Source organism: Camellia sinensis, chromosome 7 (assembly GCF_055761805.1).
Source record: "Camellia sinensis isolate YWXY chromosome 7, ASM5576180v1, whole genome shotgun sequence".
NCBI lineage: Eukaryota > Viridiplantae > Streptophyta > Magnoliopsida > Ericales > Theaceae > Camellia > Camellia sinensis.
In genome coordinates this window covers 170532826-170604914 of record NC_138967.1, presented here as the reverse complement: position 1 = coordinate 170604914, position 72089 = coordinate 170532826, and the positions used below count along the sequence as shown (strand labels likewise).

Below are 72089 nucleotides of genomic sequence, written 5' to 3'. Positions count from 1 at the left end.
ATCTGGAACATCTCGCTAAAATCTTTCAGATGGTTATTCTCATCCTTGCTTTTGACCACCATGTCGTCGATGTAAGCCTCCATTGTTCTGCCTAACAATGGTTCAAACATCTTGGTGACCATCCTTTGGAATGTCGCCCCTGCGTTCTTTAGGCCAAAGGGCATGACCTTGTAGCAATATAACCCCCTTGGTGTTGTGAAGGATGTGACCTCCTGGTCTGGTTCATGCATGGCGATCTGGTGGTAGCCTCTGTATGCATCCAAAAAGCTAAGTCGGTTATGTCCTGCCGTTAAGTCCACCAGTTGATCTATCCTTGGTAGAGGGAAGCTATCTTTTGGGCACGCCTTGTTGACTGTTTTGTAGTCGACGCAGACACGCCATTTACCATTCTTTTTTGGCACTACGACGGTGTTGGAGATCCATTTTGGGTAGTGCACTTCCCTTATCGCTCCTGCCTCCAGCAGGTTGCCTACCTCTTCTGCCACTATTTCGGCGTGGTGGAGTGCCGATCTGCGTGTGCGTTGAATGACTGGTCTGGCGGATGGGTGGACATTGAGTTGGTGACTGATGAAGTTTGGATCAATGCCTGGCATGTCGTAAGGTGTCCAGGCAAACACTTCGATATTAGAGGTCAAGAATTCTAAGACCTCTAATCTCTCAGCGCTGGACAATGATGAGCCAAGCAAGAAGAACTTATCCGGGTTCTTCTCATCTATTTTTACCTCCACCAAGTCTTCCACCGCTTTCTGATCAGCCTCTTTGCCAACGTCCGCGAATAGTTCATTACCCTCGGGTTCTTCCACCGAATGAACGTATCCTTTGGCAGCTCGGCTTCCGTTTGCTGTGGCGAAGCATTGTTTTGACATGATCTGATCGCCATAGACTTCTTCAATTATACCGGCGTCATTGGGGAACCGCATTACCTGATGGTATGATGACGCCACCGAACGCATGGCATGCAGCCATGTTCTGCCCAGGATGATGTTGTAGGTGGAGGGGACCTTCAATACCCAGAACTCCACCTGTTTTGATACACTTCCTGCTCTGACTGGAAGGATTATTTTGCCGACAGGCCACTCTGGCATGGAGTTGAATCCAATCAGGGGGGAAACTGCAGGTGCCAAGTCTTTGTCTTGCAGCTTTAGTTGTTTGAATGTGTCGTAATACATGATCTCACATGAACTACCCTGGTCAATCAGAATCCGCTTGACGTCAAAATCCTTGACTCGGAGAGTGACGACCAGGGCATCATTATGGGGGCAGTAAATTCGTCCTAAGTCCTTATCTGAAAAGGTCATGACGTTTGTTGCCTCTGTCCTCCCCTTCTTGATGGCAGGTTGGGCACTCAATATTTCCCTAAAGTGCTCAGCCTTCTTGATTGAACCTCTGAGCTCACATACGCGCTCGGGTTCAAAAACTCCATGAATTACATTGATAATGCCTTGGGGTGGTGCATCGATTGGCATTCTATTGGGATGGTCATTATGGTCTTGGGGGGCCGGTTGCGCTCCTCCTTCAATGTATTTGTCCAAGTGGCCTGCTGCCACCAATTCTTCCAAGTGCTGTCTTAGTGGCGTGCAATTCTCAGTTCGGTGCCCCTTTTCTTTGTGGAAGGTGCACCGTGATCTGTCGTCGTAATTCGTCTGAGCTTCCCCAAGCTTGGCTGGCCACTTGACAAAAGGCTCATCTTTGATTTCGCTCAGAATCTGATATATTGGTTTTTTGAACACCGTTGTTATGGCAGTGCGGATTCTCAACCATCTTTTGTCTGGGTCTTCTCCGTTATCTCGTCTGCCACGTCCGTTCTTGTTATTTCAGTCAACCGTGTTGACCTTGGCAGGGGTTTTCTTTTCTGGTGCCGCGGTCGTACTTGATTTTGCTTTAGCACGCGCGTCATCCTCTTCTACCCTGATGTGCTGATGCACTCTTTCCATCAGGGCCTCCATGGTGAGGGGTGGCGTCATGGTGATCGAGTCCCTTAATCGGTTTCCTACTGGTAGGCCTCTTTTATATTGCGCAATGGCCAGATTGGTGGGGCAGTCTCCAATCTGGTTGAATGTCTCCCAGTAGCGACTGTTGTAAGATCTGAGGGTCTCTTTTTCACCCATGTCGATGGAGAGTAACTGGTCTATCTCCACCGGTGTCTTAGTATTTGTCCGAAACCTTGTTACGAACGCTTCTGCCTATTGGGCCCAGGAGGCTATGCTACCCTCTGGGAGCTTTTCGAACCAAGTCAAGCCTAGGTCGCCCAGACTTGATGGGAAAAGTATGCACATTAAGGCCTCGTTTCGCCTGTACACGGCCATGACTTGGCGAAAGTGGCTCAAGTGTGAATACGGGTCCGTCTTCCCTTCATATGTATTGAACTTCGGCTGAAGGAAGCCTGATGGTAGGGGTGCGTTTTCGATCGCTGGGACAAACGGCGAGGTCTGTAGTCTTGCCAATGCCTTGTCCGTTGGTTCGTAGGCCGGTCGCGGTATTGGCATTCCAACCTCGACGCTTCCGTGCGTCCGAGGAGCCAACCGTTGTAAGGCCGAAACTCGGTGTGGATCCCTTGCCCTGGCATCTTCCTTGCATCGTGCTTTTTCTTCTAGCACGGTTCGTAAGTCGGATGACCTGGGTAGCTCGGTTTGTCTGGATCTGGTTTGGTGTGAATGTGAAGGCCAATACGTGCTTCCTTCAGTGTATGATCTTTCGGATCTCATCCTCTCAGACCTGGAGTGACGAGTCCTTGAAGATAAGGAGTGAGTGTCGCCTGTCCTGAGGCTTCTGCTCTCTCCTTGGGAGGGTGTAGTATTCCTACTACGACTCTCTGAGTGGCGAGGGGGCGTCTTGTGCTTGCGCCCCTCTCCTGTCGCCACATCTTTGGTCTTCATCTGGCGTTTCAAGGCCTCCATGTCCGCCGCCATCCTCCGAATCAGTTCATCCTGTTCCTTTACGCGATCTTCCAGGGCTTGAGGATCAATCCTCCTCCTTTGCCTGTCGGGACTTTGAGAGTGACGAGGGCTGACATTCCGCCTTCCCCTGCCGCTCCTCCTGGAATTATGTTGTTGGGGCTCCAAGTCCGCCATGGGAGGGACAGCAGGTAATCCCTCACGCCTTGCGCCCCCTTCTAGAGTTAGTCCGTCGACGGCGGACTGCGGCAAGTCTTCAATGTGTGCCATTGAATGAGAAAAGGAGAAGCTTAGTCAAGAGGTTTTTGTTCTTGTCTGTTCTTCCCACAGACGGCGCCAATTGTACGGGGAGGAAATAATTCTCCTCGTATAATCCTGTTGAGCAAGTCCACGCTTCTCCGTACGACGTCGCTTTGTCACCTGAAAACACAAACGTGAGCTAGCCGGCGGGTGTGTGCCGGAAACCTCTCCGATGCCTAAGTCAGAAAACTTGACAAATAGACAAAGCTCTAAGTTCTCAGAAAGATTGTGTTCAATTACCTCCTCCAAGGTGATGCTTGTAGGCTTTTATAAGTTTCCCGTGGCACAATCCTGGTAGGACTTGTATTTCTCCATGCAGAGTCCTCCTAGGATTCATACTCCTAAGGATAATGCTTATCCTTTTACACCCTCCCCCACTGCTTAAACCAAGTGGGATGGTTTTCTTTATGGCCGAACTTGCTTTTGACCGAAGTAAAATTGGCTATACCGAGCCACAGAGGGCCGAACTATCCTTAGCTCGGTCTTCTCCCCTAACTCCTTACTTCGGCTGTTCTGTCCACCCTTGACGTACTTAGATCAAACTTCCAAGTAACAAGTTCTGACCGACCTAACCATTGTAAGTCACGACCGGACTAACTCCGAAACCGGCCTTCTCAGAACATACTGTGACCGGACTAACTCTGAGACCGGCCTAACCGTAAGTTGCCTAAAGACCGGAGTAGTTTTACTCTTCCTTGGGCCGAAGTAAATATCTCTCCTCGAGCTGGAGTAATTTCACCTCCTTGGGCCGAAGTAACTTTGTCTTCCCAAGGCCGGAGTAACTTTGCCCTTCTGGGCCGGAGTATCTATTGCGGCCTTCTTACTTAGTCCTCCGCGTTTTGGGCCTCAATGCCTAACTCGCGGCTCGGCCCAATTTTTCCCAAAAATTACCCTCTCAATATATATATATTTAGGTCTAAACCACCGGTATCTGGAAGTTTACAGGATCTCGACTAATTGTTGGAAATGGTTATAAAATTTTGGATAAAACCAGAACTTTTTCCTAAGTTCGGTTTATTTTTAGGTGGGCCCTGAGTGTCGATTTATTCGGGTCAAAGTGGTAACGCGTTCTATGCCGCGTTGTGATTCACGTGGTATATTTGGTTGCTCAAAACCATTACCGAGTGAATGGGAAATTGAAGCCAAAGTGTGCTCCATGGAAATAGAGTTATGGTGGAAATTCCTTAAGGTTGTAAATTGGCTTGTCCCACATTGATTTGGTGGAAAGTTTTGAAAGGGTTTATAAGGCTTAGGGTGAGATACTTGGGGTGTGCCCTAAGGGGTACCCAAGTGTTTTAGAGGGAGAGGTTATGGGAAAAATGGGCTAGACCTATTGGACCCAAAAATCACCACACACGCGCGTTGCCGCGGTTGGGCGCGCTGGTTGGGCCAAAAACATTTGAATTTAATTTTATTTTTTATTAAAATAAAATCCAGAATTCAAATTAAACTGGTTTAGATTTATTGTTCATCCAAACAGGGCCCTTCTTGTTTTCAAACAGAATTAAACTGTTTTGGATTTATTGCTCATCCAAACAAAACCCTTCCCGTTTTTATCTGTTTGAATAATTAACCCAACAGATTCAAATCTGTTTAAATTTGAAACTAACAGGTTTCATACCTGTTCAATTCAAAACCAAGAGCCACCTTTACATCTATAAATAGACTAGCCTCCCATTTGGATTTCACTCCAATTTTCGTACTCCATCATCTGCTTTAAACCTCTGCATTTTGCTGCATTTTATTTCTGAAAGAAAGAGTGTAAACACTTAGTGTGTTCGTAAGGCAAACAATTTGTAGTGCTGCTATTGTTTGTGGTAAGATCATTTCATCTTGGGAAATAGACGTCTAAATTCTGAAAGCACCGTGGAGAGGACAAATCTGTCTTAAGGACACAGTGTTAAACACTGTACTTGATCAGAAAAGTTATTCAAATAAATTAACCAAGTAAGTTGTTTAATTTTATTCTGTTTTTATTTGTTTATTTAATCAGATTTTATTTTTTGTTTTTGTAACAAAATAAAATCTGTGGTTTTATTTATTTATTTTTATTTCGAGTTTGATTTTTGTAATCAAACAAATTCTCTCCTTTTCTTTTTCTTTATATTCTTGTTGTTGTTTTGTACACAACAGAATTTAATCTTTTTAAATACAGTGAAGATTGTCCAACAATCTTAAGACAGAACTCTTCTTAGGTATCTTCATTGTATTTAATTTTCTGTGTTTTCAAATTAATATTCTGGTTGGAAAAACAAATAGTGATTTATGCTATTTGACAGATAGTAGTAATATACTGTCTCTTTTCTTTGACAATAACTAGTAGTACGATACTGGTGTCATTAACAATTCAGAATATTATTTGGTATTATAGAAAATTCTTGTGATATTTTATTTTTCTAGTTTTAGTAACAAGGAAAATAAAATTATTTTGTTGTTATAATTTATTTTATGGTTTTAGTAACTAGAAAATTAATTTGTGTTTTAATTTTTTCTGATTTTTGTAATAAAAGATTATGGCTACTATAATTGAAACTGCATCTGGCAGTGGTACTCCTATTGTTACACCTACATCGGTCCCTATCCAGAACCATGTTCATGTACCAATCAATCATGGAGAAAAACCGAAAAAATTTAACGGTACCGAATTTAAGAGATGGCAGCAGAAGATGCTGTTCTATCTTACGACTCTTAAATTGGCCCGGTTTCTCCATGAAGAGGCTCCAGCACTTAAAGAGGGTGAAAGTGATCGGCAAGTTGTTGCCACTGTAGATGCTTGGAAACATTCAGATTTCCTGTGCAGAAACTACATCCTGAATGGCCTTGACAATATGCTGTATAATGTATACAGTCCTCTGAAAACAGCAAAAGAATTGTGGGATTCTTTGGAGAAGAAATACAAGACAAAAGATGCCGGCACGAAGAAATTTGTCGTCGGTAAATTTCTGGACTTTGTAATGGTAGATTCCCAAACGGTAATTTCTCAAGTTTAAAGTTTTCAAATAATTTTGCATGATATTCATTCAGAAGGTATGTCTCTTAGCGAGTCATTCCAAGTCGCTGCTTTAGTGGAAAAGTTACCACCGGCTTGGAAAGATTTCAAAAATTATTTAAAACATAAACGCAAAGAGATGACTATGGATGAATTGATTGTAAGATTAAGAATTGAAGAAGATAACCGAAAGGCTGAAAAGAGGAATGAGAAAAATCCCATTGAGTCCAAGGCTAATGTGGTTGAACAAGTTCATAAACCACATAACAAAAAAAGAAAGTTTACTGGAGATGGTCCTAAACAAAGCGATAGTAGCAAGAAATTCAAAGGAAAATGCTATAACTGTGGCAAAACTGGACATCGAGCTTCTGACTGCCGCCGCCCTAAAAAGGGTCATGGAAGTACAAGTAAGAAGACCACCAATCAGGCCAATGTAACAGAATCAGATTACATCTCTGACGGAGTGAATGACATCAACCTTTCTGCTGTGGTGTCTGAGGCTAACTTGGTTGGAAATCCCAAAGAGTGGTGGGTTGACACTGGAGCAACTCGTCACATATGTGCGGACAAGAAAATGTTCACTACCTACAATGAGGCTGCAAATGGTGAACAACTTTTCATGGGAAATTCTTCTACTTCTACTGTGGCTGGACAAGGGAAAGTGATCTTAAAGATGACATCAGGGAAAGAACTAACCCTCAACAACGTACTGCATGTACCTGACATCCGGAAGAATTTAGTTTCTGGGTCTTTGTTAAGTAAAAATGGTTTTAGGCTTGTATTTGAGTCTGATAAATTTGTATTAACAAAGAGTGGTATGTATGTTGGTAAGGGATACATGAGTGATGGTCTCTTTAAGTTGAATGTAATGACAGTTGTACCAAAAATTGCTATGAATAAGAATAACACATCTTTTGTTTATATTCTTGAGTCAAATTTATGGCATGGTAGATTAGGACATGTGAATTTTGATGCTTTGCGTAGATTTATTGGTTTAGATCATATACCAAAGTTTGAAATTAACCCTAATCATAAATGTGAAATTTGTGTAGAAGCGAAACTAACTAAGGCTCCATTTAAATCGGTTGAAAGAAAAACCGAACCTCTAGAATTAATTCATGCTGATGTATGTGATTTAAAGTTTATTCAAACTAGAGGAGGCAAAAAGTATTTCATAACATTTATCGATGATTGCACAAGATATTGTTATGTTTATTTACTTAGAAGTAAAGATGAGGCCTTAGAAATGTTTAAACTCTACAAAACAGAAGTTGAAAATCAACTTGGTAAAACTATTAAAATGGTTAGAAGTGATAGGGGTGGTGAATATGATGCACCATTAAATGAATTTTGTGCACAACATGGCATTATTCACCAAACTACAGCCCTTTATTCTCCACAGCAAAATGGAATTGCTGAAAGGAAGAATAGAACTCTCAAAGAAATGATGAATGCCATGTTACTAAGTTCAGATTTACCACAGAACTTGTGGGGGGAAGCAATATTGTTTGCTAATTATGTTCTTAATAGAATACCCCACAAGAAAACCAAAAGCATTCCTTATGAATTGTGGAAAGTTTGACCATCTTCCTACAAATACTTAAAAGTGTGGGGGTGTTTGGCAAAAGTTGAAGTTCCTGTTCCTAAAAAGACTAAGATTGGACCAAAAACAATAGACTGTGTGTTTATTGGTTATGCTCAGAATAGTAGTGCATATCGGTTTCTGACTTATAAATCAGAAATACCTGATATAAATATGAACACTATTATAGAGTCAAGGAATGCTGTGTTTTTTGAACATGTCTTTCCTTACAAGAAAGGACAGGAATTAAGTTCACAGAAAAGAACTTATGATTGTACACAAAGACAAGAGACTAATGACAATCAAACACAAGAGACTAGTAATAGTCTCGACCAACAGGATTTAACTAATGATGAACCAAGATGAAGTAAAAGAGCGAGAACATCAAAATCCTTTGGTCCAGATTTTCTGACATACTTGTTAGAAAATGAACCTCAAAGCTTTAAGGCAGCAATGACAGGTCCTGAAGCACTTTTGTGGAAAGAGGCTGTTAATAATGAAATTGAATCCATTATGCAAAATCATACTTGGGAATTGGTGGATCTTCCACCAGGTTCTAAACCTCTTAGATATAAATGGATATTCAAGAGAAAAATGAAAGCAGATGGTTCAATTGACAAGTATAAAGCAAGACTTGTTGTTAAAGGTTACAGACAAAAGGAAGGTCTGGATTATTTTGACACATATTCCCCTGTGACAAGAATAACATCCATTCGCATGCTTATTGCTATAGTAGCGTTGTTTAATTTAGAAATACATCAAATGGATGTTAAGACAGCTTTCTTAAACGGTGATCTAAATGAAGAGATCTATATGGAACAACCCGAAGGGTTTGTAGTATCAGGGCAAGAAAAGAAAGTTTGTCGACTTGTAAAATCCCTTTATGGATTAAAACAAGCACCTAAGCAATGGCATGAAAAATTTGATCATGCAATGCTTACTAATGGGTTTAAGATAAACGAATGTGACAAATGCGTCTATTTTAAAAACACTGACCAAGGATATGTCATAGTTTGTCTTTATGTGGATGACATGCTTATCATTGGAAGCAGTCAAAACATGATCAAATCAACTAAGCAAATGCTTAACAAAAGATTTGATATGAAAGATATGGGGGTCGCAGATGTTATATTAGGAATGAAAATTACTAAAACATCTGACGGATATGCATTATCTCAATCTCATTATATTGAGAAAATTCTTGATAAATTTATCAAGGATGATTTGAATTTAGCTAGAACACCTGTAGACATCAGTCTTTATTTATCGAAAAATAAAGGTGATGCAGTGTCTCAGTTAAAATACTCCCAATTCATTGGAAGCCTAATGTACCTAATGAATTGTACTTGTCCTGATATAGCTTATGCTATCCGTAAATTGAGTAGGTACACTAGTAACCCTGGAGAAGACCATTGGAAAGCGATCATTCGGGTTCTTAGATATCTAAGATTTACTCGTGATCATGGTTTGAACTTTACTCGATATCCAGCAGTACTCGAAGGTTGTTGTGATGCCAATTGGATATCGGATACTAAAGATTCAAAATCCACTAGCGAATATGTCTTTACTCTAGGAGGCACTGCTGTTTCTTGGAAGTCCACGAAACAAACTTACATCGCACGATCCACAATGGAATCTGAGTTCATTGCTTTAGACAAAGCAGGTGAAGAAATAGAATGGCTTCGTCACTTCTTAGAAGACATTCTAATGTGGCCAAAACCTGTGCCAGCTATTTGCATTCATTGTGATAGTCAATCTGCAATAGGCAGGGCACAGAATCATATGTATAATGGTAAGTCACGACATATTCGTCGTCAACATAATACCGTAAGGCAATTGTTGTCAAACGGAATAATCTCAATAGATTATATAAAATCTAAAGAGAATATTGCGGATCCGTTAACAAAAGGTTTGACAAAAGAGCTAGTGTATAGTTCATCGAAGGGGATGGGATTAAAGCCTATTACATAAGAGTCGTCATAATGGTAACCCTACTTATATGACTGGAGATCCCAAGAACTAAGTTCAAAGGGACAACTAAGTTATGTATGGCTCACCAGAAATCACCAAGGGATTAAAAATTCCTTACCCATTCCGATGGTGAGAGTGATATCTGCAACATATGTTGTATGCAGGGGTATAAGGATAAGCTTTGCTTTTAATGATTACTTATATCTTGATTAAGGTATAAAATCAAGACGAGTATAAGGAGATACTCACAATAAGAATCACCTATATGAGTGTTGAACCGGGGCCGGTTCTATGAGAATGAAAAGGCTAAATTCTCTAGAAACACTTATGAAAACCAGGCGCGTTCAAGGCCAAAATGAACACAACAGTGAGAACCACGATGTGTTAGAAGATATTTTGTGTGAAATCTATTGTCTTGGCTTACACAAACGGCTGAACAATTCAAGGCATCGCGTCCATTGGTTAGCCAGTAAGTTCGATAGGTTATCACTAGGGAAGGTTCAAGGCCGAAAACTACCTATCCTGATGCAAGATATTTTCGACTTATACTCTTTCGTTAAAGTCTGCATATTGTTGCATTTCCGTTGTCATAAAATTCCATTCATGTGGGGGATTGTTGGAAATGGTTATAAAATTCTGGATAAAACTAGAATTTTTTCCTAAGTTCGGTCTATTTTTTAGGTGGGCCCCGAGTGTCGATTTACTCGGGTCAAAGTGGTAACGCGTTCTATGCCGCGTTGTGATTCACGTGGTATATTTGGTTGCTCAAAACCATTACCGAGTGAATGGGAAATTGAAGCCAAAGTGTGCTCCATGGAAATGGAGTTATGGTGGAAATTCCTTAAGGTTGTAAATTGGCTTGTCCCACATTGATTTGGTGGGAAGTTTTGAAAGGGTTTATAAGGCTTAGGGTGAGATACTTGGGGTGTGCCCCAAGGGGTACCCAAGTGTTTTAGAGGGAGAGGTTATGGGCAAAATGGGCTAGACCCATTGGACCCAAAAATCACCACACACGCGCGCGCGCTGCCGCCGCCGTCCGTCCGGTCGGGTGGGCTGGGCTTGTGCGTGGTTGGGTTGGGCTTCTAATCTTTTTGGGCCAAAAACATTTGAATTTAATTTTATTTTTTATTAAAATAAAATCCAGAATTCAAATTAAACTGGTTTAGATTTATTGTTCATCCAAACAGGGCCCTTCCCGTTTTCAAACAGAATTAAACTGTTTTGGATTTATTGCTCATCCAAACAAAACCCTTCCCGTTTTTATCTGTTTGAATAATTAACCCAACAGATTCAAATCTGTTTAAATTTGAAACTAACAGGTTTCATACCTCTTCAATTCAAAACCAAGAGCCACCTTTACATCTATAAATAGACTAGCCTCCCATTTGGATTTCACTCCAATTTTCGTACTCCATCATCTGCTTTAAACCTCTGCATTTTGCTGCATTTTATTTCTGAAAGAAAGAGTGTAAACACTTAGTGTGTTCATAAGGCAAACAATTTGTAGTGCTGCTATTGTTTGTGGTAAGATCATTTCATCCTGGGAGATAGACGTCTAAATTCTGAAAGCACCGTGGAGAGGACGAATCTGTCTTAAGGACACAGTGTTAAACACTGGACTTGATCAGAAAAGTTATTCAAATAAATTAACCAAGTAAGTTGTTTAATTTTATTCTGTTTTTATTTGTTTATTTAATCAGATTTTATTTTTTGTTTTTGTAACAAAATAAAATCTGTGATTTTATTTATTTATTTTTATTTCGAGTTTGATTTTTGTAATCAAACAAATTCTCTCATTTTCTTTTTCTTTATATTCTTGTTGTTATTTTGTACACAACAGAATTTAATCTTTTTAAATACAGTGAAGATTGTCCTACACTAATTTGGTTCGAGCCGGGTAGAACCACAAGGGCGGCAAAGCTCTCCCAACAATTTTTTAACACAGTTGCATTCTCAAGTCTCAAATCCAAAATTTTAGCTAAGCTAGCATAGCCTCTTAGACCTAAAATATATATATATATATATATATGTATGTATGGCTCAATCTCAATGATAGTGGAAAAGGCCCAGGAAGGCCCAATAATGAGGGTCAGCAGTCCATTTCAGAAGGTTATAAGGGAGGTGTAATTATTTGGCGGTCTCCATACTATGGGCTCTTTTGAAAAAAGTTAAAAAAAAAAAGTTAACTTTTAATTCATTTTGAATTGTATTATTTTTTATATTTTATATATATGTATTTTTTTAAAAAGTTAAAAAAAAACTTTAAAATCAATTTTTAATTATTTTCTCAAAATAAGTATATGTATCATTTAATATTTATCAAATTATCTCTTAAAAAGCCATTAAAAAGTATAGAGTTTAACTATTTTAATTAATAAATATCAAATTAAGACACTACATTTATCCAAAGATTATCAAACAATTTTTCCATAAAGGAGACCTCAATTGATCAGAAGAATACCAAAATGGTCTGCAAATTAACAAAGGTTAACAAAGGCCACTCTTGACCTCACCGAGTCATTGTGGTCCACTGGTTAGAAATGATGGACTTATCATATATGCTCACAATAGTAAGAATATGTGGCGCGTTCCTCTCATTTGTGATCGTTATCAGCTAATGCGATAGTGTCTCATAACTTAAACATTCTTCATATTGACGACATAACACGCTCCAAGTAGAGGAGAGATTAATAGAGTAATTTGTAAAAGTCGTGTGTACATTATCCAATCACAATGCAAAAGTACATTCTCTATTCTACTCTCAACTCTTCGGTTATCTTTTTCTTTAAACATTATTTTAATTTGAATGTCACAAGCTCTTAAAAAAAACACTTACCAATTAATTCTTTAAAATTTATTTACAAGTCTCAAAAGAGAAAAAGTGCAACTAATGCTTTTGAAGTCCAATCCATATTCTCCTCATCTGGTCTATGGATTGCAAATTTACTAATACCATCAAAGTATAAACTGAAATCAAATCAAACTTTGAGGTGGTACTAAATGATCATTTAAAAAGGGGCAATAAAAACTAACAAAAGGAAAAAATAAAATCCAATTAGAAGGGAAAATTGAAAGAGAGTGTTTTCCAATACAACAACAAACTGGGGTGATTCTATTTGCACAAAAAAAAAAAAAAAACTATTCAATATGTTTAATTTTTCAATATTCTTTATTAAATTATTTAGGATTATAATTTACTCTCAGTACACTCTATGTGTTTTTTGTTATGTAAATTGTGGAATAACATAAAACAAATAGATTCATATTGAACAAATAATTGAAATTTCAGAACAAGAATATGATGGAATTTACAAAAATTCATAATAAAATAAAACTAGCAAAAAGAAGCAAACCGAAACCTACACTAGACAGTGTCCTTAAAACAAATTTGTCGCCTCACCAGTTGGGTGCTGGAGGTTGTTCGACGTCTGTCTCCCATGATACAACGGCTACACCAGTTACAACAATGCACCGACTGAGTAGCTTCGGCGAACAGAACTTTGCAGCGCTCTCTTACAGGAAGAAAATAATAAAAAGCTAGAAAACTTATGAAGATAGAAAGAGCAACAATTTCTAGTGTAGAAAACTAAAGGAGAAGGGTATTTTTTTATAGACATGGAGGGAGAGAGGACGAGGCTCCAACCATCAAGGCCCCTCACAAACTGCAGAAATAAATCATCATCATTATAGAGGAGTTACATTCGTATTATATATTTGTGTAATATATATAATTCTGCAGCCCACAATACTGGCTTGGCCCAAAAAGATTACGAAGGGTGGGCCAAGCCCAACACTCATACTTAATCAATTCTAGCAAGCCTCAAGCCCAAGCCCAAGCCCAAGATCTACGATCCACGACCCACGACCCACGGATCATGGACCCAAACCAGGCCCGGTCCGGTCTAGGCAGGTGGTCGGCATGCGTGCGCGCGTTTGGAAATTTTTCCATAACCAACTTGGACTATAGTCTTGGCCCAAGTCCATCCTTGAAGCATCCATAATTATCTTCTTTCAGAAAATTTGGATGTCCCAAAGGGCTCATACTGTTAAGCAAAAAATGAGATTTAAATACCCATTAATGCTCTCCTCCACAATCAATGGAGGTGTTTGGGAAGAAGTTTTTTTAGTTTTTTTTTGGCTAAAATAGCATTAAAAGACAAATTACACTAAAATAGCTAATAAGACAAAATGTCACATCAAACCCATAATCATTTCACTTTTTTTCTCACAAATATAATATCATATCCAACTACAAAAAAATCTAACTATCTTCCCAAACACAAAAATTTTAGTCTCCTATAATAGCCAAAAACTAAAATAGCCTACTAAAATAACAATTTCCCAAACACCCACAATGTGGGATAGAAGGTTTTACACTTTTTCCAACACCTATTTCATGAAGCCAACTTAATGAGTCAATTTCTCATTCCAACCTTAATAGTTTTTGGTCATTCTTTTTGTGGTGTAAAGATCTCACTACAAAGAATCAAAACCCACTTTACTCCACTTCAATTGAGAATTGACACCCACTTTAATATTACATTAAAGTCACCAAAAATTCATTATTTTTCCAACAATCTCCCACATGAATAAAAATTGACCGAATAACAACAAATGGATAACACTTAACAACAAAGACTCAGAGAAAGTGCAACGGAATAACCCCGGCATCAGAAAAGGTAGCTTTTAGCTTTAAACCCCTCCTAGTGAATTCTATCGGATTTACTAGCAATCCAGTGAACACGAAGCTGTTTATGTAAACCAAGACAACAGACCTCACACATGAATTACTCCAACCATCATTTTGTTCTCACTATTGTGTCCGGTTTGGCCCTGGAACACTAGCCTAGTTAAGTGAGTTGTTTAAAGAATTAGGCCCTGCCAATTCTTATAGAAGCGGCCCCACTTCACACTCACATAGGTGACTCTACTTGAATATCTTGCTATGCTCAACTCAACAACTCAACAACTCGATAGCTTAACACACTAGAGTCATGAAAAGCTCAACTTAACCTCTACACTTGTAGGTATCACTAATAAAATGAATGACTGGAGGTTTAACCTCCGCAGTGACATACCACTGTTACAAGCTAGGTTGTTCCATTGAACCTAGATCTTGGGATTTTTAATCAACTAGGTTGGGTTTCCATTCCTGTAACACCTTTCACTGAAGGCTTTAACGCCATTCCTTCTAATGACTTCTCTACTAACACTCGATTTAACCTTTTGGTTAGCAGATCCGCAATGTTGTCTTGAGACTTTACATAGTCTAAAGTGACAACTCCGTTCAAGAGTAGTCATCGTATGGAATTATGTCTACGATGAATATGTCTAGACTTTCCATTATACATATTACTTTGTGTCCGTCCAATCGCCGAGTGGCTATAACAATGAATACAGATGACTGGCACAAGTCTGGACCAACGTGGAATATCCTCAACGAGCTGGCAAAGCCATTCAGTTTCCTCAGTTGCTTTATCCTAAGCAATAAACTCAAATTCCATCATTGATCTCGATATACACGCTTGCTTGGAAGATTTCCAAGACATGGTTGCCCCTACAAGGGTAAACACCTAACCACCAGTGGATTTGGAGTCTTTTATATCAAATATTCAATTAGCGTCACTATACTCTTCTAGTACCACTGGGTATCTGATATAATGCAGCCCATAACCCCGGGTGTAACGTAGATAACCTAACACCCGCATAATGCCCCTCTAATGAGTAGCATTCAGATTACTCGTGTATCTACTAAGCTTGCTAATAGAGTATGCTATATCCGGTCTTGTACAACTCATCAGATATATCAAACTTCCAATGACTCAAGAATATTTTAGCTGAGAAACACTCTTACCATTATTCTTGGTCAAATGTAGACCCACGTCTACCGGTGTCCTAGACACACTTGTATTTGATTTACCAAATTTCTCAAGTATCTTCTCAACATAGTGAGATTGAGAAAGTACAATACCATCAGATGTTCTGGTAATCTTAACACCCAGAATTACATCTGTAATGCCCATATATTTTATGTAAAATTTAGAGTTTAACAATCTCTTGGTAGTTCAAATCATCTCATCATTACTACCAACAATGAGTATGCCATGTACGTATAGACAGAAAATGACATAATCTCTGTCAGTGTCTTTGACATTCACGCATTTGTCACACTCATTGATTTTGAATCCATTTGACAATATAGCATTGTCAAATTTCTCATGCCATTTCTTGGGAGCTTGCTTCAAACCATACAATGATTTGACAAGCTTATAGGCTTTCTTATTTTGTCCTAGAGTTGAGAACCCTTTGGGTTGCTCCATGTAGATTTCTTCATCTAAATCTCTATTCAAGAAAGTTGTTTTTACCTCCATCTGATGTATATCCAGACCACGTAAAGCAACTATCGCAATCACTATGTGAATGGATGTAATCCTTGTCATAGGTGAATACGTATAAAAATAATCTAGGCCTTTGTGCTGCCTGTATCCTTTGATAACTAGTCTAACTTTATACTTATCAATTGACCCATCAGCTTTCATATTTCTTCTAAAGATCCACTTACTTCCCAAGGCCTTACTGCCTGGGGGTAGACCAACCAACTCCCAAGTATGGTTCTGTAAGATGGAGTCAATCTCACTCTTAATTGCTTTTTCCACAAAAGACTTTCAAGTGAAGTCACAGCTTCATAAAAAGTTCGAGGTTCTTCCTCTAACATATAATTCAAGAAATCTGGACCAAAAGACTTTGTAGTCCTAGCCCTCGTACTCCTTCTTGGCTCATCTACATCCTTAGCTTGATCATCTGTTTGATCAGTTATGTGATCATTGTGACCTTCAACCCTTTTCATGGAACTCTAAATCCCTTATTGGAGACGACATAGAAATACATTTTCAAAGAAATATGCATTTCTTGATTCCATGATAGTATTCTTGTGTATATTTGGAACAACTGACCTATACACAAGAAATCGATATGCACTGTTATTATGTGCATAGCCAATGCATACACAATCCACTGACTTCAGTCCTATCCAAACCAGCTTGGGTGTAGGCACCGCTACTTTTGAAAGACACCCCCACATTCGTAAGAATTTATAAGAAGGCTTGATGCCTTTCCATAACTCATACGGGGTCTTGTCCACCTTCTTCCGGCGTACTTTATTTAAAATGTAATTCGCGACGAGAATTGTTTTCCTCTACATGTTCTGTGGCAATTCAGAACTTATCAACATCGCATTCATTATCTCTTTTAGCGTCCTATTCTTCCGCTCAGCAATCTCATGACTGAGGAGAATAAGGCGCTGTGGTTTGGTGGATAATCTCGGATTAAGCACAAATCTCAATAAACGGTGATTCATACTCACCACCACGATCACTTCTTAAAGCCTTAATCTTGCAGCCTAATTGATTCTCAACTTCATTCTTATAAAGAACAAACTTGTCAATAGCCTTATCTTTGCGTTTGAGCAAATACACATAACAATACTTAGTGTAATCATCAACAAAAGTGATGAAGTACTTATTGCCACCACGTGATTGTATAAACTTTAAGTCACACACATCACTACGCACTAAGTCCAACGGCTCTGAACTTCTTTCAATAGAATGAAACGACGATCTTGTCATCTTCGCTTCAACACAAGTTTCACATTTGTGTTTCGGATCAATCTTAAAAGATGGTATGTGATCTAATTTGATTAATCTACGTAAAGATTCAAAGTTCACATGTCTTAGTCTACCATACCACAAATTAGAAGACTCAAGCATGTAAGTAGATGAAGATGCATCTCTATTCATCTTTGTGACAAGAGTCATTACATTGAGTTTAAACATATCCCTCAACAGATATCCCTTACCCACATACACTCCGCTCTTGGTCAGAACGACCTAGTCGGACTTGAAGACCATGCAAAAACCATGTTTACTTAGAAGAGACCCCGAGACAAGATTCTTACAAATGTCCAGAACATACAAGACTTCATTTAAGGTCAACTCATTTCTTGATGTCAACTTCAGAACCATCTTTCCTTTCCCTTCAACAATTGAGGTAGCATAATTCTCCATAAACAACCTCTCGCCATTTGTAATTGGCTCAAAAGTTGTAAACAACTTCTTCTTAGAGTAGATGTAGCATGTAGCCCCAGTATCAATCCATTATTTTTTTGGGTTTGAACCCACCATATTCACCTCAGAGACAACGATAGACAAGCGCATGTCATCCTCATCGTGAGAGTGCTCTTGTATATCTGCCGTGTGAGCAAGGGGTTTGGTTTTGTATGGCTTCCTTTGCTTGCGACAGTCGCTAGCCCGATGCCCCTCGCTACCATAGTTGTAGCACTTCCCTAGGATCGATAAACAGGTTCCTGTGACTTGTATGCCGGCTTTTTTACAACACCACTCATTGGCCCTAGCTTTGAGCCCTTGTTCACAGGGGGTTCTTCCTCACCCCAGAAGATTTGCTATGCTCAATGACATTGGCTTTCACAGAAGAGGTACTCACTCATTTCTTTTTATTATCCTCCTCAAATTGGAGTCGAACAATCAGGTCTTCAACTGACATTTCCTTGCGCTTGTGCTTCAAATAGTTCTTGAAGTCCTTCCAACCATTGGGAAGTTTCTCAATGATCACAACAACTTGGAATGACTCGTTCAAAGGCATCCCCTCAACATGAATTTCATGTAAGATCACTTGGAACTCCTGGACTTGGCTTATCACAATTTTTGAATCTATCATTTTAAAGTCCAGGAACTGGCCAACGAAAAATTTCTTTGCCCCGGCATCCTCAGTTCTGTTATTCTTGTCCAGAGATTCTCATAACTCCTTTGCTAAGCTATTGGCACAAAACACACTGTAGAGTGAGTCTGCCAAGTTGTTGAACACATAGTTCCGGAAAAAAAGTCTGTCTGCTTCCATGTGTCAAGCGCCATGACCTTTTGCCTGTGTGGCTCATTCTCTGCCACAGCTGGAGGATCCTCGCTCAAAACCTTTGCAGGGTTCAACATGGTCAAGTAGAACAACATCTTTTGCTGCCATCTCTTGAAGTTTTGTGAAAAGCCGCATTTAATTATTCTTAAAAGAAAATAAATTAATTAATTTTATCCAAAGTCCATCTGAAATATATATTAGTGTAACAGTTAGTTTTAAATTTACTCAATTCAATCACTAATAAAGACATTATTAAGAATAATAATTTTGTGGGTATTCAATATTTATTGTTTATAAATTATTTTAATTATGATTCAACATGATAATTATTCTTACTAAATACATTAGTTAAAGATCTTAGTGTATCAATTTTAAGCAACCCACACAAATACATAATTATATATATATATAATAAATTTTTTTTACAAATTTCCGTGGCAACTTTGCCACATGGTTGTTTGCATGTTAATATAGGGAAGACGATCTCATTATGCTCTTGGAATTGAGGGAAAGTTGTTGGAACAATCTTCTGTGTACAATAAATAAATTGAAACAAAAATCAAATAAATAAAATAAATAAATTACAGAATTTATTTTATCGAATGAAAAATAAAAGATCAAGTTGAGTGTGTGACACTCTGTCCTTAAGACAGATTCGCCCCGTTGCGGTGCTTACGGTTAAGTGCCTTTTATCTCCCAAGATACAATGATCTTCACAAATTTGTAGTACCACTCCAAACAAATTTGTCTGGCAAACTAGAACCTTGTGTTCTAATACTCTCTTTGATTTTCTTCAACACTAGAATGAAGAATAAAATGCAAAGGAGAAATATGGACTGCAAAAATGAACTTTTCTGACTGTTTTTTGGATACCAAGACTGCTGGAACAGATCTGAATTTATAAGCAAAAATTCTGTCCCGAACAGGTATATACAAGAAGTGAACAGGTGTAGTTTTGAATTTGAACATATGCTATTTGAATTCAAACAGATCTGCAAATTGTTTCAACAGATTAACCGCTGCAGTTATTTATCTGTTCAGAAACTGCCCAAAACCGAATCTGTTATGGTCTTTTTGAACCTGTTGGACATAGACCGAATGAGGAAAGAAATTAGGACATAAATTAAATTCAAATTTGAATTTAATTAAATTTTCCCGCAAGTAATTTTTGAAAAAATTAAAAAGAATTTTGTCAAAAAAATTAATACAAGAATCGACCCGACTCGACCCACAACCTACACTCGCGCCCAGTTTAGCCCGGCCAGACGGGCGGCGACGGCGACGGCGACGGCGACGGCGGCGCGCGCACTTGTGGTGGTTTGGGCTAAGGTTCATTTTGTCCATAACTCCTCCCTTCTACAAACTTGGGGTGCTCCTTGGGGCCCAACCCAAGTATTGTACTCTAGAGCTTATATACATACACAAGCTCTCTTAAAGTTTCAATGTGGGATAACCCATTTTATTTCTTTAATTGCCCATTCCACGAACCCGAAAACGACGTCAACTTCCCATTCACTCATAAATGGTTTGACGAACCGTCTTCACCGTGTAACTTGCCATGCGGCAAGGAACACGTCACCTTTTCGGATTCACCCCAAACGACGTTTGGGGCCCACTTAATTTTGGGCTCAAAGTTGGCCCAAAATAAGCCTTTAAAACCAAATTTTCCAACAATTCCCCACATGAATGGAATTTGACGGAGAGAAAATGTAACAACATGATCGAATTACAGAGAGTACAGAAATTGGAAATATTCTGCAAAGGATAGGTAGTTTTTGGCTTTGAACATTCCCTTGTGAGACACTATAGGATTTACTAGCTAACTAGTGAACATGATGTCTTGAACTGTTCAGCCATTGGTGTAAATCAAGACAATAGAACTCACACAGTATATCCTCAGACACAGTTTAGTTCTCACTATTGTGTTCATTTTGGCCCTGAATAACCTAGTCTTTCATGAGTGCTCTAGAGAATTGTAGCCCTTCACAAATCTCATAGAACCGGCCCAGTTCACACTCACATAGGTGATTCTTATAAAGTGTATCCTGCCATACTCCATCAGGTTTATCTAGATATAAGAATCATTAAAATTTTACTTAACCTAAAATGCTGCAGACATCACTATTTTATCATAGAAATAGGTAGGAGTTTGACTCCCCAGTGATACTTATGAGTTATTCACAACTCGGATGTCCCTTTGAACCTAGATCTTGGGATCTCCAGTCAACTGGGTTGGGTTGCCGTTGTGGTAACTCTTATTTAATAGGCTTTAGTCTCATTCCCCTCGATGAATTCTTAACTAACTCTCTTGCTAATCCATTGGTTAGTGGATCTGCTATGTTGTCTTTAGACTTCACATATTCAATGGAAATAATTCCATTAGAGAGTAGTTATCTTACGGTGTTATGTTGACGACGAATGTTTCGCGACTTACCGTTATACATATGACTCTGTGCTTTATTAATTGCTGATTGACTATTACAATGTATGCAAATAGTAGGCACCGATTTTGGCCATAGTGGAATATCTTCAAGGAAATGGCAAAGCCATTCTACCTCTTCTCCAGCTTTGTCTAAAGCTATGAATTCTGATTCCATAGTAGACCTAGCAATGTAAGTTTGTTTGGAAGATTTCCAAGATATAGCCGCCCCACCAAGAGTAAAGACATACCCACTGGTAGACTTTGAGTCTCTAGTATCCGATATCCAATTTGTATCACAGTATCCTTCAAGTACTGCTGGATATCTAGTATAATTTAGCCCAATGTTACGAGTAAATCGGAGATATCTAAGGATCCTTATAATAGCTTTCCAGTGTTCTACTTCTGGATTACTCGTATATCTACTTAATTTACTTACTGTATAAGCTATAACTGGGCGAGTGCAGTTCATCAAATACATTAAGCTTCTAATAATTTGGGCATACTCTAATTGAGAAATACTTTCCTGTACATTCTTAGATAGAAACAAATTAACATCTACAGGTGTTCTAGCAAGAGGATTATCATTTTTTCTAAATTTGTCAAGTATTTTCTCAATGTAATGAGATTGTGACAAAGCATAGCCTTCTGATGTTTTGGTAATTTTCATACCTAGTATTACATCAGCAACGCCCATGTCCTTTATGTCAAAATGTTTATTCAACATTTTCTTGGTAGTTTTAATCATATCATTATTATTACCTATGATGAGCATGTCATCTACATAAAGACATACGATGATATAACCTTTGTTTGTATTTTTAATATAAACACATTTGTCACACTCATTAATTTTAAATCCATTTGACATCATTGCCTTGTCAAATTTCTCATGCCATTGCCTTGGCGTTTGTTTTAAACCATATAATGATTTAACCAATTTACACACTTTCTTTTCTTTTCCTAGAACAGAAAAACCTTCTGGTTGTTCCATGTAAATTTCTTCATCTAATTTACCATTTAAGAAAGCGGTTTTCACATTCATTTGATGAATTTCTAAATTGTACAAAGACGCAATAGCAATTAGCATTCTAATGGATGTTATTCTAGTAACCGATGAGTATGTGTCAAAGTAATCTAGACATTCTTTTTGTCTAAATCCTTTGACCACAAGTCTTGCCTTGTATTTGTCAATTGATCCATCCGCTTTCATTTTCCTTTGAAAATCCACTTATATCCAAGAGGTTTACAACCTGGTGGCAAATCCATCAATTCCCAAATGTGATTTTGCAAGATGGATTCAACTTCACCATTGACAGCTTCTTTCCATAAAGGAGCTTCAGGACTGGACATAACCTCCTTAAAAGTTAAAGGCTCATTTTCTATCATATATGTTAGAAAATTTGGACAAAAAATTTTTGAGGTTCTAGCACGTTTACTGCGCCTAAGTTCCTTTTCCTCATTTTGATCTATCTCTTGCTCTTGATCTTGATCATTACTAGTAATAGCATCAAAAGATCTTTTATTACTACTAGTCTCTTGTCCAATCTTATTTGGAAATACATGTTCAAAGAATGATGCATTTCGAGACTCAATAATAGTATTTACATGCATTTCGGTATGTTCTGATTTATAAATCAAAAACTGATATGCACTACTATTCTTGGCATAACCAATGAAAATGCAATCAACTGTTTTAGGACCTATCTTAGTCTTTTTAGGACTCGGAATAGCCACTTTAGCCAAATACCCCCACACTTTTAAGTATTTGTAGGATGGTACTCTTCCATGCCACAATTCATAAGGCGTTTGATTCATTTTCTTTCGGGGTACTTTATTTAAAATATAATTAGCAGAAAATATTGCTTCCCCTCACAAGTTCTGAGGTAATCTAGAACTTATTAACATAACATTCATCATTTCTTTTAAAGTCCTATTTTTTCTTTTAGCAATTCCATCTTGCGGATGTGAGTAAGGAGTGATAGTTTGATGAATTATTCCATGTTCTTTACAAAATTTACCAAAAAGAGATTCAAATTCACCACCTCTATCACTTCTTAGTTTTTTGATTTTCTTACCAAATTGATTTTTAACTTTATTCTTATATTGAATGAAAGTTTCTAAAGCTTCATCTTTGGTTCGAATTAAATAAACATAACTATATCCACTACAACAAAACTGACTTTTTACGGCACCACATCAACGGCATACAAGATATGCATGCCATAGTTTCTCATTTTTACGACTTGCTTTTTTTGCACATCGTAAATACTTTTCCAATCACGGCGTGTCTATTGCATAGGCCGTAAATGGTAATAACGATAATTTTTTTACGACTTGCAATGTTAGCCGTGAATAATAAAACTTTTTACAACATGCAAATGACATGCCGTTAATACATAAATTATACACGACATATGTATGATTAAAAATTATGTTTATAGTGTAGATTTTATTCATGAATCACGTGGACTATCCATGAATTTCTAGGTCGAATCAGTAACACAGATTCTGTTTATAGTGTAGATTTTATTCGTTCTGAAATTCTGTGATTCTGGACTCCACATTAAACAGAATTTATTCGTGATTTTACACTGTAATGTGGAGTCCACGTAATTTACTCTATAGCATTAGAATGAATGAGTGATACTAAAGAATGTTATGATGAATAGGTAAAATTTAGAAATAGATTCATAGATCGCAAATAGAAACTGCCATAAAATATAGTTGTATTTTGCTACTGCGCTACAAAGGCAATGGCAGTAGGAGTAAAGATATAATAAGAAGTCATGTCAACTCTAAACCAACATTATCAGAATGTTATGAGTGGCCAATGCAAGTACCTGAAATTGTCATGTTTTAAACTTACCTTTACGAAGAAACACATTAACCAATAGAAGATACAGTGGAAAGATCTAATTAGCTGATCAACTTTAATGGATGCTATGAGCCTATTGGAATACTTGAAAATGCCAAATAAATCTACCAAAGTACTGGCAAATGAGAGAATAATTGACAAATAATTAATCAACCATGGACAGAGAGATCTTAAAGTGGTGTCAACAATAATTACTGGGGAAAGAAGGATCTTACAAGATACACAAATCTTTCTGAATCTTCAACATTGGCTTTCATATGATCTGTTGGAGCAGTAGGTGTTGTGAGCAACACCTTAATTTCAAAATAAAGTGAGAATTATACTTTTATCAGAAACAAAATAGAGCAACAAGTATATACTAATAGCAAATTGCCACACTAGCAGGTTATCAACTTCATCAAGGTATGCTTACAAATATGCAGCCCAACATATAACTCCTCTAGTCTTGATAAGCTTTTCAAAACCCCTGGAGAAATACTTGTTGGATTTATTTTCTAATGTGGCCCAATAGCCTACATATTTTTACTTGTTTTATTTTATTTGAACTCTACAATTAGATAAAACCAATATTATATATAAAGTTCAGTAATTGGAATTTTAATATAATTACTCTTCTAAGATAAGAAGGAAACGTTGATGGATTAAGAATTCTTCTGATAAAGTTTATCTGGCCCTCTTCTCTCCTCTATATAAGGATGGGTGATTCCCCTTTCATATCATAAGTATTTTTCCATCATTCTAAGTTTTATAGTCATCCTAATTAAGAGAGACAGAGAGGAGAAGGTGAGCCAAGAATTAAAGGTTCAACTATTAGGGGTATTTTCTCAACTTCTCTAATTCAATGGCTGATAAAGGTATGTTCGTTTTATTCTTGAGTCGTATTGAATTCAAGATCCTGTTAAGTTTAATTCCGCATTATTATTATGGTTACATGTAAATCTTATATGTGGTATCAGAGCCACAGTTTTTTGAATCAATACACCTTGGAATAATAATATATTTATGAATATTATTATAATTATTCATAAAACGGTACATTTGTTTTTTTTTATTATCGACATTAATTTTTAAATCATATTTGGGATGTAAAGTTTTGGCTAAAATAATCATATTAATTTTTAAAGCGGTTATTATAATTTTACGTGGCTAAAACTTAAAAGATTTAAAATTGGGTCGATTAAATTAAAAATGGGTCAGTTTATAATATAATTTAAACGTGGCCTAATTTTATAAAGCCTTGCGTCGTGGTTATGCATGCTTCGTTTTTTACGTCTCAATTATATGTATATATGCATGCTTCGGATTATTATTAATTTTAGAGATAATAATTTTTATAATCATCATAATATGATATTGAATTGAGTGTATTGCTTGCCGTTATGATAAAGTGCATAGATTAAAAGCAATTTTAGAATTTTGCTGAATCATTCGGTCTATTAAATAAATATATTTATTTGATTGTATCACATTAGAGGATTATGTTTTTGCCTTGTCTAATTATGCACATTTATTGTCTATTATTGTTAATATTTATATATTTTCATGATTTAAAATTGATATCATGATATAATTTTATGACATTAAATATTAAATATTGAAGTGGTTAATTCATATTAGGTGTAATTCTTATTAACCATTATATGAGATATTCATGATTATCATATTCCATATTTTGATATATATATATATATATATTCATGTTTATCTAGAGTTATTATTATTCTCATATTTGTAATTGCAATCACATAAAAGAAATTCTAGAAATCATAAATAGTGATTTCATTAAAATAGTGATTGAATTAATGATAATTAAATAACTCAAATTAATGAATAGAGAATATTGTTGGTTAGTTCCGTATTCATAAGGTTTACCAATTTAGTAGTTGCCAAAGTGTCCTAGATTTGTAAAACTTATGAATATAGAACTACATAAAAGAATTGTTAAAAGGGTAACATTAAGGTCGATAATATTCTCAATTGCAGTTATAATTAGGAGATTGAGACTAGCCCAAAGGAGAGTCTATAGCGATCCCGGTTGTCCTTTTACTGTTCTGTTGTATTCCGGACTCGGTTCCGTGAAGTTGGTAGTGGTATCCATCTTGTTGTCGTCCTTTAATTCCACTTGATTGAGTTTTAGGATGTTTTGAGCAGGGTTGTTATAGGTTGGTTAGGCCTTGGTTTCAATTCCTTGTTGTCCAGTTTTCAGGCGATCCGCTCGAGCGGGTCTTCTTGCGCTCGAGGGGGATTGCACACCTCCAGTTGTTACAGGTTGGTTAGGCCTTGGTTTCAATTCCTTGTTGTCCAGTTTTTAGGCGATCCGCTCGAGCGGGTCTTCTTGCGCTCGAGCGGGGATTGCACACCTCCAGTTGTTACAGGTTGGTTAGGCCTTGGTTTCAATTCCTTGTTGTCCAGTTTTTAGACGATCCGCTCGAGCGGGTCTTCTTGCGCTCAAGTGGGGATTGCACACCTCCAGTATTTCGTGTTCCTGCAAAACTTCTGCAGATGTGATTTTTACGCTCGAGCGGGTTTGTTTACGCTCGAGCGGTAGCGCTCGAGCGGGTCTGTTGGCGCTCGAGCGGGTAGTTCTTTCTGGGTATAAGTTCTGGGAGGGGGAAATCCACGCTCGAGCGGACTGGTTTTCGCTCGAGCGGATGTGCTTTATTCTTGTGTCTTGGCGCTCGAGCGGGGATTTTTGCGCTCGAGCGGACCTAGTTTTTGTTCTTGACGCTCGAGCGTTGTGTTTTCCGCTCGAGCGGGAGTGTCGTATATCAGTTGGCTGTGGGACAGTTTTAAATCACTTTTTCCACTTCTCTTCTCTCTCTTACTTTTCCAAAAACACCATTGTTGAGCTTCTCACTCTAGAGCTCTACCTTCTTTCTAGGTATTGATCTAGTAGGAGTGATTTCCTCACCTTTGGCTTTTACAAAAAGGTTGTTGATCGTCGAGGGCTATCTTTTGAGCCGAGAAGTTCGTGGTTTGGAGCATTTTCGTTTCCATCATCTTCTTGGTTGGGTATCATTCTTTGAGGTAGGGATAACCTACTCCTCACTATGGGCTTTGTCTTTAAATTTTAGTATTTTGAGATGTTGGGGATTGGTTTGGTAATTTGTGAAAGTTTGGGGCTTTTGTGTAAATTTACAGAAGTTGGGGTTTTAGCTATATAAAACCTAGATGCATGTTTAGCTTGGAAAAGTGAAATTAATGTTAAAACATTAATGAAAATGGAACCTAAGGGTTGTAATGTTAATTATGAAAAATGCCTTAATTACATTGGTTAATTAATTTGCATAATTAATTATGAGAAATAAGGAATTGATTTGGAAAGGTATGGGATTAAAGGGTGTAGTTGGATTATTTATCGCTCACCTAGTTGAAATGTTGATTATATAGATCCATTGTTGCATTTATTTTCTGTATAGAAATAACTGCTTTGGGCTATCGGCGGAGGATAGTCTTGATTGTTGTAGACAATGCATGATGATTAGGCAAACTGAAACTAATCACTGGAACGTGTCATTGAGTATGACGGTTGAAAGAATACATTAAATTTATGTGTTGTGTGATGATGTGTATAATTATTGTTTATATGCATTGTGTCGTGTTGGAGGAGATAGAGGATGTACTCCACGGTTTAGGGGAAGATAGGGGATGGACCTCTAAACCGGATGTTGTTGGGAGGAGATAGGGGATGGACTCCATAGATAGAGCTCATATGCTTATCTAGTAATGTGTTGACATAGCTCATATGCTTGTCTTTGGAAGTGTGATAGTGCTCTTATGCATATCTATGGAAGTGATGATATAGCTTGTATGCTTATCTGTTGGTGTGTGATATAGCTAGTATGCTTATCTATTATGAAATGAGAAAGGGCTTAATATGAGTTACTGCCTCATATAAGTTGTTTGGCCAGGTTCAGAGCCATGGTTATAAATTGAGAATTTAAAAGAATTGGAAAATGGATTGTAACATGGACTTGTATGTCATGAAACCGTAAAGTGTGATAAGGGAAAGTATCAGTGTTGGCCATCTATCAACTGCTAATCTTTTAGTCATTGTTCATATTTGGTTTAGTGTATTTCTACTGGGCTGTGGCTCACCCTATATGGGAATATCATTTTCAGGTACAAGTAGCATGCCACCTCCAAGGACGTAGCTTGGGAGGCTAGAGGCGGGCAGACTTTTGTTGTTTAGTTTCTTTGATGTATTACATGTATATTCAAGCCAAGGGCTTAATGTGTAAATGAGTTAGCACTCTTTTGTTGTAACCAAGTGTTAACTTGAAAAGCTGTAAGCCTTTAGGGCATTTGCTTTTGTCGTTAACATGTAATACTTTTGGTAATGGAACTCTGATGAATAGAAGAATGTGGAGCTTTTATATATCAATGCATGTTTATATTGATGGGTTTAATGTTATTATTTTGAGGGCGTTACAGAGTCACTTTCAAATAATTATGAACTGGGTAGGATAATGTAACTTATGTAATTTGACAGATTAGAATTGAATATCCAAAGGTAACATGACTAGCTGAAAAATTGCATAAATTACTTTAGATCTACATAAGTGATTCTTGACGAGTGGACAATAGATATACCTAAGTTTTGCCCAAAGGAAAGACTTATGTGATATCAGTAGTTCATCATAATTCTCAAAGCTTTAATATGTATTGTTTATGCCTTTTTCCGTGTTATTTATGAGACCTTGTCTTAAAAGATAGCTTGCTATCTAAGGTGGTTGGACTTAGAAGGGAGACTATATTGACTCCTTCGACCTTCTTGGGATCTTACTTGGTTATTGACCAAAGGACTCTTTGGTGACGTTACCCTAACATTTAAAGTAAAATTTGGTAAAAGGTTGTTGAAGATTGACAAGCCACTTGCTGGCACTATTATGGCTGAATTGACAACAATGAAATATAATGGCCACCGAGGAGTTTAGGATCACATCCTCAATATGGCGACAAAGCTGCAAAACTTAAAACTTTAGGGATGCAAGTTGATGAAACTTTCCTCGTGCAGTTTATTCTCAGCTCACTTTCATCACAGTTCGGCGCATTCAAAATCCACTATAACACCAATAAAGATAAGTGGAGTTTGAATGAGCTGACTAATATGTGTGTTCAGGAGGAAGTAGGGTTGAGGGAGGAAGGACGTCAAACTGCATTGGTTGTAACTCATGGAGCTATAAAAGAAAAAAGAAGGGTAAGTTCGTAAAATCAAAGAAAAAATCCACCGAATGAACCTGGGGAAGAAAATCAGGCTCAGAACGGTTTCACTGTCAAGTGCTACTTTTGTGGCAAGAAGGGACATGTGAAGAAAGACTGCAGCAAGTGAAAGGTTTGGTTCGAAAAGAAAGGTAAGAAATTTTCTTTTGTTTGTTATGAATCAAATCTTGCTGAAGTACCTTCTAATACCTGGTGGATTGACTCTAGGGCCACAACCCACATTACAAATAACATGTAGGGATACCTCTAAACCAGGAAACCGAAGGAAAGTAAAAGATTTGTCTATATGGCGAACCGTCTCAAAGCTAAAGTCGTAGCTGTAGGAACCTACCGACTGATCTTAGAGACGGTTCATCAGATGGATCTAGAAGACACTTTTTATATTCCTTCAATTTCTAGGAATTTGGTTTCGTTATCCAAATTAGATCGTGTTGGATATTCAGTTTTAAAACTCAATTTGATGTTTTATAGTGATTGGTTCTGGTAATTTATGTGATGGTTTATACAAAATTACCTTAAATCATGAGTTTGCACAATCATTAGTAATTCTGCATTCGAATATTGGTTTAAAACGTGGTCTAATTAATGAAAATCGTCAATCTTGTGGCATAGACGGTTGGGGCATATCTCTTGAAATAAAATTGAAAAATTGGTGAAGAATGAGATTTTGGAAAACCTAGACTTCACTGATTTTGAGATATGTGGATTGCATTAAAGGAAAGCAAACCAAACGCACCAAAAAAGGTGCCACAAGAAGTAATGAGCTTCTTGAGATAATTCATACAGATATTTACGGGCCACTCAACATCCCATGTCTTAGTGGTGAAAAATATTTTACCACATTTATAGATGACTTCTCACGTTATGGATATGTGTATCTAAATCATGAAAAGTCTCAGGCTGTTGACATCCTTGAGGTGTACATAACTGAAGTCGAGAGACAATTAGATAGAAAGGTTAAAATAGTGAGATTAGACAGGGGTGGTGAGTATTATGGTAAATATGATGAGACAGGCCAAAATCCTGGCTCATTTGCCAAATTCTTAGAAAAGAAAGGCATTCGTGCTCAGTATAGAATGCCTGGTACGCCATAGCAAAATAGAGTTACTAAAAGGCGTAATCGTATACTTAAAGATATGGTTAGGAGTATGTTAAGTTACTCAATTGTACCTATTTCACTGTAGGGTGAAGCTTTAAAGACTGCAATGCATATCTTAAATAGGGTTCCTAGTAAAGCGGTCCCAACAACTCCTTTTGAGTTGTGGACTGGTAGGAGACCTAGTTTGAGACACTTACATATTTGGGGTTGTCCAGCAGAGGCAAGAATCTTCAACCCACAAGAGAAAAAGTTGGACTAAAAAACAATATATGAATATTTCATTGGTTATCTAGACAAGCCTAAAGGGTACAAATTCTATTGTCCTAATCACAGTACGAGGATAGTGGAGACTGGTAATGCTAGATTCCTAGAGAATGGTGAAATTAGTGGGAGTGAGAAAACAAGAGTGGTGAATTTCGAGGAAATTAGGGTGGATGTCCCAACATTTGATGCTTATCAAAAAATTATTGCTCCTCAAACTATTCCACAGGCTGAGGAAAACGAACAACATAATGAAAATCCTTCACCACCTCATGTTTCACCACTTCATGAAGATACCACCATTGAAAATATTGTAAAACCACCACAACTGGCAGTTCTGAGAAGATCTCAGAGGGAAAGAAAGCTTGCCATTCCAGATGATTACATGGTGTATCTACAGGAATTTGATTTTGATATTGGGATTAACAAAGATCCAGTCTCATTTTCACAAGCCATGAATAGTGATGATTCTTCTAAATGGGTCAATGTTATAAATGAAGAGTTAAAATCCATGGAATAGAATAGTGTTTGGGATCTTGTCGAATTGCCTAATAACTGCAAAAAGGTCGGGTGTAAATGGGTCTTCAAGACCAAGCGTGACGCAAAAGGCAATATCGAACGATTTAAAGCTAGACTTGTTGCCAAGGGTTTTACTTAAAAAGAAGGCATAGACTATACAGAGACCTTTTCTCCAGTATCTAAGAAAGACTCGCTTAGAATCATCCTAGCATTGGTAGCTCATTATGACTTAGAGTTGTATCAAATGGATGTGAAAACTGCTTTTTTAAATGGGAATTTGGATGAAGAAATTTATATGGAGCAGTCAGAAGGATTTGCAAAGAAAAGGTAAAGAACATTTAGCTTGCAAATTAAAGAAATCCATATATGGCCTTGAACAAGCTTCCAGACAATGGTATTTAAGTTTTAATGACACCATTACCTCCTTCAGATTTAAGGAAAATGCAGTTGATTAGTGCATATATCTGAAGGTTAGTGGGAGAAAGTTCATTATTTTGGTGCTATATGTGGATAACATTTTGTTAGCTAGTAATGACCTTGGCTTATTGCATGAAACCAAGGAATATCTCTCCAAGAACTTTAAAATGGTTGATATGGGTGAGACAAACTATGTTATTGACATAGAGATCTTTAGGGATCGATCTCGAGGATTACTAGGACTATCTCAGAAAGGATATATTGATCATGTTTTGGAGAGATTCAATACGCAGTTTTGTTCAGCCGGTGATGCACTCGTCATGAAGGGTGATAAATTAAGTGAAAAACAGTGTCCAAGGAATGACTTGGAAACAAAACAAATGAAGGACATTCCATATGCTTTGAGGCTACAAATCATGCTTTATGGTTGCGAAATTTCATCTCAGGACTTGGTGTTGTTGACTCAATTGCTAAGCCGCTGAAGATATATTGTGATAATATTGCAGCAGTTTTCTTCTCTAAGAATAAAAAGTACTCCAGTGGTTCCAAACACATAGAAGTAAAGTACTTAGTTGTTAGAGAAAGAGTCTAGAAACAACAAGTGTTAATTAAAAACTTAAGCACCTCTCTTATGATTGCTGATCCATTCACAAAGGGATTGCCACCAAAAACATACAAAGAGCATGTTATCATGATGGGTCTTTTAAGCAACCCTTGATGAGTATGGTTAATCGTGAGTGCTTATTTTTATTTGACACTATTTGCGCAATAATAATTTTGTTTCTGTTTTTCCTGTTCTAAAAGTTTGTATGTACACGTTAATTTGAATATTGATAAATAGGGAATGTCTTAACAAGACAAATTACAGGGGCCTTTCAGGAAAATAATTATATATCCCGATAAAGGACTGGGTTGGTGAAGGTTATCAATGGTGTAGTGCATAGAAGGAAATATGACATAAATGTTATATAACCGCTATGACTCAAATTGATGATCTGAAGTAATCACAGTATTATAGTTTCTAATATATTTGACTTTATTGGCTATTTTTAAAATTCGTGATCACATGTCAAAGTTTTTAGTGTGGAATTCAATGAGTCAAATTTTTTTATAAGTTGCATATTTTTTTGAAAAAACTCATAATTGCATCATAATCAGCTTAATGGGCCAAGTGGGAGAATGTTGGATTTATTTTCTAGTGTGGCCCAATAGCTTACATATTTTTACATGTTTTATTTTATTTGGACTCCACAATTAGATAAAACCAATATTATATATAAAGTTCAGTAATTAGAATTTTAATATAATTACTCTTCTATGATAAGAAGGAAACCTTGATGGATTAAGAATTCTTCTGATAGAGTTTATCTGTCCCTCTTCTCTTCTCTATATAAGGATGGGTGACTCCCCTTTCATATCATAAGTATTTTTCCATCACTCTAAGTTTTATAGTCATCCTAATTAAGAGAGACAGAGAGAAGAAAGTGAGCCAAGAATTAAAGGTTCAACTATTAGGGGTATTTTCTCAACTTCTCTAATTCAATGGCTGATAAAGGTATGCTCGTTTTATTCTTAAGTTGTATTGAATTTAAGATTTTGTTAAGTTTAATTCCGCATTATTACTATGGGTACATGTATTATTAAATCTTATAATACTATGCACCTGACATTTCAACAAATACATCAACCTCAAGTGAGTAAGGTTTCCTATTTCTTTCGGTAGCTCCTTCATAGAAAAGCCAGTAATGCTGAGAATTTCCAGATTACTTAAAGCACCTAACAATTTTGCAACTCTTGTGATCAGCTCCAAAAGGAATTCCAATGTCTTTCAGTTCAAGTTTCTTCCAAACATCATCTAGTATTACAAGGACTCTCTTACTCAATATTCTTTGTTTTAGCCTTGCTCTGTCAGGTAAATTTTTCTCACTGAATCGAAAACCCAACTGCACAGCTATCATACCTTGAATAACAGTGAAGGATGGGTCTTGGGGCACTTCTACCAACACAACTTCATTGAACAATTTATTATCTTCTGCTTTCTTGGCAACTTCTTTCACCAATGTTGTCTTACCAACCCCTCCCATCCCACATATCCCAATCATATTGATACTATCATCTGTCAGTGCCTTCATGACTTCTTTCATAATCAATCTTCTAGATTCAAAACCCTTAAAACCTCTGGCGGATATGAATGTGGATGCGATCCCCATCGGAGCACTAGAGAAGTCTCCTAATCCTTCACATAGCTTTACCACATCTTCAATCTTCTTCTTAGCTTCCTTGCGCGATGAGTATCGTGATTTCAAATTTGGGCACCACCCTTTGTCTTTATCACGTAGGAATCTTTCGGTCTCTTTGCTAACTTCATCCACCCTTGTCAATCACTGCTCAACACTAGGTTCAATAATTTGCCCATTCCTTTGTATTCTATCTCTTGTGTCTTCCAATTTTTGGACTTGTTTTTTGAGATTCTTAATGTTTCTGTTATAGAAAATGAAATATCCAAATTGGCTAACTGGGGCAACCAATTGTTCACCAACCGAAGCAACAACATCCAGAGCCATTTCTCACCTCTGTTTCAATTAGTGTAGTAAAATGTAAAATGTAAAAAATTGAACAGAACAAAGAGCTTTTCTACAAAAATTGAAATGGAAATCAAGAAGCTTGGATCCCTGAAGCATACTTTGAGAATCAAGATGCATACTTCGAGAATCATTATGTATTTAACTCTAATACAATTAATTTAAAATTTTCTTTTGGGTCCCCTGAAGCTTGGATAAAAATACAGTAAACTTTATAATTTTAGCATAATTACATGAGACTTCCTTAAGATTTTAATTTACATAACACTTAACCTAATTTTCAACAATAGTTCAATATGTCAAATGGATGAAAAATGATATCATTTTCTCTTTTACTTTGATTACACTTTTCATCCATGTACTTTAATCCAAATTTAACTTTAGTCCCTATAGTTTTAAATTAAACAATTTAGTTCTTACATTTTTAATCTAATTTCAATTTGGCCCTTACGCCTAAATTTCTATTCTCTCCTGTATAGATGAGAAAGAGCAAGAACAGCTTAGAAACCCGCCCAATAGTGAAGGAGATAAGCAAAGCTATCCACCAGCCTCTGCTTCAGTCTTCACCTCCAACAATGAAATTGAGAATTTGAATTGGAAAATTGAATTTGTTAAAAAAGATTTCAGCCTTCGAATATTTATTGCTTTACTTGTCAATTGTCGTGTTCACAAAAAAAGAAAAAATAATATTGATTGCTTTGCTTGTGAGTTGTGATCAATTCTGTCCTTACAATCTACTTTGCTTGTGATATATAAAAGGTGATCAATATTCTTTTGATGTGCCATGGTTTATTGGCTTAAAACAAGAGCTCAGAACTTGGTTTTCACTCTACTATGCTGGATTAGACAACTTAATTGGCCCCATTACAAGTTCTATTTCGATAATTCATTTTATTCTATTTGTAAACTCAATACAACAATGAATTAACGAATTGTACTAGCTCAGTTGTCCAATTAACAGTCTCAATTGAGATATTAGGCACTCAATCATTATTAAAGACATAAATCATAACATCATTTTGTGTAAAAGAGATAATTATAACATTATTTTTTAATTCATAAGCCTAACTAATAACTAATAAATATATGAAAAAGTATTATCTAAATTAAAATCCGAATGAATGAGTATAATTATTTTAAATTTGTGAGACTAAAGATAATATTCCACTTTAGATACACTTTATAAAGTAATTATTTTTATAGTGTGTTTGGATTTTGGATTTAATTTCTTTTAAAAAAAAATTATACTTTATTCACATTTTACTTGTTTTTTTCTTTTTCATTTTATAAATTCTTATCCAAATTTATAATTCAAATACAGTTTTAACATAATTATTTTGTGGTCTTTCAATTGAGTAGCTAATATAGCCTTCGTTTGGGATGTAGGTTGGCTTTTTGGCTATTTTAACTTGGAGCTAAAAAGCCTTGTTTGGAATAGACTTTTTGATTTTTTTGAATTTTGTGAGAGAAAAAATAAAATGATTATGATTTGGATGTGACATTTTGTCTTATTAATTTTTTAGCCTATTTTGTCTTATTAATTTTTTAGCTTATTTTGTCTAAACCCTTTATGCCAAACATAGCCATAATGTTCCGCTTTAGATTGTGTTTAGTTTATGAATATGAATCAAATTTAACCTTAACTCCTTTTACAAAGTGGAAATGACCAATGTGGACCCACCCATCCCTTTGTATTCTAAACTTTGCTTGTATCCAAGCAGGCACTACATTTTATTAGACAAATTATAGTCACCTTGCCTAAGGGTCTTAACTTTGCTTGAAAAGATGCATGTACTTAGTAATATTCAAATAATAAAAACTTTCAGTGGCTTAATGCTATTGTTTTGAAATTTATTTAATGCTTATTATTTATTGTCTTCTCATGTTTATTCATTTCATAATTTATGTAACCCTCTTGATGGTTATCTTTTCAATTATTTGACATGCAGAGTATCTCCCCTAAGCTTTGAACTAGAAGCTACATTGAAGTTGGCAAGATTTCTCTGCAGGTAGACTTGTTAACCCATTTTCTAAGGTGATGACTGCAACATACTATCATACTTGAATGAATTTAGCCTGTAGGAGTTGGATGATATCCCAAAATCTCTTTGATGGAAATGTGCAATCAATATATAAGTATAAATTAATGACACTGTATTATTTATACAACGCTGTCTATATCATTTTATTCTACATTTTATAAAGGTATGAATTGTACAGATTTCAATTTTGAGTTGTATTTAGAATTTTTTTTGGGATTTATTTTTTTTAAATATTTAAAAATGTTTAAGAAAAATTTATTATTTTATTTTAAATATATAATTTTTATTTAAACATTTTTAAATTTTTTATTTTAAATATTTTATTTGATTTTGTAAATATTTTAATATTTTAAACTCAAAACACAACTCCACAGTCATTGAGAACCATTAATGGGAAATTGAAATTCTAAATCACCATCTTGGTGTATTTGCTAATCATTTTGAGCATTGATGCATGTAACTAGTTCGAGCGATTTTTGTGGATGCAATTTGTTAACAAGTGGAAAGTTCAAGATGGATAAACAATGGGTACATTTTCCAAGGTTTATTTCCAAACACAACCATAAATATGCTTTCAAATGATAAGCTACACAATTTTTTTTTTTGGATGGAATTAATAATAATTTAAAATTTTCAGAGTATCGGATAAGTATTTGGATGGAGCGAAATTTTTTTCCAATATGGCTAAGGAGAATGCAGAGAATCCTGATATGATCATATGTCCTTGTGGAAGTTGTCAAAACCTATCACAGCAACATTGTGATACTGTGTTCGAGCACTTAGTCATGAAAGGAATGCATCCTAGATACACATCATGGGTTCTCCATGGGGAACGACTAAGTGAATCTATAGAAGTTCAAGAGAATGTTGCAATTCCAGAGACTTATAGGATGTTTAGAGATGTTTATGTACAAGATGATTTTTCGCAACCTACAAATGAAAGTAGAGAGAGGGAGTTCACACAAGCATTAGAAGATGCTGGAACTCTTTTATATCCAGGTTGTACAAAGTACACTAAGTTTTCAGCAATTGTCGCTTTATGCAAGCATAAAGTTGTGCATGGGGCATCTGATAAGAGTTTTGATAAACTCTTGAGAATAGTGTCTGACATGCTACCAGAAGGTAACATACTTGTGCAATCTATATATACAACAAAGAAGTTGTTTAAAGCATTTGATCTAGGGTATGACAAAATACATGCTTGTGTCACTGATTGTTGTTTATTTAGAAAAGAGTTAGAACATATGGAGACATGCCCAAAATGCAATTGTTCACGTTGGAAAGTAGATAAGCGAACTAAGAAGATTAAAAAGGGGGTTCTAGCGAAGGTGTTGCGTTATTTTCCCATAATTCCAAGATTTAGAAGAATATTCAGGTCACAAGTAAAAGCATGAACAATTAACTTGGCATTCCACTCACAAAAGTCAAGATGGAAAGATGCGACATCCGGTTGATTCATTGGCTTGGGATTCAATTGATCAAAAGTGGCCCTCTTTTGCATCGGACCCATGAAACCTTCGACTTGGTCTTGCAACAGATGGATTTAATCCTTTTGCAAATCTTAGCTCAAGGTATAGTTGTTGGCCAGTGATGTTAGTGACTTATAATCTTCCTCCATGGTTATGCATGACAAAAGACAATATAATGTTGACATTACTTATACTGGGACCAAAGCAACCAGGGAATGACATAGATGTGTATCTGCAACCACTTATAGAAGACCTACAAGAATTATGGAATAATGGTGTTGAGGTCTATGATGCAGCCAATAAGTCTATGTTTAATTTGAAGGCTATGTTGATGTAGACAATAAATGATTTTCCAACTTATGGGAACTTAGCTGGATGTGCCACAAAAGGGAAAGTTGCTTGTCTTATATGTAGCATTAACACATGCTTGCAGTGGTTGAATCACAGTAAGAAGACAATGTACATGGGCCACAGGCGATTTCTATCTCCGGATCATCCATTTCGAATGAAAAGAAGTTGGTTTGATGGAAAGCAAGAACTTCAGGGGAATCCTAAACCATTGAGTGGATCTGATGTGTTAGATGCAATAAGGGACATTGAAACTAATTGGGGAAAAACTACAAGGGAAAGGAAAAGAAAAAGGGACCAGACGAAACAAAAAAAAGACCAAAAAGAATCTGATTACGTCCAACCATGGAAGGAGTCCATATTTTTCAATCTACCATATTGGGATGTAAGTGCTTGGAAATTATGATTTCATATTCGTTCGTCTATCGTTAGTCTTAGTTAAATTTTTTCTTATAATTTTTTGAATAATAAATCTTTGTTTGATGTTACAGGCATTGCTTTTACGTCATAACTTGGATGTGGTGCACATCGAGAAAAATGTTTGTGAAAGCATTTTATGTACACTTTTAAATGTTAAGGGAAAATCAAAGGATGGTCTTAAGGCTCGTAAAGATTTGGCGGAAATGAGAATTAGAAGTGAATTGCATGCAGAGGATAAAGGATCCCATTTTTACTTGCCACCAGCATCACATATACTTTCCAATGATGAGAAGAAGATTTTTTGTTCTAGGCTACAAGATTTGAAGTTGCCTGATGGTTATAGCTCAAATATTGCTAATTGTGTTTCATTACAAGAATGCAAGTTAATTGGACTCAAGTCACATGATTGTCACGTCTTGTTTCAACAACTGTTGTCAGTTGCATTAAGAGGACTTTTGCCAAAAGGACCAGGGAATGCAATATTCCGATTGTGCTCTTTTTTCAATCAGTTATGTCAAAACGTGATTTATAGGAATAAGATAGAACAACTTGAAAATGATGTTGCCGAGACTTTGTGTATATTAGAAGGATTCTTCCCTCCATCATTTTTTGATATTACGGTACACTTAACAATCCACTTAGGCCGAGAAGCTCGCTTATGTGGACCAGTGCAGTTTCGTTGGATGTACCCATTTGAAAGGTTAGTCTATGTCATATTTTAAATATAAGTATTATTTTTTGTCTAAAATAAATAAACTTCTAAAAAAATTTGTTAAGCTGAATTTTATTGTTGTTTAGATACATGAAGATACTCAAAGGTTATGTTAAAAATCGTGCAAGACCCGAGGGGTGCATAGCAGAATGCTATATAGTTGAAGAGTGTATGCAATTTTGTAGTGGGTATATGAAGAAAGCAGCTGAAATAGGTGCTCGACATAATCGCAATACAGAACTTGAAAGTGAAACAATACTAGAAGGACGCCCAATTACTTCGGGAAAATCAATAATTATACTAGATGATGTGTTGCAAATTGCTCATCGATGTGTTCTAATAAACAGTGCAGAAGTCCAACCTTATATAGAGTAAGTATGATGAGTTAAATATTACTCTGTAATTGTCTATTCAAATAATGTTATGTTCTTACCATTTTACTTTTTTATTAGGATGCATGCAGAGGAGCTTAAGCGTTTGGATAAGCATTTCTTGAGGAATGTTGCATTACTACATTCTAGACAAATGGATACATTTTGTCAATGGTTGAAAGAGAAGATCAATTCTTGTGGTGGTGAGGTGTCAAATACATTGAAATAGCTTGCAGCTGGCCCAAGAAATAATGCAATGTCATACTTGGGTTATGTCATTAATGGGCATCGCTTTCATACAACCAATGTTGAGAGGGCTACACAAAATAGCGGTGTTTCCATTGAAGCAGAAACTCTTTGTCGAGCTAGTAAGAGAGATACCACACAAGTTGTGAGCAAAATCTCTTTTTATGGGGTTATTAAAGAGATTATTTTGTTGGACTATTATAAATTTCAAGTCCCTTTATTTAAATGTGATTGGGCAATTACTGGAAATGGTGCCAAAGTTGAAGATGGATTTACTTTGGTTAACTTACAACATGGAAGACATCAATTTGAGAGAGATCCATTCATTCTAGCCTCACATGCAAAACAAGTGTTCTCTTTGAGAGATAGTGATACATCTAGTTGGAAGTTGTACTTAAAGCACCCCCAAGAGGTTTTCATGATTTTGAAATGTATGATGATGATGCTTATATGCCGTGTGGACATGTCGATATAGCTAGGCTTGAAATGGCTAACAGTGATGAAGATGAGTGCTATGTAAGGACTAATTGTGAGGGTGTGGAAGTGTTGCCTGATGAATGAGTTACCAAAAATGTTTTGTTGACCTAGTAATGAAATAAATAACATTATGAGCACTTGTGTTCTTTTGTGATTGATGTTTAAGAACCTGTTTTTCTCTATGTAATATTTGTGGTATGTATTAAATTAATTAGTTCTTTTTTCTCCTTTTATAATACTCTTTCGCATACTTATCTCATATAAAGGATATAACTTGATTTGGTTTTATTCTTTCATTTTTGCAGGTGGAATTCTTTTCTAAGGATTTAGTAATTGAAGTTGCCAACCAACAATATGTGTGCAGAGGTAACTTTATACATTATTTAATATAAAATTAAACTTGAAACAAATGTTTTTTTCTAACTTATTTATTTTGGATACACATTTGTAACTAATTATTGGTTGCCTTGTCTTTATTTTTTCATGTGTCATAAAGAGTTCTAAAAAAGCAGCGAACAGACATAGTAAAGAGCAAGAAGCTGTAGTTGCTACCACAATGGATGACAAAAGTAATGGACCTATCAGAATTTCAGATGCAGGTTCCAATACTCTACAAATTGAATCACCAAATGTAGATGGAGACTCTAGTCAAGAACCGAAGAGGAAAACTAGGGGGCCGTCAAAATTAAAGATGCATGACAAAGGAAAGCAAAAGTGTGATGAGATCGACTTCAATGAAAGGAACCAACCGATAAGACCTAAATCGGTACAATTATCAACCTTAGAAGGGATCTTAGCTCGAGAGTTGGTCCCAATTAACATAGATTATTGGGTTGATGTTCCGGTTGAGATTAAAGATAAGTTATGGGATTGTGTGAAGGTAATATGTTTATGTAGTTAATTATAATTATTATACAACAATTCTTAATTTTTTCCCCTCTTCTAATACTAAATGTTAGCTTATATGAAAATGCAGCTTAGATGCAAAATGCATGATATCCACAAAACACATGTGATGAAAAAGTTTGCAAAATTGTGGCGCAATCACAAGTCTGAACTATCAAGAAAAATAAGAACTCTTGTTGCAACAGGTAAAGGTCATTTAGCACGTAATATTGCCCTCACCAAACCTGATAACATTGGAATGGCTGAATGGAAGGCATTTGTGAAAAATCGACTTTCAAAAGGCTTTATTGTAAGTTTTCTTTTTCATAACAATTTTATGTAATTGTAACTTTTAATTAGAAGCTCATTTCTTTTCATAACAATTAAGATAAAGATTATAAATTCTTAATAAATGTTGATATTTCAAATGTTTACACTTAGGAAAAGAGTAACAAATTCAAAGATATGAGGACAAAGCAAAATGTCTTACACACCATGAGTCGAAAAGGTTATGCATGATTAGAGGAAGAAATGGTAAGTTTGACAATATAGGCAACATTTATTTGTAAAGCATTTTGATTTTGTTTCTTCTTATTTTGAACTATGTTTTATTGTTTTTTTTTTCTTTTTTTTTTAATAGAAAAATCAAAGCTCACACCCAGATTCTATATCTAGAGTTGATGTTTGGATTAAAGGACATACAAGGAAGAAATGAAAACTTGTGAATGAAGTGCTTCGGGTAGTAGTGGTATGAATTAGCTTAATATGAATATTTTGCATTATAACTGTGTATTAAATGATACTCAACCGGCTAACTTGGAAAAATTATGTAAACTAATTTGTTGTTGGTTGTTTATGGAGGGTTGCTTGCTACTCTCACAGCTTTAGAAATTATGTCATTCCTTGCCTTACTAAGTCACCAAACACCTATACAAACCCTTGAAGCACAACTTTTTTGCTAATTTTATAGCCACATATGGTCTATAGATGGATATTCACACCACAGATAGTATTAAATTTTCAAAGTAATTTGTCAGGAAATAATGTATCCTCTGTATATGTTAGAAATGTGATTTAAAAGAACTTAGAGTGGAATATATCATATTCAATAGCTTTGTAGTTGCTTATTTGTTGCATTATTTGTTTCTATGGTTGATATAGTATAGCATTGCATTAGTTTTGGATATCACCATTTTTTTAATAAAAAAATGTATATGTTGCATTATAATTTAATTTTTTAATAAATGTTATATATTGTAGAAAAAGGTTGAAGAGCTTCACAAGCCTTCTACAGAAGAAGGCCCAATGTCTATCAAAGATGATGCAATTGTTCATGCATTTGGTCTAGAATGCCATGGTAGTGTACGAGGGCTTGGATTTGGAGCATTGCCATCAAAAGTTGATGCACAAGTGTATCAAAATCAAAACGTGAGAAAACTAAATCAACAAATGCTTCTCTTATAATAAGAACTCCAAGAGATGAGAGCTGAAATTTTAAAAGGAAAGAGGCAAAATGAGGTACAAAGATTAAGAATTTGACAATATATGTTATATGTATTGATGTTTCATAAAAGTTTCTAAAAATTTTCAATTAAAACTTATAAGAACCAAGCGAAGTTGCAACGGGTAGGAAACGTTCTCATGGAGAAACCCAGGTAAAATTGCCTTAAATCATTTGAGGGAAAGTGTTTATTTGAAAAATAGCTTTCATGTCAGCTTAGTTTAAAAATAATAAAATTGTGTTGATATGTGTGCATAGGAATTTAACAAGATTTCAAGAAATCAATCTCTTTGACAATGAATCAAAATAGAGTTTGCTACAGATATTTATATCTTCTAATATAACTGATTAGTCACTAATTCTAACTAACTATAATAGTATGTCATTAGTCACTAATTCTAACAAAATAAAATAAAACATATACATATATTATAATATAGAATAGTATTTCAAGCTTTTGTAATATGTTGATTTGTCTTCATATATAGCAAGATTTTTATAGAAGGATATTTTACAAAATTTTTAAAACAAATTAATTACAACTTGTAGGAGCCAAGCAAAGGGACAAATGGCAAGAAACATTCTCACAAACAAATGCAGGTAAACTCGCACATTTCTCATGCTTGTACTTTTACTTGCTTCATTTTCTACTCAAGCTTTTGTCATTTTTGCATATGGATCCTATCATATATTAAATTTGGGTAAACAAATACTTCTTACGATTGTATTACAATTTTTCAAGGGTAAGGAAAACAGTGCAAGCGGTGAACATAGGGTGCACAAAGGTGGTGAACATAAAATGCACTCATAAGAAAATATTTGGATAAATTTTGTATGGCATTATTACTTACATAAATTTTTGTTATGTTTATACTTTTGTTTGCCTGCTTTTACTCTAGAGTTTTTGTCAATTTTGCATATGGATCCCACATCATCTACTAAATTTTTGAGTAAACAAATATAACTTGATATTGTATTAAATTTTTTTTAGGGTGATGAAAATAGCGAAGGCTGTGAAAATGAAGACATTTGGGTAAATTTTCTATGGCATTATTAATTACCTTAATTTTGTCTTCAACTCATTAGCTTATTTTATGTTTTCTTTCATGATAGTTGCATGATGAGAATGAAACTAGAAATGGTGGATCTAACTTGGACAATGCCAAATGCAAATTGTTGAATTGGGATAGGACAAAGGTAGTGGTTGCGGAAGGCACAATTGCATCAATAGATTCTAAATAATTGGTACATCACGTGTCTCTTGGCCCTGGGTGTTGGAAAGTATGGGTTAATCATGTCAAAGTCAATGCACCATTGTTTCACCCTAATCGTGAGATGTTTGTCCTTGAGGATGCTATTGGAAGCACTATTGCTTGGCCAAACCATTTCATCAGCTTTGATTTTGAGTAGAAATTCTAATATCTATGGATAATTTTTGATATGACTTTGATGCTTCTGGATATAGTTTTGGATAGTTTAGAAACTCTAACATCTTTGGATAGTTTTGGATTTTGTTTAGAAACTTGTATATGATATAGTTTTTGGATGGTTTAGAACTTTTTGGACAATTAGAAGTTAAGGATAGTTCTTTTTGGGTGGTTTTGAATTAAGGTTAGTTTTTGGATGTTTGGAATGTATAGAAAATTGTTGAATGTTCATAACATATATATGGATATAGTTTCTTTTTAATGGTTGAAACAATATTTTGATTGTTGATTGATGCTTGTTTGTAATATTTGTTAGATTGTACAAAATTGGTCAAATAGAACCTACTGAATTTAAAAAAATATTTAAAAAAAAATTGCATATTCTACGGCAGGCATAATAAGTCGTCGTATTACATATTTTACGGCGCGCAATCAACGTCGTTATTTGTATCACCAATTAATGGCATGCAAAGATAGTCGTAGAAAAAGTAACAACGATGTACAAAATCTGCCATTAAATAGTTTTTAACGGCGTACTATAGCATGTCGTAGAAAAAGTAATAACAATGCACAAAATCTGCCGTTAAATAGTTTTTAACGACGTACTATAGCATGTCGTAGAAAAAGTAACAACGACGCACAAAATCTGCCATTAAATAGTTTTTAACGGCGTACAAAGTATGTCGTTGAAAATGTATGACTTTCCATGACTAGTTATAATATGATGCGCGCTGCACGTCGTAGAAGGGTTTTTACGACATGCATTGCGCGTCGTAAAAACCCTTTTTTGTTGTAGTGATCTAGTATAGTCATCTATAAAAGTGATAAAATATTTTTCCCACCTCTAGTTTGAATTGATTTAAAATCACAAATGTCATTATGAATTAATTCAAATGGTTCCGTACTTCTTTCAATTGAATGAAAAGGAGTTTTGGATAATTTTGCCTCAATGTAAATTTCACATTTATGATTTGAATCAATGTCAAATTTAGGTAAACATTCCATATTAATTAATCTACGTAAAGATCCATAATTAACATGTCCTAGTCTATCATGCCATAAATTTGAAGACTCAAGCAAGTAAAAAGAATATGCATTTTTATTAATAACTGAGGGTACAACAGTCATTACATTCATCTTGAAAATGCCATCAGACATGTAACCTTTTTCTACATACATCCCATTCTTAGTAAGTACAAATTTATCACTCTCAAACACTAGCCTAAACCCATTCTTACTCAACAAAGATCCGAAAACAAGATTCTTGCAAATGTTTGGTACATGCAGCACATTGTTGAGAGTGAGTTCCTTTCCAAATGTTATCTTCAGAACAATCTTCCCTTGTCCTTCAATTTTGGAAGTTGAGGAGTTGCCCATAAAAAGTTGTTCACCATTGTCCACTGTAGAATAAGATGTGAATATTTTTTTGTCGGCACAAATGTGACGAGTAGCACCAGTGTCCACCTACCATTCTTTAGGATTTCTGACAAGATTTGCCTTGGAAACAATTGCAGAAAGATTGATGTCATCTATACCATTGGAAATATTGTCCACTTCGGTCATATGGGCTTGAGCAGGCTTCTTGCTTGTTCTTCTTTTGCTTTTGCCTTTGCTACGACAATCTTTGGCCGAATGTCCCTCTTTGTCACAGATGTAACACTTGCCATTAAACTTGCACTTTTTAATTTCCCCTTTTTTAGAGCCTTGTGATGAACCTTCTCCAGAAAACTTCTGTTTCTTTGCTTTTGGAGCATGTTCCACCACATTTGCCTTAGACTTCATAAGATGCTTACCAGCCCGCTTTTCAGAATTGTGGTTGTCTTCTTCAATCCTCAAACGCACAATTAATTCTTCTAAAGATATTTCTTTGCGCTTATGCTTGAGGTAGTTTTTGAATTCCTTCCAGCCTTGTGGTAATTTCTTAATTAAGACTGCAATTTGGAAGGATTCACTGAGAGACATGCCTTTTGCGTGAATGTCATGCAGAATGAGTTGGAGATCTTGAACTTGGCTGATCACAGTCTTAGAATCAACCATCACAAAGTCCAGGAATTTGCCAACCACAAATTTCTTTGAACTGGCAGCTTCCGTTTTGTACTTTTTCTCCACAGACTCCCAAAGGTCCTTTGTTGTCTTGATAGGACTGTAGACATTGTATAATGTGTTGTCCAGTCCGTTCAAGATGTAATTCCGCAAAGGAAATCAGCATGTTTCCAGGCATCGATCGCAGCAACCACTTGCCGGTCAGTTTCATCCTCTTTCAAAATAGGAGCATCCTCACGGAGAAAACGAGCCAGGTTCAGAGTTGTAAGATAGAACAATATTTTCTGTTTCCATCTTTTAAAATCAATTCCTGAGAACTTTTCTAGCTTCTCACCGTGATTTACCGGTACTATCACAACAGGAGAGGGGGTTGGCGCAATTGCAGCCACCACACTAGTATTTGTTTGAGCATTTGTTTCAATATACAAAATTATAATTAGAATTTATACTACACAGAAAATTAATCCAAATTCACAGAATTAAGTTCTGTAAAAATAAAACAAACAAGAATGTAACTTTTATTTTTCAATTAATTTGGAAATAAAATAAAATTTTATTTAACCAAATTAATTCCACATAGAAAATTAAATTTCTGTAACAAGAATTTATTTTAAGAAAACCAAAATTAATTTCTGACAAACTTCACAAATAAATATTCTGAATTGTTAATGACACCAGCATATTACTACTAGTTGTTAAAGAAAATAGACAGTATATTACTACTATCTGTCAAACAGTATATTACTACTGTTTGTTTTCCAACCAGAATATTATTTAGTAAAATCACAGAAAATAATTTCTGTAAGAAGAAGAAAGAAAGGAAGGAAATAAACGAAAAATTATGTAAACAGAATAATTCGAATCTATCTTAAGATTATTGGAACAATTTTCTGTGTACAATAAATAAATTGAAACAAAATCAAATAAACAAAATAAATAACTTACAGAATTTATTTTATCGAATGAAAAATAAAAGATCAAGTTGAGTGTGTGACACTCTGTCCTTAAGACAGATTCGCCCCGCTACAGTGCTTACGGTTAAGTGTCGTCTATCTCCCACGATACAATGATCTTCACAAATTTGTAGTAACACTCAAAACAAATTTGTCTGGCAAACTAAAACCTTGTGTTCTAATATTTTCTTTAATTTTCTCTAACACTAGAATGAAAAATAAAATGCAAAGGAGAAATATGGACTGCAAAAATGAATTTTTCTAACTGTTTTTTGGATACCAAGACTGCTGGAACAAATCTGAATTTATAAGCAAAAATTCTGTCCCGAACAGGTACATACAAGAAGTGAACAGGTGTAGTTTTGAATTTGAACATATGCTATTTGAATTCAAACAGATCTGCAAATTGTTTCAACAGATTAACCGCTGCAGTTATTTATCTGTTCAGAAACTGCCCAAAATCGAATCTGTTATGGTCTTTTTGAACCTGTTGGACATGGATCGAATGAGGAAAGAAATTAGGACATAAATTAAATTCAAATTTGAATTTAATTAAATTTTCCTGCAAGTAATTTTTGAAAAAATTCAAAAGAATTTTGTCCAAAAAATTAATACAAGAACCAACCCGACTCGACCCACAACCTACACTCGCGCCCAGTTTAGCCCAGCCAGACGGTCGACGGCGGTGATGGCGGCTCGCGCACGTGTGGTGGTTTGGGCTAAGGTTCATTTTGTCCATAACTCCTCCCTTCTACAAACTTGGGGTGCTCTTTGGGGCCCAACCCAAGTATTGTACTCTAGAGCTTATATACATACACAAGCTCTCTTAAAGTTTCAATGTGGGATAACCCATTTTATTTCTTTAATTGTCCATTCCACGAACCCGAAAACGACGTCAACTTCCCATTCACTCATAAATGGTTTGACGAATCTTCTTCACCGTGTAACTTGCCATGCGGTAAGGAACACGTCACCTTTTCGGATTCATCCCAAATGACGTTTGGGGCCCACTCAATTTTGGGCTCAAAGTTGGCCCAAAATAAGCCTTTAAAACCAAATTTTCCAACAAAAGTGACTACTTAGAATGAAGAGAGAGAGAGAGAGAGAGAGAGAGAGAGAGAGAGAGAGAGAGATCAATGCATTGTGTATATATATATATATACATGCATGCCATTCCGAGAAGGAGGGAAGAAAAGAAAATCTGCGAAGTGGAGTAAGATAATAAGAGAAGGAGGTTAAGAATGTTGCATATTTTCCTATAATTTCACTATTTCATTTCAATCCTACTATTAAGTAAGAAAACCCTCTCAACCCTCTCATTTTTTTTTAACTGTTGAAATTTTCAGATTATATTTATATGATAAAATGACTAAACTTGTAAATAGAATTTTATTTATAGTTGTATGCAAATTTATGATTTGCATATCAAATATTTGAAGATATTGGTAGTCTTAAAATCATAATAATATTGTGGAATTTGGACTTACATGTGTAGTTTATGTCATTAAAAATATTATTGAAGATTTTATTTGGCCCTTAAATCTGTCAAAAAATTTGTACGAATTTTTAGACAATTTTATACTCAAACTTTGAAGATGATTTTTTCTACAAAGTTGTTGAAAATGATGTCTAGTTCATCCAGAAATTTTTGAAACAATTATTGAGCTTTGTACAAATTTATACAAATTTTTAATTAAATCTGAAACTATAAGACAGATTTTACTATATGTTTGAAAATTTATTAAAAATTCTATATTAAGCCAAATCTGGTAATTTCTAACTAAAAGATGAAATTTGAGAAGTCTAGTTTCATAATAAATTTTTAGATTATGGATTTGATCTATGAATTTAAGTATGGAATTAATTTAAGAAAATGTGATAAATCTGTGTCTTAAAACTTTTGGAAATTTTACAGAATTATTTATAACTTATTTTTGGGAAATTCTTTCTGAAAAATGACCTAAACATGTTTATTGAATATTCTATATATTTTCATGAATTTCAGAATTGTATAAATAATTTATTTATAATTTTTATTACCTAAGGTGCATCCTGAAAATTTCTGGGCAGGTTTAAGATCATTACTTCAATTAATTATTTGGATAAAAAAAATTAATTATTGTGTTGGTCTAATTCATTAAATATTGTAAATTAGTAATCCATGTATGGGTGTATTGTGGTTTATTTAATATTGTGGTAGTCTAACCTTGTAAATTAAAAATCCATGCATGTGTGTGATTATGGTTTATTTTTTTTTAATCTAAATTATTATTTCATACCATGGTTTAAATAAATTGTTTATTTAAATTTTTTACAATTATTTATTATTGTGTGACATGTGTAATATTTTCTGTTGGGAATTTTAATGAGGTGGTATAACGTTATTTGTGATTAAACATTGAAATTATTTGTGATTAATATCAAAACTAACTGAAATGATTAACGACATATACAAAGTTAACAATTGACGGTTAATACCAGTTGTTCATGGTGAGTCTTGGTTTTAAAGAGTGTACGAAATTAAGGGTTGACGGATAATACCAGTTATTCAGGGTGAGCCATGGTTTTGAGAATTCTCACGTAAACTGTGTCACGAAACCCTAAGATGGCACGGGACTTATTTGAACCATTTTCGATATTCGGTTTTGGAATAAGGGTGGATGCGCAAGTGGCACTCAGGGAGGTTACGTCTAGCAGATCGTTTCCTTGGGGTAGACCACGGATGCCACTACTTGGGTATATAACTTCGGACGTGGACATCCCTGGTAGTTACAGTTGGTAACACTTGAATATTTGACCAATGGGGGGTTTCAAATTAACCGTTGCCATGCTTAGTGGTTGATAAGTTAAATCTCTTTGGTGAGATTTCAAGTGTCACCTAATTTATTAGAATTATTGAAATTATTTTAATGGTTGTAATTTATGTTTACAATTATATTGTTATCTCATGTTTATAATCTCATTATTTTTCTCTTAAAAAGAATGGTAGGTTGGTTATGTTTTCTTACTGTGTTGCAAAACTCATGGCATATATTTTTGTTGCCCTGGCGTTTTATGCCAAGTTTTGGCGAGAAAATAATTGAAGCTGAAATGGAGTTGACGCTAATGTAGAGCCTTGGCTAGCTTGAAACCTTGATTAGAGCCGAATAAATTTTGTTATTTTATATAATAGCTATTAAGGACTTTATAATTTCATTTGATATTGTATTTGGATAATTTTAAGTTTTTATTTAATATTATTTGAATCTTTGGTTATGTACGAGAGTTGGAATGCCCTATCAAGATATAAACTTTTTAGTTTATTACGTCATTTTGTTTATTTAATTTCCCTTAATGTTCCAAAATTTTGGGACGTGACAAGTTCACCCTAGCAAATTTCTCTGGGCGCTCATGGTGACTGAGCGGTCCTCCCGAAGCATCTGGAGTAACACCAAGGTTGACCACAGAGGCCATAGTTGGGGTTGGCAAGCCAGTTGTCCCGGGGTTCAGATCCCTACCAACATTAGCAATAGCAGCAGTATCAGTGACAGTTGTCATTTCTAAAAAATACAATAGAATATTACTTTCTGTGTTTTCAGAAATTAAACTTAACATTAGAAAATCTCACAGTTGAAAAGTTAATTCAAAATTAGTCTCATCACTAAACCTAGAATCGAACATGGCCAAGAATGTTCACAGGAAGACTGAAAGGGTCACATCGATCCCATTTAAAACCCAGTTAACCTTTTGACAAAAATTTCAAAAGTATGTTGACTCCTAGTCCGTGAGAAATAATTTTTTAAATTAAGTTTTCCAAGAGATGAACTAGGTTAAAACCAACCATGGTCCAACACCTACAAGCAATATAAAAATTGTTAACCAGAATTACAAGCAATGTAAAAAATTGCTACAACACAACAAGCAAATAAAATGCTTTTACAAATTGGTAAATAATCATGTTGAAAGCTCAAGCAAAAAATGCTTTAAACATCTAAATAAAACATCCAATCCATAAGAATTCTATTAGTCCAAAAATTTCTACACTTAGGTATTCCTGTTCAACAAAAAAATTTAGTAGTCCAACTTATGATTTTTCCAGTCCCAAATACTAGCCATTTGGTTTTGTATTTTTTTCCCCATCCCTTTCGTATAGGTATTCCTATAGAGAAAGTTAGCAGAACTACAAAAAAAACTAAGTCAAATAATCTAGGCAAAAAAATAAATATAATAAATTAATTGAAATCATCTAGCAAACTAATTAATAATAAAATTAACTAATCAATTAACATGCTAGATGAGTTACAAAAATCAATCTATAACTCTAGAAATTAAATTAAAAATTAATAGTCAAGAGTTCTATAAAATTATTACAAAGGTTACAAAGCCTTATACCTCCTAGACAATTAAAATTCTAGCCATGAGTTACAAATCAATTTAATTCACAATAATAAATAAATTAAATTAATATGCAAGAGTTATATATAAAACTAAAACTCCAAAATTAAATTGATAATTTAATTTAATCTAGAATGTAAACAAGTTACAAACATTTTTTTAACTCTAAATGCATTAACCTAAAAAATTTAATAGGCAAGAGTTATGTATACTTGTTAAAAAACAATAACCATTTAGCAATTAACATGCAAATAATTCTAGAAATTAAATCATGCAATATAGTTTAGAAAATAATAAGCATGTAGCAAATTAAAATCTAGAATAGAATTAGCATGTCAAAAATTGCAACACCCATAAACAAGCAAATTATATTATCAAATTAAAATTCATGCAAATCGAATTATGAATCACGAGGAAGATATTTATTTATGCAAATTGTAATCAATGTTCTTTACATATATGTAACAGTTAGCAGTGGCGGAGCCACATGGTGTCTAGGGGGGTCACGTGCCCCCCTAGATTTTTCCTTTTTTTTTTTTTTTACATATGTGTATATATAAAATTTTAAACAAAAATAATATTTAGAATAAAATGTCAAAGGTAATTTCAAATTTATAAAAACAATAGTGATTGTTTTATTAAAAATGAAGTGATTATAACAAATTATATTTTTATATATGAAAATTTTGTAAAAAAATCTCAATATAAAAGTAATATTCATCATTATTGATATACAAATATAATTAATCTCACTATATATATATATATATATATATATTACTAAAATGTTAGTTATATTTGCATGTGTAGTTCACCCTTCATATGTTGCTTTACTATTAGTTGGTGATATTATATGTCAATAATGACGTGATATTACTATTATTTGAAATTTTTACTCAAATTTTGTAAAAAATTGATTTATTTTACCATTATATAATTTATTTTAAGACATAAATATATAACTTTTTTACATTATTTATGATACACTAGTTACGCCCAATACTTTCTTTTCGATTTTACTCGAAATTAATCGTAAAATTTTATGTGAAATACTTTTGTAATAATTTATTTAAGTTTTTGTACTTATTATTAATTCAAAAATTATTATTACATTTTTACTGTTGATTATGGAAAAAAAATTAAAGTTATAATCAATAAATGCCCCTTTTAATTTAATTTCTTGGCTCCGCCACTGACCGTTAGCATATGCATCTTACAATTCCTAATTATGTACTCTCATAACAAAACCAGTGGCTTGTCCTACAATATTTTCAATTGTTTTTATTTTTATTTTTTTTAGAAAACAGTAGCAGGCAGATTTAAGAAACATCATCATAAACATACCATTTGTTGCCCAACATAAGCCACTAACAGAAGCTTTATTATTATTATTATTATTATTATTATTATTATTATTTATTTATTATTCTAAGCATGTCTCGGAACAAAGGAAAAATAGGAATTCATGAGTGTACATATTATTCTAGCAAACACAACAGTAGCACCAAGTCATGAATTATACAAATATAATAACAGACAAGTACTTAACATTATATATGAACCTAGTTATCTAATTTCATGATAGACGACAAGTCTATTTTAAGTTTGTTGTATAAATTATGGAATAACATAAAACAAATAGATTCATATTGAAGAAACAATAGGAATTTCAGAACAAGAACATGGTGGAATTTACAGAAATTCATAATAAAATAAAACTAGCAAAAGGAAGCAAACCGAAGCGTGCACTAGACAGTGTCCTTAAAATAGATTCGTCGCCTCTTCGGTTGGGTGCTGGAGGTTGTTTGATGTCTGTCTCCCAAGATACGATGGTTAGACCAGCTACAACAATGCACCAACTGAGTAACTTCGGCGAACAGAATTTTGCAGCAATCTCTCACATAAAGAAAATAATATAAAATTGGAAAACTTATGAAGACAAGAAGAGCAACAATTTATGATGTAGAAAGCTGAAGGAGAAGGGTCTCCTTTTATACACATGGTAGGAGAGAGGAAGAGGTTCCAGCCATTAATGCCCATCATAAATGCATAAATGAATTATGTATTAAACCTGCAAAACTACAAGAATAAATCATCATCATTATAGAGGAGTTACACACATATTATATATCTGTGTAATATATATAATTCTGCAGCCCACAACATTGGCTTGGCCCAAAAAGATTAAGATGGGTGGGCCAAGCCCAACCCCTATAATCCATTCCAGCTTCAAGCCCAAGCCCCAAGAGCCACGATCCTAGACCCGACCCCGGCCCAGTCCGGGCGAGCGGCTCGTTCGTGTGGCAATTTTCCATAACCAACTTGGACCATAGTCTTAGCCCAAGTCCATCCTTGAAGCATCTGTAACTCCCTTACATCGGAAAATTTGGATGCCCCAAAGGTTCGGGTGGACAGCGCGTGCGTGTGACAATTTTTCTATAACCAACTTGGACCATAGTTTTGGCTCAAGTCTATCCTTGAAGTATCCATAACTCCCTTCTTTCGAAAAATTTGGATGCCTCAAAGGGCTCATACCCTTAAGCAAAAAATGAGATTTAAATACTCATGAATGCTCTCATCTACAATCAATGTGGAATATAAGGTTTTACACCTTTTTCAACACCTCTTTCATGAGTCCAACTTAATGAGTCAATTTTTTCATTCAAACCTTAATGGTTTTTGGTCTTTTTTTTTTTTTTTTTTTTTTTTTTTTTTTTTTGTGTAAAGATCTCACTACAAAGAATCTAAACTAACTTTACTTCACCTCAATTGAGGATTGACATCCTCTTTAATATTGCATTAAAGTCATCTACCTTCAAGATAAAACTATAATTTATGGTACACCTAGATAACAAACAAATCAAAAATCTTAAATCACACCATTTTAAAGAAAAATTAAAAACTCTTAAATAGATTTCTTAAACAAATCTTTCACGCTTGTCCAACCTCTTCAACACTCCAGACTTGTCGAAATCTCTCTGCACTAATAAAAAGGTAGATCAACGTCACAAATTGGTTTTCATTTTGCAAGCAACATAAAGATAATGGATGAATCGTTTACTAATCAATCAAGCAGCAAACTCTGGTTTCTTTTTGTGCTTCTCAACCATCTTCTCTAGTAATCCTTTTTAGCCCCAAGGATCTGAATACACACATAATTAGATGACAAGTTGTTTCAATATATATATATATATATATATTTTATTCATTGTTTGATTTTGTTCAAACTTTCTTTTATTTGAAAATATCAACACAATAAAAAACAATGATATTGATGATAATGACAAGAAAGAAGATGAAGAAATAATTAAAACTTGAAAAATAATATGAAGAATACGAATGAGTGATTAGGGTGTACTATGTAAAAAAAATTATATTTTAAAATTTAGTATTTATTATTCTTATTAATAAATTTACATTAAAATATAATTAAAATTAAAATTTTAAAATTTTAGTTAGACGGTTAATCAAACAGGCGCGAACCATACACAAATTTTGTTGGGGAACTGACCCAAAGGTCCAAGCCCAACATATCATACCCCATTTAGGCCCAAAACAAATTTAATACTCCATTAAGTCCTCAAATTATCAATAAGACGAAAATACCCACAATATATCATCCAATTTACACGCGCGCAACCATCACCCACGATCATCTCAGTCTGATCAGTACACTGTCACATCTCCGCCGCTCGAAATCGGATTCTCAGTCCTCCATCTCTCCTCCGTTCGACTCCATTCCCTCAGAAACCCTACCCTAACCACAAAACGAAACCGTTTATCTTCATCACCCACGATCATCTCAGTCTGATCAGTACACTGTTACATCTCCGCCGCTCGAAATCGCATTCTCACTCCTCCATCTCTCCTCCGTTCGACTCCATTCCCTCTGAAACCCTACCCTAACCACAAAACGAAACTGTTCATCTTCAACACAACACCAAGCTGTTCATATTTTCCAATCGGCGACTCTCAACAACACGAAGAACCATCACCACTCTGAAGAAATTTCATAGTTCCTGACTTCTGATTCACAGAAATGGGGAAAAAAAGTAACATCTCTCTTCACCTATTCATTATTTTTCATTCAAATTCGTACATTATTCTTTCATATTTCGTATATATACATTTTACGTACTTCAAAATGTATAAACCCTCTTTCATATATCATCCCCTGTTTTACAACATTCTAGTCCCCTGCTTTTAAACATTCTAATCCACTGTTTTTACACATAAATCCCTGTTTTTACACATTCAACACCTTATTCTTATTCTTGTTGTTCAATATTGCATTTTCTTATTGTTGTTATTTTTGAATACTTAATCTTATCGTTGTTATTGTTGCTGTATACAAAATACAATGGGTTGTTCCTATTGTTGATACTGTTTATAAAAACTGCAACATCATACAGTTTCATTTCATCACTCTACAAGTAACATATCTAAATTTATTCAAACTGCAAATGAAACTGCAAAATTACACAATTTAATCACTACTCAAAACAAATAGGTAACTTATTATAAAGTGCAAATCAAACTGTCAAATTATACAGTTTCGTAATTGTTACCAACAAATACATATAACTTCATATTAAACTGCATATAAAACTTTAAAATTTTACAGTTTTGTCACTATATTACTCATACCTTGCTGTCGCTTTCATTTTTTCAGAAATAGCTGTTGGAAGATATTGGAAGAAACAAACCCATATGCCCAAAAATCCAATAAGGGATTTAAGTATCTCCCCTTTTGAAAGTCCGTCTCCTGTATCCACTGAAATGCCACCAACATCTCCCCCTCCACAAAAAACCCAACCACCACAACCAAACACCAGAGACCCCGCCAAAAAACCCACAAAACAACCACACTGCCTACAAGAAAAAGCCCAAGAACTACACCACAGACCCCACCCACACAAAAAACACCAACCACACCTCCAACCACAACAAAAACAAACAAAAGAAAGCCAACAAAAAAACAAGAAGCTCCTCCAACCAAAAAAAGAAAGATCCAAGAAAGCCAATCAACTCCCATAACAAAAATCAAGGCATCAAAAGGGAAAAAAGCAGCAGTCCCTGCAAAGAGAGTCCAATAATTTAATTACCGTTCCAACATCGGAACAGTAATCAAATTGTTGAAGGGGGTCAAATTCACAAAAGCCCAACAGACAGAGCTGCAAAAAATCCCTTTTTGGCCCATTATAAATGCTCTCTCCTTAACACAACTGAAGGCCTCTTGGTGCAGGTGCTACAATTCCATTGTAGCAGAAATGACAACACTCTACAACAAAAGAAAAAGAGCATTTATACTTGGCAAAAAGGAAATGAAACTCAGAAACAGTGATGTCAAGCTCATTTTTGGTATCGACTGTGGAGAAGACAGCATCACCACCAAATCCTATGTAAGACCAAAGGATTTTGAGCTTCCATTTTACAAACGAAGATGCAAATCAGTAAAGAGATTGGATGGCAAGTCTTTGACCAAAATGTTTCAACAAACAAAAAAAGGAAAATCAACCAATGATCGTCAAGATCTTGCAAGGGTCATCACCCTTTACTTGTGCTTGAAACTTCTCATGCCTACAACAAGCCATAAGCTCAGTTGGAGTTTCCTCAACTATGTTGACAATCTCAACGACATCAAGAAGTACAATTGAGTTGAGGCAATAAAAGACACACTGATGAATTCAATGGCAAATGCAAACAACAACCCAAGGCATGTCACTGGATGCGTCATGTTACTCTTGGTAAACACATTACTCAACTAGTTTACACAAAAATATCAGACATCCACCTATTTCTAACTATCTAACATATTTCAATTTTTTTTTACAGTACTGGTACTGTGAGCACAGTAAACTCCTCCGACCATCTAACAAAGAAGGCTTCCCAAGGTTTATGAAATGGAACCTTGGCAAAATGTACTCTAAGTGGAAACACATCAGCCTTGCTCACTTTGAAAAGGTATTCAAACTCTTCTATACTATCATAGCACAAATCTATTCGGCACTCCTTTCACAGTCATTATAGTAAAAATCATGTTATGAAACTGTCAAATTCTTCAGTTTCAAACAACATATGTTCAACACTTGACTCACATTATTCACAGTACAAATCATATTATGAAAAAGTAAAAGTTTGCAGTTTCAAAGCACACACTTATTTGACATCACTCATGTTATGAAACTGCAAAAGTTTACAGTTTAAACGCACAAATCTATTTCACATCACTCATATTATGAAACTGTAAAATTTTTCAGTTTCAAGCAACATATTTCGACACTTAGCCCACATTACTCACAGTACAACTCATCTTATGAAACTGACCAATTTTACAGTATTACTGATATATGTCACATTGTTCCAATGCAGGTTAACCAAAGTGCTTTAACCCCAACTGAACAAGAAATACAGTTATTGCATATCTATCAAAGCACATTAACAGATTCTTCAGCAAAGAAACATGACCACAAAAAGGACAATAAGCGAAAAAAGAAAACAAAAGCAACAACAACAAAAAAAAAGACTTCTAGACAGTGATAAGGATGACTTTCTCGAAGAAGAACATCAATCAGAATCAGAATCAGAATCAGAACAAGAAGAAGAACAAAAAAAAAAAAAAAGAAAGCAAAAATCACAAGACGAACCAGAAAAGTGATGAACAAGAAGAAGAGAGTGATGAAGAAAAAAAACAAGTGACTGATGAAGAAGAAGCTGAAGAAGAAGAAGAAGAAGAAGAAGAAGAAGAAAAAGAAAAAGAATAAGAAGAAGAAGAACCTGATGAACAACAAGACAATGATGAAGCAGAAGAAAGACAAGAAGCAAAAGGTGATCAACCAGAAGACACTAATGAAGAAGAAGACCAACAACAAGAGCAAGAAGAACAACAAACAAACTAACAGCAACAAGTCAATGAACAAGAACTGACAAACCAACAAGAAGAACTCCAAAAGAAATCTGACATATTTCATGCACAAGGTAAACTATTGTCTAATACTAAAGCAAACTGTAAAATTTAATTAAACTAACCAAAACACAATCCAACATTTTTATAGGTCATGACCAACCACAAAAACCAACCAAAGAGGACGACAAGGACAAGCTCATATCAGCCATGAGAGCACAAATGCAAGATATGGAACAAAAATTCATGGCTGAATTGCGTAAATAAGAAGATCAATTGAAGGAAATGTCCACCAAAAAAACTGGCAGTCCCTAACAAAGATCAATGGTCAAGAGAATCAAACAAAAGTCAAGAAAACAAGCACATGACCCAGATTTTGAATACCAACCAATGACAAAAGCCAAAAAAGATACAAGGAACAAGACACAAACTGCTGCTGATGTACCCAAACCAATAGAGGGTATCGATGAAGAAAAAGAGAAGAAGAATGAAAAGAAAAAAGAAGAAATCGAAACTGAGACAGAACCTGCTACTGAACCCGAGCAAAAAGAGGGTGCTCATGAAGCAACACAACAGCAGAAAGAAAAGATACAAGAAGATATTGGCCAAGAGAAAGCAGTTGCTGCTGAAACTAACCCAAAAGAGCATGCCAATCAAGAGAAGACACAACTTCAAGTATTGGAAAGTGATGATGATTTCAAGGAATAATCAATCTAAAACAAGCCACTTGCCATTTCTTGCCGCAAAACAAACAAGGTTTGGCATAGCCTATCCAAAAAAGACCTAGACAAAATTCAACTCATCAACAACACACAATCAAGTGCTTGTGTCTGGTCTGGCAGCGAAGATGAAAATTACGTATACTTTTCAGATATATGCAGATTGACCAACAGGGAACCCTTATATGGGAATGTACGTCTCCAACTGCACAATTTTACACTTTCTGTTCATATTCAATAACTTATTCCACAAACCTAACACATTCTCATATATAACATGTTTCAAGTCATTGATGCCTTCTCAGAAAAACAATTGGCACTCCAACCAACCATTGAAGAATTTGAGAAAAATGATCTAGCCTTTGCAAGAAATCCATACGCGAGAAGATCTTACGTTTTTTCAACACTCATCAATGTAAGCAAACCTTAACATACCTTTCAACTGCAAAATTTCTACTTTCTTAACATATCTTACTATATAGTTTTATAACATATTTCAAATATATATATAACTTACAGACTCCATTACAAAACCAAGATCAAGCACTGAGAGAAAAAATGATGGACAACCATTTTCCAGAAGCAATGAAAAACAGATATATCCATTTCCCAATCAACTACGACAACCATTGGATAATTGTGGTCTTTGACAATGCTGATGGGATATGGAGACACTATGACTCTTTGAGACCAACAAAAGATTGCCACAACAAGCACTTTGAAATTGCAAAGGAAATTGTAAGTTAAATAAAATTTTCTATTTAGTTCCATTCCTTTAAAAACATCTCAACTCATCACTATAACTAACAAAAACACCCACTAACTATTTTGTAGCAACAACATCAACTCAGATGGAATAAAGCATTACTCAGCAATCAAGGAAACATGTTATCATCTCAAGAGTGCGAGACAGTAATTGCATTAATTGAGGAATGCCCACAACAAACCCCACACTCGTAAGATACAAAATCAATAAACTAATCTTCCAATATGCTAAATTTTACAGTTTTACCTAACTAATTAACTTCATCTAAAACTTTCTAGGAATGATTGTGCAATCGCCGTCTGCAATATCATCAACCAATATATCAACTGACAACCTGTGCAGAAATCACTTCGACCAACTGAGTGGGTCAAATTTTGAGCAAAAATCATCAGTCAATTCCTCAATGATGAGAACTGATCTTGGAAACTCGAGCACTACTAAATGTTGACAAAACATACCAAACCATAGAAATAATCAACAAACTTCTTGACAATACAAATATTCAAGTAAACATATCTTTGTACTTTTTTTTTTAACATGTGACAAGTACTTTATATACTTTTGGGAATGATCTTCTTCTGGTTATTATGGTGAAAATGATTGTTGTCATTGATGTTGTTGCTCTTCTTCTTGTTATTATTATTGTGTTTGTACTTCTGATTGTTTGTGTACTTGTTTGTGGTTGTATATATTTTCATACAGTAAAGGTTGTTTCTAATAAATCTTCAAACTGCAAAATTATGTAGTTTCATCAGGTTGTTTCTAATAATTCATAAAACTGCAAAATCATGCAGTTTCATCAGGTTGTTTTTTATAATTATTAAAACTGCAAAATTATACAGTTTCATTACTCAAACAAAATTTATGCTACACAATTATGCATCCAATTTCATGACTCAACAAATAGATGAACTACATTTCAAAATTGAAAATAAAACTGCAAAATTTTACAGTTTTCTCGCTATAAAATATGAAATAAATGAATCATGTAGTAAAACTGCATTTCAATATTATACAGTTTCAATAAGAAATTTTCAACAACCTTCTGTGCATTCCATAAAAATAAAACCAACCAAACCCACAAAAAAAAAAAAAAACAATAAAAAACAAAACAAAACAGTTACAAAACAACTTCAATAACTAAAAAACACATCAAAAAACAAAAAACAATTCAACCAATTTTATTCATTACTTCCATAATACCAAGTATCACATTTTTTATTATCATAATTCCTTAAATTCAAATGCAAATCCAAAAGAATAGACTGTGGCCTCAAATAGCAGTCTTGCACGTCTTCTTATTGTGATTTCCATATTTCAAGCACCTCCCACACTTGATTTGCTTCACATTCTCACCCCTAGAAGGTATCCTCTTCTTCTTGTTCCGCCCGGGCTGCTTCTTCGTTATAGGAGGTTTGATAATCGAACTACTGGCACCATCAAAGTCAAATCTCTCACTTAAAGACACTGGATAAACAGATTCCTTGTATGACTCTCTAAAACATTCTACATGAAAAAAGGGATCAATGAAATCATGCACATTTCTACCACTACTACGTAAAGCATGCACAACATGACAACAAGGAAAACAATTCAATTGCCATTCATGGCAAGAACAAGTCTGTCTACCAATATCAACATAAAAAGAAATAGAAGAATGAACCTCAAGCACAATATCACTAGCAACAATCACATCCCAAGACTTAGCTAGCTCCAAAGAGTCCACCAACTTCTTTTCCATAACATGACACAATTTCGTAGTCCATCTTTTAGATTCAGCTCTTCTATTCGACAATTGAGTCATGATTTGAACCCTAATCATATCAACCATACAAGTAATAGGCAACTCACGGGCCCCACCAATCCAATTATTGTAAGGCTCGACAGCATTAGACGACATCTCACCATATCGTTTCCTTCTAAAAAATGCATTCGCCCACTTATCATTTTGCGAACCATCCAACATACTATCAACTTTACCATTCCCAACAATACGCCTCAATTTCTCCATATAATGTTGGAAAGAAGCAACCGTTGGCGCATAAGCACATATAACTAATATTTTCATCAAACTCAGCTTATAGTTAGTACGAAGTCCCACAAATTTGTCAATCAAATTTCTCTTCAAATGATTCAAGCAATATGCATGATGTGCATTGGGAAAAACCACTAAAAGAGCGTCTACCAATCCATGTTGACGGTCCGACCCAAAGGTCAATCTCCGGCCTGAACCAACACCCTTTAACAACTAACTTAAGAACCACATCCAATTATCTTGATTTTCAGCGTCAACAATCGCAAAAGCCAAAGGAAACAGACCTGCAAACAACATAACATCAAACTGCAAAAATTAGCAGACTCACAATACAATAATACACTGACAAACCAAATCTATACTAAATGCAAATAAATGCATACCTTGATTACCATCTTTTGACGTTGCTGTAAGCAAATGCCCCTTGTAACGCCTCTTCAAGAATGTACCATCAACAAACAACAACGGACGACAAAATTGAAAGCCATACAAACATCTATGAAATGCCACAAACAACCTCCAAAAACACCCACTACTTTCATCCACATCTAATTCAAACACACTTCTCGGATTCATTCTCATAGCCGTCTCAAGATACCATCGAAGTTGGTCAAAAGAAGTTGCAAAATCACCAAACAACCCACCTCTTGCCTTATCAACTCCTAACCATGCAATCCGATAAGAAACATCTATACCATATTGCTTCTTCAATTTTTTTTTTTAAACTTTAATAGGACGAGTCAATAGATTATCACTAATATCATTTTGCACAATATCAGACACAAGTCTAGAGCCAACCATTTTGCTACAAGATCTACGAGCCACAACCCCACAAGTATGCACATTATCCAACTTCATTATAAAAAAAATACCGAAATTCATCAACACCCTTCCATGCACAAACCATTTACAACCCGTAGACGACTTCATCACACATTCAGCAGTTACTCTTGTTGCATCATTCTTAAAATAATTCATTGCAAAACCATACTCAACCGCATACTTAGCCAATGCAATGCGGAACGTCGGCACTCCACCTTCAAATTCTTGACCAACACTATGTATAATCCCCTTCCAACTAGCAGACAACAAAACTCTCTCTGATTCTGGATAAAAACTAGGCAACAAACCACCAAAATCATCACAATCGTTAACCAAAGAACTCTCACCAATTACAGAATCAATCCTACAAGAATTACCATCATCAACCTCCACAATTCTCTTATCACCCACAACAACATCAACAACATGACAACCACTACCACCTACCATTGACAGCATATTCCACAAATCATCATGACATTAAACTGTAGACGTCCCCGAACGTCCCGGGAGGGAAATCCCGTGTTGTTCAATGGGCTCACTACAGTTCAGGACTCAATGTCACGGTCCTGTATCTAATCTCGCAGAGTGCAATGCAAGACCGATGAATCATTAAAGAGTCCAAATCCGACAAATCGTTTTTTAAAACAGATTTTTTGAAAGAAGTGCCAAACATGGACTGCTTTGCCAGACACAGAGTCGCTACCTAAATATTTTATTTTTGAGAAATTTAGGAAACCCTGACTCGTTGCCTAAGGCCACGTGTCCGTCATCACCAAAGTTGCCTCGGCTCGGGAACTTGGGTACGATTGGGGAAGGTCACTTCGTGAGCACCCCCGCTCGCCCGATCAAAGGTCGACCTCTACTAACCATGATATCGGATTTTGAAAACATTATGCGTTCTTATTCCGGTTATTAGCCTAGATTTACTACGTGATGCGCACAGCATACAAGTATAGACTGGATCGCCTGATTTTGCCACCCTCGGGTGGGCTTAGAAAACATGATTTTGCCACTATCTAGTGGGCTTAAAACTCACAGTCAATGCATTATTCCAATTCAGATAATCCAACCTTCACCCGCAGGTATTCAGGCAGATATATCACATAAGCACATGGCCTCATGGTAAGCATGCTATCATGGCAGTCACTCACACACATGCAAGGATGCTGAAACATAAACACTTACCGAGTACTCCAAGCCAGAACAAAAGCTATGTTAGAAATCCATGCATGATCCTAACTATACAGAAATGCCTAATGCAACACATGCAAAAATACAACTACAGTAGGCTCGGCTATTCTAAACATGGCATATGATGATGCTACAGCTAACACGTATTCAATTTGGAATTGAAATACAAATGCAGTTAGTATGATGAGCCGAGCCCGGTGCATGCAATTCAGATGAATGATACAAACATGTTATCATACTGTATGCTAATTGAAATATGCCCTAATCTAACCATCATAAGCTGGTAAATAAAAGGGAGAAAGACGTGGGGTTGGAAGACATACATCACACTCACGCACACTTATTACAATTGTGCCCTCACTCGGAGGGTCCGAAAGAATAATACAGTCAGAATAAATAGTATAGTCCGAAATGAATAATTAAATATTACAAAACCCTAATTAATTAACAAATTAATCTAGGAAAGCGAGTAAATTAGCATGCAAGCCTATGGACTGCCTCAGCTCTGTTCCGAATGATGAGAGATGCATGCTTGAGTTGCCTGGCGCGGAAATCCATTGCGATGCCCCGATTCGCCTCTGTTTGCAATTAATGCCGGAATGCTGTGCAAGGCTTTAGAAAGCTGCTGATTTCTGATTTGCTACAACAGAGAGCAACAAAGGGGCATGGCAAAGTATTTTCACATATGTATGCATGACTACTCTTTAGGGAGTGTAGTCCTCGATCCTCGTGCCACCAATCACGCATATCGATGCATGATTGCCGAGGAGTCGAATTGCACGACTCAATATGAAATGAATGCACATGAAAACACAACAAGACCTAAACTCCATCATGGGTAATCCGGAGTGTCGGCGACGGGGAATTGAGACACGTTCCGTCACTTGGAGTACGAAACGTCCCTCGTTTCCCGTGCTTGGGCTAACTCCTATCCCAAACACAATGCAAATGAAATGGCATACACAATGCGACTAACATACAACCTAGCATACGCAATGCTATGAGATGGCATACACAATGCTTGATGTAACATGGCATACACAATGCACTAACATGCAACCCAGCATACGCAATGCTATGAATTGAAAAGGCATACACAATGCATAATGGACTTACACCAACATGAGTGGACCTCAGCCACACTCACATCAGTAGCCGTTGGATGAAAATGAGACAACCGAAATGCGTGCACACATGCACGCAAATCGAGGACCGAACCTAAGGCATAAAATACCACTCTACCAAAGCATGGCAAGGATGAAGCATGGCATTCAAGCATGTAATTTTTAGTACTGAAACATAATGCTAAATGGTCCCGAAACATGGAAATATGGCACCCGATGCATGAAATAAGCCTCGAAACTCAAAACTAGTCCAATGCATTGAACCACAAGTATACAAAGCAAGCATTATTTGATCATGAAGTCTAAAGACAGAGCCAAGGCAGTCCCAAAACATGCACATTTCCAGTTTAAAGCACGGCCAAAAGATGCTAACATGATGGACTAAAATAGCATGCAACATTGGCTAGCAAGCATGGTTTACATGGCATGTATATGAAGCAAATGATAACTCATCAAACCAGCCAAAAATAGTGGATAAAATATGCCAAAATATGCCGAAATAATCACTGAAATGCAGCCAATGCATGCAAAAATGAGGGGCTTCTTTGGAAGGTTATTCAAGGGGTTGTTAAGCACATATAAGATAGACACTTAGCATGACCAAACCAACTCTGGAAATGAGTTATGACAGCTCTAAAACTCACAAAATTGGCCCTGAAATTAGTCAAGGAAGCATACGATGAAAGGCCCCCTCAAAAGGCCTTGAATGGAATTGTTCTACACATGCACTATAGACATAAAATATGATCAAAAGGGCCCCGGACAGACCTAAGGAAGACCTTAAAACCCACAAAATTGGACCCAAAAAGTGACTTCAATGCATGCAAAATAGAGCCCCTTTGGAAAGCCAATGATGCTAGTAAAGAAAATGAGGGGTGAGAGGGTCACCCCTCTATGATTTCAAAGCTCAAAACCTCATTAAAGCCACTAAAAATCCCTTGGATTTCAGTGGCTATGAGGCCAAAACAAGTCCAATGCAAATGCTCTAATGCATAGCCCTAAATATGAAGGAATGAAGCATGCAAGGAAGGAGATGACTCCAAACAGAAAAGTGACCTCAAGAAAACTTAAAGAGGAGGTCAAAATAAGAACTTTTTTAGTTTATAACAAATCTTGAAAATATTCACAAGTAAGGCTAATGTATGATGCAAAAAATAGCCCTAAAAGAGAGATAGAGGGTAAGGGGAAGTAGATGACCTCAAAAAGCAAATTACCCTTAAACAAAGTTGAAGAGGAGCTCAAAATATGACACTTTCTAGTTTATGACAAAGCCTAGAAATACTTGCAAGTGAAGCTAAGTAATGAAGCAAAAAAATGCAAGTTTAAGGGAAATAGACACTTACCCTTGAAGAGCCGACCTCCAGCAGCTTTTGGACCAAGTTGGTGAGCTTTCAACCTCTGTAAATGACTTCCAAGGTGCTGGAGTGGATGATGGAGGTGTGGTGCTAAGGGTTATAGTGCAAATGGACCAAGAAAATTAGGGTTTTAGAGCTTGGAATAGTGACAATGGAGGAGGGGGGTTATAAGCCTTAAGCAAAAATGTTCAACCTTTAGATATGAAGAGGAGGGCCTCTCTTATAGAGAAGAGAGGCCAAAGCTTATCTTGGAAGCTTCAAAGATTCTCCATACACGTGTATGGAGGATGTACCAAATGCCCCCCAGCTGGCACAGCTGTAAAGCATTCAGAGACGGCAAAAAAAAAAAAGCAGGCCAGCCAGTTCAAGTGGCCGGCCGGCCACTCCCCTTGGTCGGCCGACCAGGGGTCAAAAGGTTCAAGCAAAATTGCTGGTCGGCTTACCCAGAAAGGTGGCCTCCCAGATGAGTAGAATACAGCCCTGTGGTGAAAAACCAGAAAATGTGACCCAAGAGAGAGAAAAGCTAGCTTTTAAGCAAGGTTCAAAAGGGTCAAGAAGAGAAAACTGGTCGGCCTACCATATTGGTGGCCTCCCAGATGAGTAGATCACAATGGTGGTATGAAAAGCCAGAAATTGTGGCTCAAAAGTGGGAAAAACCAGCTTTCGGTCAGAAAAATCGGCTTTTGGAGAGAGAAAATGAGAAAACTGGCTTTTCAGGGGAAAAGGTGGCCAGACACCATCCTACCACTTTCCTAATAGTGAAAATAGGGTCTCTACCAAAAACGGACCAAAACGGATGCAAAACGAAGGTTCGGGGGCCAAAACGCGCGGTTCAGGGCCCCGAAAACAGGCTGTTAGGCACCGAAAGTGGCGTATGACCACGAAGGTAGTCTCCCGGGCCACAGTGTTCCTCTAAAGGGAGGAAATAAGATGTGTGCCAAAAACCGGAGCAATTGGAGGTAGATAAGCGGTCCCGAACCGAGGCACACGACTGACAGCTCCGAAAACCGGAAACCGGGCTCCAAACGGGAAAAATGGCCTACGACCACGAAACGAAGCCTACGGCCACTGAGAGATGGTCTACGAGACCTCTCCCTCCCTTCGGGAAGAGAAAATGGAGAAAACAAGAACCGGTTCGTAAACTGAGGCAAGGCACAAAAAGAGCCCCGAAGTCTGGAGGCAAGGCTTGCAGCCCAGACTCTGAAACCTCAGAACGAGCACAACATGCAACATCACTGAGCGCTCAACTGGTGACGTCTAAGTCTTAAGGTCGGTCAAAAATGGGGTGTCTATAGTTGCCCCTCTTTGACATAACTCGTAAGTCATAAGTGACGGGAGTGAATGTCAAAGCCCAGAGACGACCCATTTTTGACGAGGCCGAAGACTTAGACAAACATACAAGATAACAAAGATGTGCCCGCAGGCAGGGGCAAAATGCAAAATGGTATGCACAAAGCCAGATATAACTCATGATTATGCAAAGAAGCAAGCTGTAATGAAGCGCGCACGCAACAGTTTTAAGCAATAATGCAAAGCAATAACTACATTTTATGCAGTTTAAGAATGCGGAGAATTGTTCGATTCTCGCCACGTCTCACACGGAGAAGATACAATACCTGCACGATTCGTCTGGTCGCACCAGCTTCAAATGAACCGTACATACAATATTGTGCCTGAAAGAGGAAGAAACTTAACAAGTACAACATCATTAGCAACACATGTTCAATGCTACATCGAATGCAGAGAAACGGGGTGCCGATGGTAAAGCGTATCGCAATGCGAGAGACACGTGCGTGACAACGCAAGTTAAGCATAGAGGCATGACAATACCAATGAAACGTGCACAACAATGCAAGTGGTATGCATGAGAATGCAAGTGACGTGCATAACAATGCAGGATAAGTGCAAATTCGAATGCGTGTTTGACACGAAACAACGAGCAAAGAAATGCAAGTTTCGACGAGTGCGACTCAATCGCGACCTCCGGTTTACCTCTCGGAAGGGTCACAGCATACTCAAAAAGGATACATCTTGCTCTTGACGAGTGATGATGAGACACGCATCGAAAGTTGGAGTTAGAGTTCCCGCGGAGGGATTTCGCGACAAAAAGTGCACTTTTCTTGTACTTTCTCGGGTCCCGGGGACTCCAATCATCACCAAAATTTGCAGAGACCTTGTAGACCACTTTGGAAACACCACCGACCAGGTTTGGTCCCAGGGGGAGACCACCGACCAGGTTTAAGGGAGAAAGGTGGTCGGCCTACCAGAAAAGGTGGTCGGCCGACCACCTAGCCCAAATTCGGGGCACTTTGGTCTTTTTGCTCTCATTTCTTTAAATATACAAAGCCAAACACCTTTTGCTCATAGCTTCAGCTCCAAAACTACCTTCTCCTCCTTCCTAGACCATTTTCTTTCTCAGATCTGCGCTTTATACGCGTTTTCCAACGCCTCACGCCAAGTTGTTTCGCGAAAACTTTCAGTTCTCTTCACTTTGAACCGATGAAAATTTGATTTCAGAGCTTCTTTTCTCATTTTCACCACTTGAGGTAAGTTTGTCTCAATATTTAGAAGATTTTCTTGGGAGTTGACTTTTGTTGACTTTTTCATTTCCCGAGAGTTGACTTTTGTTGACTTTTTCTAATTTTGGCTCATTTCGCTCATTTTTGCTCCTTTTCGCAGATTTCTTGAAATGGCAGGTCAATTTCCCTACGGCGGAGGTTCTCCAGGCGCCGGAGGTGAGCCTGACATCATGTCTTTGCATCCGAGGGTTCGCCCCTTTATCCCCGAGAGGTACGATCCTCCGACTCATGTCCTCCCTCGGGCGATTTTTTACCACTTTACCGACTTTGACCCTCGAGCTCCTGTGGACCTGCTACTGCGGGAGCCGGAGTCCCATCTCTCCCATCAGGCACGAGAGGTACGTACTTCACCTTTTCACATTTCCTGCCTTAATTTTGCATTTTCCTTGCATTTCATGCTATGTATGCTTATTGCTCGTTCTGAACACATTCGCATGCCATACTTCTGGTCATTTTAGCACACAACTTGTTCTGCACGCTTAGTCTATAACACAATACTCTGTCTTGAACACATAGATGAATCTCTGAAATCTGAACACATAGCCCAAATTCGTAGGTGAACATGCAGCCCACATTTGATTGAAAGTTGAACACGTAGCCCAAACTTTAAATTTCTGAAATCTGAACACACAGTCCAAATTTGATGGTGAACACGCAGCCCACATTTGATTGAAAGTTGAACACGCAGCCCAAACTTTAAATTTCTGAAATCTGAACACGCAGCCCACATTTGATTGAAAGTTGAACACGCAGCCCAAACTTTAAATTTCTGAAATCGGAACACGCAACCCAAATTTGATGGTGAACACGCAGCCCAAACTTTAAGGTGTCGTTTGGTAACACTTACGTTTTCAGTTTTCTGTTTATATTTACAAAAATTTTAAAAACTCAAATAAAAACTTGTTTGATAAAATTTTTTATTTATAAATCAGTGGTCTCAATTTATAAATTTGGCCAAAAAATGAAAACACAAAAAATGGGTTTCCATTTTGAGTTTTCAGTTTTTTTTTTTTTTTTTTACCACCGAACACTAGCCACCACCCGTCACTATTTTCCACCACCATTTCCGCCACCACCACCCACCACCCACCCCCCACCACCTGCCACCATCACCACCACCCACCACCCCCCACCACCACCCACCAGCCACCCACTCGCCACCACTACCCACCCACTCGCCACCACTACCCACCCCTCGCCACCACCACCACCCACCATCCACCTGCCATCCACCCGTCACCACCCACCACCCGCCACTACCATCTACCACCCGCCACCTACTTGCCACTACCACCTGCCACCACTATCCACCACCTGCCACCACCAGCCACCCACCACCACTAGCCACCTGCCACCCACCCGCCACCCACCTGCCACCACCACCCACCATCCACCACCACCCACTCGCTACCACCTACCACCCGCCACCGTCACCTACCCACCCGCCACCTACTCGCCACCACCCACCATCACTCGCCATCTGCCACTTACCTGCCATCACCACCCGCCACCACCACCACCACCACCACCCACTTGCTACCACCCGCCACCGTCACCCACCCACCAACCATCACCACCCACCCGCCATCCGCCACCCACCTACCACCACCACCCATCATTCGTCACCACCACTACCACCACCCACTCGCTACCACCCACCACCCCCCACCATCACCCACCCACCCGCCACCGTCACCCACCCATCCACCACCACCGCCACCTATCCGCCACCACCACCCACCCGCCACTACCCACCACCACCCGCCATCCGCTACCCACCTGCCGCTACCACCCATCACCCGCTACCACCACCACCACCACTTACTCGCTACCACCCACCACCCGCCACTGTCACCCACTCACCCACCACCACCACCCACCCGCTACCACCCACCACCACTAGTTACCCACCACCCACCGTCACCACTTTCCACCACTGTTTTTTTCCGCCACTTTCCACTTCTCACTCTTTTTTATATTTTTAAGATTTTTTAAATATTTTGTCAATTACCAAACACGTTTGTAGTTTATGTTTTTCTAAAAATAAACAAAAAATAAACAAAAACCAGTTTATAAAATTTTTGTAAATATAAACTGAAAACGTAAACGTTACCAAACATACCCTAAATTTTTGAAATCTGAACACACAGCCCAAATTTGATTGTGAACACGCAACTCACATTTGATTGAAAGTTGAACACGCAGCCCAAACTTTAAATTTCTGAAATCTAAACACGCAGCCCAGATGTGATTGTGAACACGCAGCCCACATTTGATTGAAAGTTGAACACGCAGCCCAAACTTTAAATTTCTGAAATCTGAACACGCAGCCCAAATTTGATGGTGAACACGCAGCCCACATTTGATTGAAAGTTGAACACGCAGCCCAAACTTTAAATTTCTGAAATCTAAACACACAGCCCAAATTTGATGGTGAACACGCAGCCCACATTTGATTGAAAGTTGAACACGCAGCCTAAACTTTAAATTTCTGAAATCTGAACACGCAGCCCACATTTGATTGAAAGTTGAACACGCAGCCTAAACTTTAAATTTCTGAAATCTGAACACATAGCCCAAATTCGATAGTGAACACGCAGCCCACATTTGATTGAAAGTTGAACACGCAGCCCAAACTTTAAATTTCTGAAATCTGAACACACAGCCCAAATTCGATTGTGAACACGCAGCCCACATTTGATTGAAAGTTGAAAACGCAGCCTAAACTTTAAATTTCTGAAATCTGAACACACAGCCCAGATGTGATTGTGAACACGCAGCCCACATTTGATTGAAAGTTGAACACGCAGCCCAAACTTTAAATTTCTGAAATCTGAACACGCAGCCCAAATTTGATGGTGAACACGCAGCCCACATTTGATTGAAAGTTGAACACGCAGCCCAAACTTTAAATTTCTGAAATCTAAACACACAGCCCAAATTTGATGGTGAACACGCAGCCCACATTTGATTGAAAGTTGAACACGCAGCCTAAACTTTAAATTTCTGAAATCTGAACACGCAGCCCAAATTTGATGGTGAACACGCACCCCACATTTAATTGAAAGTTGAACACGCAGCCCAAACTTTAAATTTCTAAAATCTGAACACACAGCCTAGATTTGATTGTGAACACGTAGCCCACATTTGATTGAAAGTTGAACACGCAGCCTAAACTTTAAATTTCTGAAATTTGAACACGCTGCCCAAATTTGATTGTGAACACGCAGCCCACATTTGATTGAAAGTTGAACATGCAGCCCA

At 36.3% G+C, this 72089-nt stretch overlaps 2 protein-coding genes across 2 annotated transcripts; one reads left to right on the top strand and one right to left on the bottom strand.

Annotated features, from left to right (window-relative positions):
* Positions 1-36781: 36781 nt before the first annotated feature.
* Positions 36782-39060, top strand: LOC145796281 (uncharacterized). Its single transcript, XM_082881357.1, has 4 exons — positions 36782-37223; positions 37639-37853; positions 37908-38303; positions 38410-39060. The coding sequence occupies exons 1-4, from the start codon at positions 36782-36784 to the stop codon at positions 39058-39060; spliced, it is 1704 nt and encodes a 567-aa protein (XP_082737483.1).
* A 20920-nt stretch (positions 39061-59980) lies between these two features.
* On the bottom strand, positions 59981-62333 carry LOC145796280 (uncharacterized). Its single transcript, XM_082881356.1, has 5 exons — positions 62135-62333; positions 61970-62035; positions 61397-61771; positions 61042-61222; positions 59981-60050 (listed from the first exon to the last, which is right to left on the bottom strand). The coding sequence occupies exons 1-5, from the start codon at positions 62331-62333 to the stop codon at positions 59981-59983; spliced, it is 891 nt and encodes a 296-aa protein (XP_082737482.1).
* Between the last annotated feature and the right edge of the window lie 9756 nt (positions 62334-72089).

What these genes read in the sequence shown, in the direction of transcription:
- LOC145796281 (XM_082881357.1), top strand. Translation starts at nt 36,782, where the DNA reads ATGGCTAAGGAGAATGCAGAGAATCCTGATATGATCATATGTCCTTGT. An exon ending in TATGGAATAATGGTGTTGAG is followed by an intron (nt 37,854 to 37,907) that starts GTCTATGATGCA and finishes ATGTTGATGTAG; the next exon opens with ACAATAAATGATTTTCCAAC. An exon ending in TCAATCTACCATATTGGGAT is followed by an intron (nt 38,304 to 38,409) that starts GTAAGTGCTTGG and finishes TTGATGTTACAG; the next exon opens with GCATTGCTTTTACGTCATAA.
- LOC145796280 (XM_082881356.1), bottom strand. Translation starts at nt 62,333, where the DNA reads ATGAGAATGAATCCGAGAAGTGTGTTTGAATTAGATGTGGATGAAAGT. An exon ending in GTCAAAAGATGGTAATCAAG is followed by an intron (nt 62,036 to 62,134) that starts GTATGCATTTAT and finishes TGTTGTTTGCAG; the next exon opens with GTCTGTTTCCTTTGGCTTTT. An exon ending in TTGGGATGTGATTGTTGCTA is followed by an intron (nt 61,223 to 61,396) that starts GTGATATTGTGC and finishes TTTTTCATGTAG; the next exon opens with AATGTTTTAGAGAGTCATAC.